The 72089-nt window shown below is 50.6% G+C and overlaps 1 protein-coding gene across 1 annotated transcript; it reads left to right on the top strand.

Annotated features, from left to right (window-relative positions):
* Positions 1-19692: 19692 nt before the first annotated feature.
* On the top strand, positions 19693-71848 carry LOC147108229 (C-C motif chemokine 20-like). The gene is made up of 5 exons (XM_086004762.1): positions 19693-19840; positions 22090-22188; positions 26796-26919; positions 60765-60897; positions 69410-71848. The coding sequence occupies exons 2-5, from the start codon at positions 22125-22127 to the stop codon at positions 69413-69415; spliced, it is 327 nt and encodes a 108-aa protein (XP_085860888.1). The 5' UTR covers positions 19693-19840; positions 22090-22124; the 3' UTR covers positions 69416-71848.
* The last annotated feature ends 241 nt before the right edge of the window (positions 71849-72089 follow it).

Genomic DNA, 72089 nt, shown 5'->3' with positions numbered 1-72089 from the left:
ATTCGCGCCACATAAGTGCCAGACAATGGCCATCTCCAACAAGAGAGAGTCTAATCACCGCCCTTGACACTCAATGGCGTTACCATCGCTAGAGTGTATACGGGATGGTTTCCTGGATCAATATGTCGAGGAACCAACTCGAGTTCAGGCCATCTTAGACTGGGTATTATGTAATGAGAAAGGATTAATTAGCAATCTTGTTGTGCTAGGCCCCTTGGGTCGAAGCGATCATAATATGATAGAATTCTTCATTAAGATGGAGAGTGAAGTAATTGACTCAGAGACTAGGGTCTTGAATTTAAATAAAGGAATCTACGATGGTATGAGGCGCGAGTTGGATAGGATTGATTGGGGAATGTCACTCAAAGGGTTGACGGTGGATAGGCAATGGCAAACATTCAAAGATCACATGGATGAACTACAGAATTTGTTCATCCCAGTTTGGCATTAAAATAAAACAAAAAAGGTGACTAAACCGTGGCTAACAAGGGAAATTAGGGATAGCATAAGATCCAAGGAGAGGACATATAAATTGGCCAGAAAAAGCAGTAAACCTGAGGATTGTGAGCAGTTTAGGATTCAACAAAGGAGGACAAAGGGATTAATTAAGAGGTGGAAAATAGAGTATGAGAGTAAGCTTGTAGGGAACATAAAAACTGACTGTAAAAGCTTTTATAGATATGTGAAGAGAAAAAGATTGGTGAAGTCAAGCGTAGGTCCCAACCAGTCAGAATCAGGGGAATTTATAATGGGGAACAAAGAAATGGCTGACCAATTAAATACATACTTTGGTTCTGTCTTCACAAAGGAGGACACAAATAACCTCCCAGAGATGTCGGGGAACATAGGGTCTAATGAAAGGGAGGAACTGATAGAAATCAGTATTTGTAGGGAAATGGTGTTAGGGAAATTGACAGGATTGAAGACCGATAAATCCCCAGGGCCTGATAATCTACATCCGAGGGTACTTAAGGAAGTGGCCCTAGAAATAGTAGATGCATTGCTGGTCATCTTCCAAAATTCGATAGACTCTGGAACAGTACCCATGGATTGGCGGGTAGCTAATGTTACCCCACTATTCAAAAAAGGTGGTAGAGAGAAAACGGGGAATTACAGATCGGTAAGTCTGACATCGGTAGTGGGGAAAATGCTACAGTCCATTATAAGAGATGTAATAGCAGAGCACTTGGAAAACAGTGACTGGATCGGACAAAGCCAACATGGATTTACAAAAGGTAAATCATGCTTGACTAATCTACTGGAATTTTTTGAGGATGTAACTGGTAAAATAGATAAGGGAGAACCAGTGGATGTGGTGTATTTGGACTTTCAAAAGGCTTTCGATAAGGTCCCGCATAAGAGATTAGCGTGTAAAGTTAAGGCACATGGGATTGGGGGCAAGGTATTGACTTGGATAGAGAACTGGTTGGCAGACAGAAAGCAAAGAGTTGGAATAAACGGCTCTTTTTCTGAGTGGCAGGCAGTGACTAGTGGGGTACCGCAGGGATCGGTCCTTGGACCCCAGCTATTCACAATATATATTAATGATCTGGACGAGGGAACTAGATGTAATATCTCCAAGTTTGCAGACGACACAAAGCTGGGTGGGCATGTGTGCTGTGAGGGGGATGCCGAGAAACTCCAGTATGATTTGGACAGGTTGGGTGATTGGGCAGAAGCATGGCAGATGCAATATAACGTGGATAAATGCGAGGTTATCCACTTTGGTGGCAAAAACAGGAAGGCAGATTATTATCTGAATGGCAATAGATTGGGAGAAGGGGAAGTGCAACGAGACCTGGGTGTCCTTGTGCACCAGTCGCTGAAGGTAAGCATGCAGGTGCAGCAGGCGGTTAAGAAGGCAAATGGTATGTTGGCCTTCGTAGCGAGAGGGTTTGAATACAGGAACAAGGATATCTTGCTGCAGTTGTACAGGGCCTTGGTGAGACCACATCTTGAGTATTGTGTGCAGTTTTGGTCACCTTATCTGAGGAAGGATGTTCTTGCCATGGTAGGAGTGCAGCGAAGATTCACCAGGCTGATACTTGGGCTGGCAGGAATGACGTATGAGAAGAGATTGGGTCAATTGGGCTTGTACTCGCTGGAGTTTAGAAGAATGAGAGGGGATCTCATTGAAACTTATAAAATTCTAACAGGACTAGACAGACTAGATGCAGGAAGGATGTTCCCGATGGTCGGGGAGTCCAGAACCAGGGGTCACAGTCTAAGGATAAGGGGTAAGCCATTTAGGACAGAGATGAGGAGGAATTTCTTCACCCAGAGAGTGGTGAACCTGTGGAATTCTCTACCACAGAAGGCAGTAGATGCCAATTCATTAAATATATTCAAGAAGGAGTTAGATATATTTCTTAAGGCTAAAGGGATCAAGGGATATGGAGAGAAGGCAGGAACAGGGTACTGAATTTGGATGATCAGCTGTGATCTCATTGAATGGCGGAGCATGCTCAAGGGGCCGAATGGCCTACTTGTGCTCCTATCTTCTATATTTCTATGTTTGTATATCTCCCACCATCAATATTCTGGGGGTCACCATTGGCCAGAAACTTAACTGGACTGGCCACATAAATACTGTGGCAACAAGAGCAGTTCAGAGGCTGGGTATTCTGTGGCGAGTGTCTCACCTCCTGACTTCCCTAAGCCTTTCCACCTACTAGGCACAAGTCAGGAGTTTGATGGAATATGATTGAATTTTTCATTAACTTTGAGAGCGATGTACTGTAGTCCAATCTGAAACTAAGGTCTTCAATCTAAACAGGGGAAACTACAAGGGTATGAGGGACAAGTTGGCCATGGTAGATTGGGAGACTATACTAAAAGGTATGAAGGTGGACATACAATGGCTAACATTCAAGGAAATAATGCATATGTTGCAACAAACATATATTCCTCTAGGGCATAAAAACCCAAAAGAAAAAGTGATCCAACCATAGCTAACAAAAGAAATTAAAGCTAGTATTAAGTCAAAGGAGGAAGCTTATAAAATTGCCAGAAAAAGCAGTCAGCCTGAGGATTGGGGTCTTTTTAGAAATCAGTAAAGGGGGACCAAGAAATTGATAAAGAAAGGGAAAATGGAATACGAGCACAAACTAGCAAAAAATATTAAAACGGATTGTAAAAGCTTCTATCGGTATGTGAAAAGGTAAAGACTGGCGAAGGTAAATGTAGGTCCTTTACAGTCAGAGACAGGAGAATTTATAATGGGGAATGAGGAAATGGCTGAGAAATTAAATAAATACTTTGGGGGAAAAATTCAGTTGGTAGCGCCACCCGTTAGCGCCTTAAGAGGGCGCTAAGTGGGGCGCAAAGCAACTAGCGCCCGGGCGCGGCGATATCTGCGCCTCTCGTGAAATTGACCGGACATTTTGCGGTGGCGCTAAACAATACCGCCACGATCTCCTGCGCCGGCAGATCGTGACGTCAGTCGAGTGTGCAACGCCCCGTTAGCGCCCTGGACCGGAAATTGAGTGGCACCCCCTGCCTTACCGCCGGCCGCTAGCAACGACAGGTTGAGGGGAGCGTTATGCTGTCAGAAAGGGACTAGAGGAGCGCTATTTAAAGCTGACCACTTCCTGCCTTTTTTTGTCGGTGACATTTTTGCACCACACATTCTGAGAGAGAGAGAGACTTCTGGAGAGATTCAACGCTGTGTGAAGGAGTTTTGGGTACTGAGCAGCACTTTGCAGGTTCATTTTGATTTGCCCTTCCTTGTATCGATTTAGAAGAGACTGTGGGGGCTGCACTTTGAGCTCTTCCCCTGGTTCTCTCCATTGTTCTTTCCAGCAGATTTGATGTACAGGTCTCTCCAGGCCGAGATTCATGCCGAGATTCAAGGCTGCAATGAGCAGGATGTGGATGGAGAGCAAGATCAACCCCCCCCTTTAAGATAAAAACAGAAAATGCAGGAGAAACTCAGCAGGTCAAGCAGCATCTGTGAAGAGAGAAACAGATTTAACATTTCAGGTCGATGACCATTCGTCAGAACTCCCCTTTAAGAATTGGATGGTGCCAGTGTGTCTGTGTTACATTGCTGACTGAAATCACATGAGCTTCGCCAGCGCTCTGAGGTAGCACCTCGCTCCTCGGCGTTAGCGCCTTAGGAGAGGTGTGTAGCGCCTGATTTAGCGCTCCAATCACCTCCAGGGGCGATAAAAGCCAAGTTTGCTGTCGGAGGTGATAATTAGCGCCAGGCGCTAAACTTTGCGCACTGCCAATAATAGCGCCCCAAACGGGGCGATACTGAATTTCTCCCCCTTTGTTTCGGTCTTCACGGAGGAAGACACAAAAAAACTCCCAGAAATACGAGAAAACCAAGGGTGTGACGAGAATGAGTAACTTAAAGAAATTATTATTAGTAAAAAAACAGTACTAGCAAAATTAATGGGACTAAAAGTCGATAAATCCCAAGGACTGGATGACCTACATCCTAGGGTTTTGAAAGAGGTGGCCATTGGAATAGTGGACACATTGGTTGTCATCTTCCAAAATTCTATAGATTCTGGAATGGTTCCTGCAGATTGGAGGATAGCAAATGTAACCCCGCTATTTAAGAAAGGAGGGAGAGAGAAAACGGGGAACTACAGACCTGTTAGCCTCACATCAGTAGTTGGGAAAATGCTGGAATCGATATAAAGGATGCAATAACTGGGCACTTAGAAACTAATAGTAGGATTGGGCAGAGGTAACATGGATTTATGAAAGGGAAATCCTGTTTGACAAACCTACTGGAGTTCTTTGAGGATGTAACTAGTGGAGTAGACAAAGGGGAACCGGTAGATGTGGTGTATCTGGATTTTCAGAAGGCCTTCGATAAGGTCCCACACGAGAGGTTGGTGAACAAAATTAGGGCACATGGAATTGGGGGTAATATACTAGCATGGATTGAGAATTGGTTAACAGACAGAAAACAAGGAGTCGGGATAAACGGGTCTTTTTCAGGGTGGCAGGCTGTGACTAGTGGGGTACCGCAGGCAATGACTATCTCCAACAAGCAAGAGTCTAACCACCACCCCTTGACATTCAATGGCATTACCATTGCCGAATTCCCCACCATCAACATCCTGGGGATCACCATTGACCAGAAACTTAACTGGACCAGCCATATAAATATTGTGGCAACAAGAGCAGGTCAGAGGCTAGGTATTCTGCGGTGAGTGTCTCACCTCCTGACTCCCCAAAGCCTTTCTACCATTTACAAGGCACAAGTAAGGAGTGTGATGGAATACTCTCCACTTGCCTGGATGAATGCAGCTCCAACAACACTCAAGAAGCTCTACACCATACAGGACAAAGCAGCCCGCTTGATTGGCACTCCATCTACCACCTTAAACATTCACTCCCTCCACCACCGGTGTACCGTGGCTGCAGTGTGTACCATCTACAAGATGCACTGCAGCAACTCACCAAGGCTTCTTCGGCTGCACCTCCCAAACCCGCGACCTCTTCCACCTAGAAGGACAAGGGCAGCAGGCGCATGGGAACAGCACCATCTCCAAATTCCCCTTCAAGTCACACACCATCCTGACTTAGAAATATATCGCTGATCCTTCATCATCACTGGGTCAAAATCCTGGAACTCCCTACCTAACAGCACTGTGGGAGTACCTTCACCACACGGACTGCAGCGGTTCAAGGAGGCGGCTCACCACCACCACCTTCTCAAGGGCAATTAGGGATGGGCAATAAATGCTGGCCTTGCCAGCGATGCTCACATCCCATAAATGAATTTTAAAATGTAACACAACGTTCCTTGTGGAACAGTTCTCCAGGTGCTGCATGAAGTTTAGTTGCCTTTTCAGACAGCAGCTGGTAAAGGCCTGGCTCAGCAACTATTAGTTGGGCTTCAGGTTGTCTCTCATCCTGATATTTACTTTATAAGCTTCACTGCATCTCTGAAGACTCACTCACCTCGGCCTAGGGTCTTGGACAGTGACTCAGAACGGCTTCTAATTTTTATCTGTATTTGGAGCTCAGGTAAAGTGTTTCAACCATGGCAACCATGGCAGTGAGTAATGTATTAGACGCTGTCCTTTCACCTCTGGAGTGAGGGTCTCTGATTGAGATAGGTGTGTGCATTGCGCAGTGTATTAGATGCTGAACATTTGCCTCTGGAATGGGATCTCTCATCAAGAGAGTGGTGCAGTGTGTTAGGATCTGTCTTTTCACTTCTGAGGTGTGGGTCTTTCTCTAACAGTATATTTTCCACCATTCCCCTCTCTGTTGTGTTGTCACTATTGATTTTAGAAATGTTTGGAGTTTCTGTCATGGGGCAATGTGGAAATATTCATTTGCAATTCAAATGTTTTTCAAAAGGACCACAGAACAACAGAAGGAAATCATTCAGCTCATCATGTCTTTGATAGAAGAATCCAAACAAATCATACTGCCCTGCTGTTTGCCCATATCTTCATCTGCTTCAAAAGTTTGTTCAATTTTCGCTTAATCCTTTGTCACTAACTCTCCAACCAGAGGAAGTAGTCTTTCCGTGTTCAATCTGTGAAGAACCCCAAGATCTTCTCTTAGCCTTCTGCACTCCAATGCAAATAGTCCTGCTGTCCCAATTCTCTCCTCCTGAGTCTAGCTTCCTATGCCAGGCACCATCCTGGTGAATCTACTCTAAACTTTCTCAATGGCTTTAATGTCCTTTCGCTAATGGGGTTCTCAAACCTGCACACAGTGCTCCAACTGGGGCCTAACCAATGTTTTATACAAATTTATCATTACTTCTTTACTGTTGTGCTCTTTGCCCTTATTAACAAAACCCAAAATGTCACTGGCCTTTTTATGATTTCATCTACTGGCACTTGCATTTCCTCAGGCATAACGGTTAGAAAAAAACAATTCTCAGGGCTTCCCTCATGCCAGGGACAGTTATACCCAGGGTTACTCTTCAACAATAACAACAAATTTCATTTAAATAACGCCTTTAGTAGTAAAATGTCCCAAGGTGCTGCATAAGAGCGTTATCAAACAAAATTTGACACTGAACCACATAAGGAGATATTTGGACAGGCTTGGTCAAAGAGGTAGGCTTTAAGGAGTGTTCTAAAGGAGGAGAGAGACGTAGAGAGGCGGAGAGGTTTAGGGAGGGAATTCCTAGGCAGCTGAAGGCACAGCTGCCAACGATGGAGTGAAGAAGATCAAGAATGTGCAAGAGGCCAGAATTGGAGGAGCGCAGAGGTCTTGGAGTGTTGTAGGACTGGAGGAGGTTACAGAGATAGGGAGGGGCGAGGCCATGGATTTGAAAACAAAGATGAGAATTTTAAAATCGAGGTGTTGCTGGACCGGGAGCCAATGTAGGCCACAGGAAATATCAGTGTATCTGGGCCTGGACAGTGGTAGCCCACTTCAAGGCATTGGGGACACAGGAAATCACCTCCAATTTGTTGAGAACCAATTCCTTTTTTTCAGTTATCTCAAACAATTTTTTTTACATCCTCCTCTCGTACATCGATATTCTTAATTCCACCATAATTTCTCAGAAATCAATGCACAATATTTATTTTATATCTCCTCCAAACCATCATCCTCCACAACTAGATTCCCACTTATATCCCAGAGTGGTTCTACCCTTTTACTATTCTTTTACTTTCAATATGCTTATAAAAGCCTTTAATATTTCTTTTATATTATCTCCTAGCCCTAGCTCTTTTTCTTATTCCCTTTTAGTCCTTCCGATCTCCTTTTTTACTTCCTCACTACACTTCTATATTCCTCTTTGGTATTGTTAGTGTCCCCTTTTAAGTTTCGGTTTAGTTTTAATCTCTATAAATCCAAGGAACTATGGCCTAGAAATTCAGTATAGCTACTTTTGGGGCGGTAAAGTCGGGCGGGCGCTAAAGTTAGCGCCCGCCGGAAAGTGGAGGCCACTTCGCCGAAATTCAGTAGCTTTGGCCAAGGAGTTTGGGCGAGCGCTGAAACTGGCGTTGCACTCCTATCTTTAGGCGCTAAGCCGGCGGTGCGGACTGATAACACCGAGGCCGGGCGCAGCGCAGGTGCGGTCATGTTTTGATTGACAGCAGACACCCTGACGCCGGCCAGCTCTTAAAGGGGGAAGGGTCGACTTTGTCTGCAGCCACGCCCTGGATAGTGGAGCCCTGCAGCTAGGCCTGAACACTGCTGGTGGACCCAAATAACGCCTGAAGCCATGCAGAAGGCCCGTGAACGAGCGCAGCGCTTCTCATAGCATGCTTTGAGGGTGCTGCTTAGGGGGTTGGAAAAGAACAGAGAGATCTTGTGCCCGGACAGTGGCAAGAAGGCTCCCAGGAGGCAGTACAGGAGAGCCTGGAGGGAAATCGCCCAGAGGGTGTCAGCCAACAGCGATGTCCCCAGGACTGGTGACCAATGCCGCAAGAAGTACAACGACCTCAGTCGGTTGGTCAGGGTGAGTACCCTTTCCAGTGTCCTCCTCATCCTTGCATGTGCACCTCACATTATGGGCAAAGGGACCTCAAAGGCCTAATGGCCAGCCCTCCTCCCGCAGCTATGGCACTGGCATGATCATCAATAGCACTCTCTGCACTTAACACACTGGCCAAGCTATTCGACCATGGGAGGCAGTGCACACAACAACAGGGCACCACACTGGCCAAGCTATTCCACCATGGGAGGCAGTGCACACAACAACAGGGCACCACACTGGCCAAGCTATTCCACCATGGGAGGCAGTGCACACAACAACAGGGCACCACACTGTACTTAGAGGCCGTCCTTTCTCTTGCAGGCCAAGCTGGCGTGGAATTTGAAGAGCCAGACTGTCACCGGGGGAGGCCGTGCCCAGTTCCAGGAGCTCAGTCAGCTGGAGGAGAGCGTGGCTCGACTCATGCGTGGCCGGGTGACTGGCCCCGTTGCTATTGGAGATGCCGACCCTGTGCTGGGACCCAATGGTAAGGACATGACCGTTTGGACCTCTCTGGTTCCCCTTGCGCTTCAGATCTACATCCTTTGCCACTGTCCCACCAATGCGCATAATGGCACCACTCATGCCTCCCTCGCTGACGCCCTGTCCTCACTCTAAAGCTACTCTTGTGCCTTCCTGCTTTCAGCTGGTGAGGAGGAGTTCCCTGAAGCTGAGAGTGCCAGTCCCTCGGAAGAGGAGGACGACGAGGACCAAGAGGAAGGCGACACATCGGGGGAACCCTCATCCGCGCCAGGGGATGGCAATGGAGGGGACACGTCTTGCCTGGAGGAGAGCCAGGGGGAAGTGTTGCAGGGGGGTGTAGCTCCTGGGCCCAGTGGCGTCCAGGCACGCGGGAAGGGTCGGGCAGCACGGCAGCCTTCTCCCCAGAGGGGGGAAGTGTTGCAGGGGAGGGCAGTTCCTGGGCCCAGTGGCGTCCAGGCACGCGGGAAGGGTCGGGCAGCACGGCTGCCTTCTCCCCAGAGGGGGGAAGTGTTGCAGGGGAGGGCAGTTGCTGGGCCCAGTGGCGTCCAGGCATGCGGGAAGGGTCGGGCAGCTCGGTGGCCTTCTCCCCAGAGGGAGAGTCCGCCCTCCAGTCCGGAGACGGTCCTCGCCCAGGAGGTGCGCCTCCTTGATGAAATGTCCGCGGCCTCGGAGCGGCGCCACAACGAGTTCATGGGGGTTGTGGGACAGTTGCCTCAGGCCATTGAGTCCCTGGCTCATAGTGTGGCCAATTTCGGGGACTCACAGGCCAGGGGTGTCGAGCAACTCGCGGCAGCACAGGCCAGGGGTGTCGACCAACTCGCGGCAGCACAGGACGCGAGTCGCGAGTTCATGAGTGGTGCCGTCCAGACACTGGCTGATCTGATGCGGGCACAGACCAGGGCAGTTCGCGCACTCACTTCTGCCGCACTCGCTGTGTCACGGAAGCATCGCCAGGGCACCCGCCGCCCTGCTGCAGCACAGCGGTCTGGCCTTCACCAGATTGCTGCGCTTGCTGCAGTGCCAGGCCGGCCGAGTGCCAGTGTCTCTGGCGACCAGCGAGCGCCTGGCATCAGCCAGCTTGCCCCCATTGCTGCAGCCGCCACTGCCATTCCCCCAGCCAAGGTGCGACGAGCTGCTGGAGAGACTGATGCTGGCCAGCCACAGCTGCAGCAGTCAGCAGCCGGCCCCTCCAGGGCCGGACCTCGTCTAGGCCAACCCCCAAGGGCATCTGCCGTCACGCATTGTGCCCCTCAGGAGCCTTCCCCCAGCCTTGCAACACCCACAGGGCCCAGGTTGAGGCGGAGCAACAGGTCGGGCAGGGGCCGGAGAAGCCTGCACAAGGACTCGCCCTCTCGGCACACCAAGTAGAGTGTGTTGCCAACTGTTTTTTTTATATGGGGGTGTTTGTGTTCTGGAGGGGGGGGGCTTATTTTGGTAAGGCCGAGGATGAAGGCCAATTGGAAGGACAATTTTTGTTATTCCTCCCCAGGTTGTGGGAGTGAGATATGTTTTTGACTGTTTTTTGGGGGTCTTGTCTGTTTTTCTGTTTCATGTGGGAAGGGCCCTGAGTTTGTTAAATAAAGCTTTTTATTTATTCAGCTTGTCCAGGTGTCATGTTTCAAGTGGTTGTTGCGTTAACCGGCTGAGGGCTTGCGGAGCGGCTGCATTCAGGTGCGTTCATTGCCACAAGCCATTCCCTGACAGGGGGCCTAGAAGTGTCGTTCAATAAGCTGCCGGCGGACGGCCCTTGGACCTTGTGGCTCCCTCCTGGGCTGGTACTCCTCCTCCTCCTCCTCCTCCTCATGGTCCTCCTGCTCGTCCTCCTGAGGTGGTGGTCCAACGCGAGGTGGCAGTGCCTGAGTCCTGCGGATAGCCAGGTTGTGCAGCATGCAGCAAACGACGACGAACTGGGAGACTCTATCCGGCGAATACTGTAGAGATCCGCCGGAATGATCCAGGCAGCGGAACCGTTGCTTGAGGACGCCAATCGTTTGCTCTATGATGTTCCTTGTGGCTTGATGGCTTTCGTTGTATGCCTCCTCCGCAGGGGTCCTGGGTGCGCGGAGCGGGGTCATGAGCCATGTACACAAAGGGTAGCCCTTGTCCCCAATAAGCCATCCCCTTGGTGGAGGCTGTGCCTCGAACATGTCAGCCACAGTAGTCTGGCGCAGGATAAATGCATCGTGGCTGCTTCCTGGAAAGCGGGCATTGACAGCTAGGATGCGCTGCCTGTGGTCACACACCAGCTGTACATTGAGGGAATGGTAGCCCTTCCGGTTGCGGTAATCCTCGGCATTGTCGATAGGTGCCCGCATAGCCACATGCGTGCAGTCAATGGCGCCCTGCACCATGGGGAAGTCGGCGATCCTGGCAAATCCGACTGCACGCTGCTCCTGCCTCTCTAGGGTCATGGGGAAGGAGATGAATTGGTGTCTCCTTGCGAAAAGGGCATCGGTGACCTGCCGGATGCAGCGATGCACGGTGAACTGGGAGATGTTCGCTATGTCCCCAGCAGCGGCTTGGAAGGAGCCGCTTGCATAAAAGTTCAGAGCCACTGTGACCTTCACTTCCACCGACAGAGACGTCCTGCACATCAGCTGTGGACACAGATCTCTGTGAAGCAGCTGGCAGATCTCTGCAACCACCTCCCTTCTGAAGCGCAGCCTCTTAACACAATGCGCGGCAGTCATGGTGAGATAGGACACCTGCTGCCGGTATTCCCTGAGTGGGTAAGGCCTACGTTGCCGACGCCTGATGGCCCCTCTGCGTCTAGGCATGGCTGGCCCTCTCACACAGCGTCTGCGAGCCCTTCGCACATAATGCTGGAACTGAGGGTTGGAACCCCATGCAGCCCCCATAATAAACTTGCAAACAGTGAAATCACAATGAGTCTAATTTCAAAGCTCTGGCCAGAAGCCAAAAATACCTCTCCTATGTTGTCCCAAATCAGTAAGGTCTGTTCCTTGGTCTCTGTCCAGAAATCCAAAGCACTAAAGTCATTGCAGCAAAATGGCTGGCCTTTATAGTTCAGTCTAAGTGCCCTTTAATTAGCGCTCCCCGAGGCCCGCAGGGCCTCTGCTGCGTTCCAGTTCACAGTTCTTAACAGCGCCACGCCCACATTGGGCGGGCGCCACTGAATTTCCGGTTTGGGGCGCACAAACAGCGTTGCACGACGAAATGACGTCATAAGCTGCGCACGCAGCTGAGCGGGCGCAAACACTTTGCGCCGGCGCTAAATGTCAACTGAAGTTGGGCGTAGGCGCAGATCGGCCTGCGCCCGGGCGCTAAGTGCCTAGCGCTGGAAATCTACCCCTCTTATGGCGTTAACGGCTGGCGAACACAACTGAATTTCTAGGCCTATATTCTTTGATGCACCTCCTTTTTCCCTTATAAGAATATATATAACATTTGTTTTCTATCCATCTCATATTTGAAGATTCTCCACTCTTGAACTGTTCTCCTGTTAGCTAATTATGCTGTGGTCGCTTTTACCCAATGACGCTCCAATCTCACAGCGACTATTTTTGTCTCACTTCATTTCCCGGAACCAAATGAAGCAATGCTTCTTTCCCCGTAGGACTAGAAACAGTTCTAAAAAACATTCCCTATTTTGACTACGTACATCACAGTCTATCTTTCGGATGAGATGTTAAACCAAGGCTCCGTCTGCCCTCTCAGGTGGGAGTAAAAGATCCCATGGCACTACTGGAAGTAGAGCAGGGGAGTTCTCCTGGCCAATATTTATCCCTCAACCAACATCACTAAAACAGATGGTCTGGTCATTTATTTCATTGCTGTTTGTGGGTGCTTGCTGTGTGCAAATTGACTGTCGTGTTTTCCTACATTACAACAGTGACTACACTTCAAAAGTACTTCATTGGCTGTAAAGCTCTTTGGGATGTCCTGAGGGCAAAAAAGGTGCTATATATCCAAGTCCTTTCCTTTCTTTCTTTTATCTTGGGATAATTAAAATCACTGAATGATGTCGCCCTAGGAATTATACTAATTGTCTGCAGATGTACAGACAGTGCAGGAAATGAGGCAATGATGCTCTAAATGAAACACATTTAATTCCAAACCAGTTTGAACAATTTCCAGTCGCTGCTGAGCGTGTGTGTAATTGCAAGAGGAATGCAGAAAATAAATGGACACAGAGGCACAATAAAATGCACCTAACCTGTTTAGTTAAAGCTCAGATCTAGTGTTTCAACCATGGTGGTGACTAGTGTATCTCATACGGATCTTTCACCTGCAGTGACCGTCTTTGATCAAGATAGATGGTGCAGTGTGCGAGATTATATTCTTTCACCTCTGGAATGGGGGTCTTTGATAGAGAGGGTTTGCTGAATGATGTTCTTTCACATCTGGCAAGAGATTCTTTCTCTGACAGTTTGTTCTCCACCGCTGACCCTGAATGTGGAATAAGCTACGGAATACAATTCTGGGAAGGGTGGTATAGGGTAAACATTAAGGCTGGTTATGATGAAATGCATGGAGAAACTGCGTTGTTGCTTTCCTCCAGCCCTGCCAGCAGACTAAAGAAACCCTACAATTACATATAAGTTACAGAACAGGACTTTCAGCCCAACTGGTCTGTGCCGGTGTTTATCTTCCACATGAGCTTCCTTCCACCCTACTTCATCTCACCCTATCATCATATTCTCCTATTCCTTTCTCCCTCATGTACTTATCTAGCTTCCCCTTAAATGCATCTATACTATTCGCCTAAACCATGCCATGTGGTAGTGAATTCCACATCCTAACCACTCTCTGGGTAAAGAAGACAGAAATGTTTGAAGACGTTTTTCACTTACACGGTGCAATTCTATAAAGTTCCTCTTGTTAAACCACTAAGGTTTTCAGAGCCTTACAACTCTCCCTTAACTTCATCCCAGTCATTGATAAATATGGTGAAACGCTGAGGCCCCAGTACAGATCCCTGGGGAACATCACTTATCACAGCCTGCCAATCAGAGTGAATACCTTTATCCCTACTCTCTGATGTTACATATCATTTCACTCTGTGTTGAAGAGTAAGAAACACCTCTCACCCTTGCCCAGGTCCAACTTCTCTCCCTTTGTTGTATTGAGCTTGGGAGAGCTGAATGCATTCTCAGATTTGGCTCTGAGTACTATTGTGAGTTATGATTACAAAAAAACATTCCATTCCTTGGCAGCCACTCACACTCAGCATTAAAGATAAATCCAGTTTTGTTCACCCTGTCAAAACAGTAACAACAGACAGTGAGATGTCTGTTCTCTTCTCCTGGTTGATTTGGTTCTTCGTGTGTTTGGTCCAAGGTGGTAGTTAATAGATTTTGGGTATAGCTCATGCTATTGCAGAACACAACCAGCCTGAAATAATCTGGCCAGAACACATATGCATACAGTACATGGGTAAGGGGATCCTTGATTGTGAAGAGAATGTTGGTCTGTACATCCTAGCAGAACTAACATTGTTGGACAGACATGTTGAAGAGGGGAATTTGGGGTATGTTGTCTGATTAAGCAGGTTCATCATGAGAGGAAGCCAATCCTGACCCTTTGATGAACAGTGGAGGTTTAGGAGAGAGCTGCTAATTGACACATTTTGTGATAGTTTCATGCTGAACATTGTTGGTGAGGTGGCCCTACCTGGTTTCGAGGCAGAAGTACATGGAGGAGAGGATCACAGCCTTCAGAGAGGAGTCCTCTGCAAGGGGCAGCAGAGCACAACTGATCACTGAAATCTTCTGTACCATTTTAACACAGTCTATCTTTGACACCAGCGCCTTAACTCTTTCTTTCCCACCTTCAAATAAAAGACCATTCCTTTAATCCATTACCTATCCTAGAACATGAAAATACATCAGCCCTCTTTGCTCTCACATGACTATGCTAGCAACCATTATCTAATAGAATAACCAGCAGTAATTAAGTGTACCCTTTCTTGTATGATTCCAACCTCCATGAATAATAAAGATGACATAAGTGCACCTCCTATTTTAATACAACAAAGTCCAAAGTAGACACAAGCCCCCAAACAGTAGTTGTAATTTAGGGCAGAGTATAAATCAGGAAATTAGAGGTGCATGTAACAAGGGTAATACAGTAATCATGGGGGACTTTAATCTACATATAGACTGGGCAAACCACATTTGATGTAATAGTGTGGAGGACGAATTCATGGAATGTATGCAAGATAGTTTTCTAGGTCAGTATGTTGAGGAACCAACTAGGGAACAGGCTATTTTAGATCTAGTGTTGTTCAATGAGAAAGGGTTCATGAATAACCTTGTAGTAAAGGGGCCTTTAGGGAAGAGTGGCCATAATATGATAGAATTTTATATTGAATTTGAACGTGATTTAGTTAAATCCGAAACTAGGGTCTTAAATCTAAACAAAGCAAACTACGTAGGTATGAGGGGCGAGTTGGCTAAGGTAGATTGGGAAACTACATTCAAAGGTATGACAGTAGACAAGCAATGGCTAGCATTTAAAGAATTCATACATAATTTACAACAAATATACATTCCTTTAAGGCACAAAAACCCCACAGGAAATGTGTTCCAACCGTGGCTAACAAGAGAAGTTAAAGATAGTATTAGATCAAAGGAAGAGGCTTATAATGTTGCCAAAAAGAATAATAAGCCTGAGGATTGGGAGAATTTTAGAATTCAGCAAAGGAGGACCAAGAAATTGATAAAGAAAGGGAAAATAGAATATGAGAGTAAACTAGCAAGAGACATAAAAACAGACTATTAAAGCTTCTATAGGTACGTAAAAAGGAAAATATTAGCAAAAGTAAATGTGGGGCCCTTACCAGCTGAGAGAGGAGAAATTATAATGGGGAATAAGGAAATGGGAGAGAAATTAAACAAATACTTTGTGTCTGTCTTCATGGAAGAAGACGCAAAAAACTTCCCGGAAATAGTGGAGAACCAAGGGTCTAGCAAGAATGAGGAACAGAAAGAAAGTAGTTTTAGTGAAAAAATAGTACTGGAGAAACTAATGGGACTGAAAGCCGATAAATCCCCTGGACCTGATGGCTTACATCCTAGGGTTTTGAAAGAGGTGGCTATAGAGATAGTGGATGCATTGGTTGTCATTTTCCAAAATTCCATAGATTCTAGAGCGGTTCCCGCAGATTGGAAGGTAGCAAATGTAACCCCACTATTCAAGAAAGGAGGGAGAGAGAAAACAGGAAACTGCAGACCAGTTAGACTGACATCAGTAGTAGGGAAAATGCTAGAATCTATTATTAAGGACGTGGTAACAGGGCACTTAGAAAATAATAATAGGATTGGGCAGAGTCAACACGGATTTATGAAAGGGAAATCGTGTTTGACAAATCTGTTAGAGTTTTTTGAGGTTGTAACTAACAGAATAGATAAGGGGGAACCAGTGGATGTGGTGTATTTGGATTTTCAGAAGGCCTTCGATAAGGTTATTAAACAAAATTAGGGCTCATGGGATTGGGGATAATATACTAGCATGGATTGAGGATTGGTTAATGGCCAGAAAACAGAGAGTAGGAATAACTGGGTCATTTTCTGGTTGGCAGGCTGTGACTAGTGGGGTACCACAAGGATCAGTGCTTGGACCCCAGCTATTCACAATCTATATCAATGATTTGGATGAGGGGACCAAATGTAATATATCCAAGTTTGCTGATGATACAAAGCTGGGTGGGAATGTAAGTTGTGAGGAGGGTGCAAGTGAGTGGGCAAGAACATGGCAAATGGAATATAATGTGGAGAAATGTGAAGTTATCCAATTTGGTAGGAAAAATAGAAAAGCAGAGTATTTTTTTAATGGTGAGAGATTGGGAAATGTTGGTGTCCAGAGGGATCTAGGAGTCCTTGTACACGAATCACTGAAAGTTAACATGCAGGTACAGCAAGCAATTAGGAAAGCAAATGGTATGTTGGCCTTTATTACAAGAGAATTTGAGTATAAGAGTAATTATATAGGGCCCTGGTGAGACCATACCTGGAGTATTGTGTATAGTTTTGGTCTCCTTACCTAAGGAAGGATATACTTGCCATTGAGGGAGTGCAACGAAGGTTCACCAGACTGGTTCCTGGGATGGGGGGATTGTCCTATGAGGAGAGATTGAGTAAGCTAGGCCTATATTCTCTAGAGTTTAGAAGAATGAGAGCTGATCTCATTGAAACATACAAAATTCTTACAGGGCTTGACTTGACAGGGTAGATGCAGGGAGGATGTTTCCCCTGGCTGGGTAGTCTAGAACCAAGGGTCACAGTCTCAGAATAAGGGGTCGGCCATTTAGGACTGAGATGAGGAGAAATTTCTTCATTCAGAGGGTGGTGAATCTTTGGAATTCTCTACCCCAGAGGGCTGTGGAGGCTCAGTCATTGAGTATATTCAAGACAGAGATAGATAGATTTTTGAATATTAAGGGAATCAAGGGATATGGGGATAGTGCAGGAAAGTGGAAATGAGGTAGAAGATCAACCATGATCTTATTGAATGGTGGAGCAGGCTCGAGGGGCCAAATGGCCTACTCCCGCTCCTAATGCTTATGTTCTTATGTTATTGTTTCCTAACACCATACCTCCCCTGAATGTTTAAAAGAGTGTTCAACTCTTCGAAAGCTTCTCTTAGCTGCAACCCGAGGTGTTTGGCTGCCCATGTTCTACAAAAGGTTCTCGGGATTGACGTGTCCCTCCTCTTATGGCAGCTGGCACCTGACAGAAAGCTGTTGTTAGCTGCATTTCTGGAGCTTGTTCCTGGGCAGCCTGGTGTTGCCTCATACTGTGCTGTGAGGGAGAAGGCCAGAGGCCTGGCACATGTTGCTGTCCTGAGAGAGGCCATTCCACCAGGTCCTGGATCTGTGTTCCCACTAATTCGCGGAAAGCCTAGTCTAATGGCAGCTATCAGATCTCGAGAGTCCTGAGACAGCAGCGTGAATCACGACTGCTGTGGTCTGGAAGCTGGTACACAGGATGCTGTCTATTCTTTCCCCTACGGAATCTGTGCTTCCACGGAGGTGGAGGCACCGACTGCTCTCTGGCCGCTTCTTATGTGGCACAAGCTCTATTAAAGTCTGCAATGAAGAAAATAACTAATAATGTTGGTGCAAATGAGGGCTGCAGACTTCAGAGTCACAGCTGTCAGTTGCTGCACACCCTCCGAGACAGACCTTAGGTACGACCTTTCTTTTCCGGCAAGTACCCATGAGTTCTGGGTCAAACAATTCTGAAGCGATGGGCAGCCTCTCCTCAGTCTCCACTGGGAATGTGGCACATCCTTACCCATTTCCTATTCCTCCAGATGCTTCGTGCTCTGTAAATCCCCGAGTGCCACTTCCTCACGAACACCATCTAATTTCCCCGGGTGAAAGTATATGAGCTGGTGCACGTGAATGAAGAAGCAAGTGATGCAAGGGGTAAGTTCAAAGGGATTGGGGCAAAAGAGCACTGGGCAGGAGATCTCTGCAGGAACTCATCGGAGAGCTTGAGTCTGCATCTTCATCATCATCCTTCTTGTCTTCACCATCATCATCATTGTTCACAAGGAAGTATGTGTCTCTCTTTTTCTGTTCCTCCTCCTTATCATCATTATCATCTCCCTCTTGTGTCTCTGCTGCTGTGGTGAATTTGAAGGAAAAGAGGGTAGAAGATAAGAATCGAAGATTATTAACCCCTTGGGATTAAGGAGACAGAGAAGGAGTGGAAACTTGTGGCTGTGTGGTTCTTCACAGTGTAAGTGTTCAGTCACTAACCTGGCGCCAGAATTATGCCCCGACCTCACCATCTCTTACGGAAAAAGCAGTGAGCCTCTCCATGAGCTCCATAGCCTGCTCCTCATGGGGTATGATATATTTCAGATCGGGGATGCCCCTCTGGTCTCTTGTGTCTAACGGACAGTGTGCACCATTTTCTCTTGTAACAAGATTGAGGATATTAGGTGATGGCTAGCAATTGTGGAATGTATGTCAAGTGACGTGGGACAGGTGAAGTAAGAGATGTTGTGATATCACCCTATAAAGTGGAGGAAGGGGTCTTAGGGTTGTGCATGCAAGTAATTGCTGTTAGGGGAGCTAGATACCCACACTGTAAGATGAGCAAGTTAGTGCCCTCCTTAACCAGAGATCATTGTGCAGGGTTAGTATCCAGCTGTTACTTTTAGAGCGCGGAGAGTGCGCTGGTGCCCAAGGATAAAAAGGGAGAGTGACCAGTGAGCTGACCCACAAAATCTTGGTGCAAACAGCTCTTCATGCCATTGGAAGGAGCAACTCATTTCTCATTGGCGTAAGTGCGGTGCAACTCACTGCAATTTGGGGTTTTAAATCTTTACCACTTCCACAGCAAAGCCTGAGCAAAGTTCAGCCTGGACTCCAGGCAGTAAACCCTGACGCACACCTGTGCAGAGACAGGAACACTTATAGTAATGCACTCTCACATGTACACACTCGCTAAAGGGGCAGTGTCACTGTGAAAAATGAGTAGCTCTGGTCTAGATGACCAGGGCCTGGAGCAGGTTCTGAGTAGATTATGTGGGCGATGGGGGAAGGGGTTTAGTCCAAGGTTAGATTCCAGATTCCAGTTATTGGATTAAATTGCAAGTGACTACTTAAAACAGGTGTCTGTTTATTGAGTGGGACAGGATCTGTTTCCAGCTGTATCTGATTACCTGTCAGACATCTCTGCTGCGCACACCTCAGCATGTGCAGTTAATGGACCAGGCCTCGCTTGGCTGCCTTGAAATGCTGCTTTGTTTGGGAATCTCATGCTTGGGAAAAGTCTTCAATCTGCAGCAAGCCATGCAATAAAAGCCAGAGTATGGAAAGGAGTGTCGGCTGACAAATACCTGTCAGCAGGTTCTCAGAGTGCTGTAGGGGAGGGGCAACCGAGATTTATAAAAGGAAAGTTTATGTGTCTGAATGAGCCTTAAGTGTACTCGGCGAGTGGGAGAAAGGAGGAACCACATTGTAATGTAAGTGAAACATTTTATGTTACTTCACTTGTGGAGGGGAATAGTAAAGTTCACACAATTGTGAGCAATGTGCCAGTGATTTAATAGGCAACTGTTCAACTGGTCTATGCTTCACTCACTTTAGTGGGACATGTTCCACAGCCTGCGAGTGTGACTTGTTCCACAGCCTGCGAGTGTGACTTACACTCCTCTCTGTGAGTGCGGATTATTCCACTTTGTGAGTGTGACACGTTCCGCTCTGTGAGTTTGACATATTCCGCTCTGTGAGTGTGACATATTCCACTCTGAGTGTGACATATTCCGCTCTGTGAGTGTGACATATTCCGCTCTGTGAGTGTGATGTTCTTCGCTCTGTGAGTGTGACGTTCTCCACTTTGTGAGTGTGACGTTCTCCGCTCTGAGTGTGACGTTCTCCGCTCTGTGAGTGTGACATATTCCGCTCTGTGAGTGTGATGTTCTCCGCTCTGTGAGTGTGATGTTCTCTGCTCTGTGAGTGTGACATTCTCTGCTCTGTGAGTGTGACATATTCCACTCTGTGAGTGTGACATATTCCGCTCTGTGAGTGTGACGTTCTCCACTCTGTGAGTGTGACATATTCCGCTCTGTGAGTGTGACGTTCTCCACTCTGTTAGTGTGACATTCTCCACTCTGTGAGTGTGACGTTCTCCACTCTGTGAGTGTGACGTTCTCCACTCTGTGAGTGTGACGTTCTCTGCTCTGTGAGTGTGACATATTCTGCTCTGTGAGTGTGACACATTCCGCTCTGTGAGTGTGACGTTCTCCACTCTGTGAGTGTGACGTTCTCTGTTCTGTGAGTGTGACATATTCTGCTCTGTGAGTGTGACACATTCCGCTCTGTGAGTGTGACGTTCTCCGCTCTGTGAGTGTGACGTTCTTCACTCTGAGTGTGACATTCTCCGCTCTGTGAGTGTGACATATTCCGCTCTGTGAGTGTGACATATTCCGCTCTGTGAGTGTGACGTTCTCTGCTCTGTGAGTGTGACATATTCCGCTCTGTGAGTGTGACATATTCCGCTCTGTGAGTGTGACATATTCCGCTCTGTGAGTGTGACATAGTCCACTCTGAGTGTGACGTTCTCCGCTCTGTGAGTGTGACGTTCTTCACTGTGAGTGTAACGTTCTTCACTCTGTGAGTGTGACGTTCTCCGCTCTGTGAGTGTGACGTTCTTCACTCTGTGAGTGTAACGTTCTTCACTCTGTGAGTGTGACGTTCTCCGCTCTGTGAGTGTGACATTCTTCACTCTGTGAGTGTAACGTTCTTCACTCTGTGAGTGTGACGTTCTCCGCTCTGTGAGTGTGACATATTCTGCTCTGTGAGTGTGGCGTTCTCCGCTCTGTGAGTGTGACGTTCTCTGCTCTGTGAGTGTGACATATTCCGCTCTGTGAGTGTGACATGTTCCGTTCCCTGTGAGTGTGACGTTCTCCACTCTGTGAGTGTGACGTTCTCCACTCTGTGAGTGTGGCATATTCCGCTCTGTGAGTGTGACGTTCTCCACTCTGTGAGTGCAACGTGTTCCGCTCCATGTGAGTGTGACATATTGTGCTCCCTGTGAGTGTGGCGTTCTGCTCCCTGTCAATGTGACATATTCCGCTCTACTCCCTCTGAGACGCTCTTAAGCCTTTTTACTCAAATCTGCAAAGAACTGTCTGTTGATTCTGCACATACAATTTCATAGCACTATGCTGTTTAAACTGAGCTCTGCCGATAGTGAACACAGCATCACTCTTAGCACAGTCTGGGCGCAAGACTATGCTTAAAGCAGTGCTGCACCCAGTCACCTTTGAACAGTCAGCTCTATGATTATCTCAGCTAAGGAGAGGGAGATCAGAGTTTTCAACTCTTTACTTCCGTCCCCTGCAGGCTGTGCCTGAACTTGGGTTGCAAAACAATGGTGTTGACATGGATCAATAGATTGTGATAGTGTCACTGGGCACCACAAACTGAGTGACAGAACAATAAGGCCATCACCCTCCCACAACAGTGTCCATAGGGTCTTAGCAATGCTGCTGGGAGATGCAGACCTCTTGCAGGAGAGGAAAAAAATGAGCGGAAAGTGTTCACTGAGCAGTTGCAAAGGGGCAACAGGTCTCCTCCCCACCCTGCCTGCAGGGCTATGAGATACCACAACAAAAGCAGAAATACAGAAGAGTGAATAGTGTATCGATGCGGAGAGTCCGGGAGTGATCCTGTCTGCTGCAGAATGTGAGAGTTGTCTTTCTCCATCTAGTGGCTGGTCGCTGTGGATTCACACTTGGTGGCAGAATGAGGTTCCAGCTACTCATCTTAGTCCTGATGACAGCCTGCTTCTACCTGAGCACTTCTCAAGGTGAGTGCATACGTGCTAACTGCTACTCAGAGAGGAAACATGAGAAGTGCCCAGTTTTTACACTGGTGGTGTGGGGAAGACAACTGTTGTGGGTCCAGAGCATTTACTGCAAATGAGAGACTGAGGTTTTCTGCTTGGACTGTTGAAATGTCTGTCAGTGGAGTGAAGGGATTCATGGAATACTGTGGTTAAGGGCAGTGGTCAGGGGTCTGATATTTCATCCTCCAGTAATAGTGGGGACGTTGAGTTCAATTCAATTTTATTTGCCATATGTAACCAGTACTAGTACAATTACAATGGAATGCTTACTCCCCGTGGGGACACGTCAGCTATTCTTACAGCGCCGTGTTCAGAAAGTCAGTTCAATGGCTTCCAGTGGCAGTGGGAGCACGATGTCCCTCAGCCGCTCCGTCCTCCTCGTCACCGCGGCCTCCTCCTCACTGTTGCCGGCTCCACGTGTGGTGGCCTGCTTCTCCCGCTCACGATCCGACCTCTGGCCGCCATGCCCGGCTCCCCTCCTCCCAGTCGGACTGCAAGCTTCCTGCCATGGAGCTGCTGGCCAACCTGCTGCAGCGGGTCGTCGTGGCTGCTGCTGCTGCTCGTTTCGCTGCGCTGCCTCCGCCCGACTCGCCAAACACATCGTCGGGATGTGAATGCTCTGGTCGCCGCGGCCTCCTCCTCACCGTCGCCGGCTCCACGGTCCGACGGCCCGGGGCCTGCTTCTCCCGCTCACGGTCCGGCCTCTGGACGCCATGCTCGGCTCCCCTCCTCCCAGTCGGAATGCCTTCCCGCCGAGGAGCTGCCGGCCGACGTGGCTGCTGCAGTCAGGAAGAAATAGGGCTTTATGTCAGGTATCTGCACCATTGCGTTGCCCCAGGATTTCTGGGGGCACGCTTCAAGGGCAGGATTGGGCCTGCGCATGCCCAGCATTGGCAGGCAAATGAGGCAGGAGCAGGCATTCCCAGCACTTCCGCTTCATTGTGGGGACTCCAAATAGAGGCATACCCTAAAAAGCTGGCCTGCAGAGGCCTTGGGATCCCAAAGATCCAAGGTTGCTGCAGGTCAGTAAATTCCTCTCCCTTCCATCCCAGCATGATATTCAGGCTGTTGTTCTTCAGCTGTTGCTGGCCAGGCTCTGTTGCTAGCCGGGCATGAGTGCACATGTTGGGCTCTCAAACCTACTGTTCTCGACCCTATTCCCACTACAAGGCCCTGCCCGTGGTGGGGGGTGTAGGTTACACCTGCCTAGATTGGCCCTGATGTGTCCCCCGCCATCTTTTCACATTATAATGATAGCGGCTAAGAAGATCTGGAATTTACACTTGGATCCAAAGGGCTCGGTGATGATTCTCCTTTTAAAAAAAGAACACACTTTATTTCCAATTTGCTTCCCTTGTCTCCGAGGGTTGCTAACTCTGGTTGGATGTATTCCTGGAGGCTTCATCACGTGACCTCTCACCTCCGACTGCCCCGCCCATGAAAGCCTTGTCCCCCATCGCCAACATTATTATAACTAGTAAACAAAAGTGTTCATAGGAAATGAAAAAAATACTTTTTTTTTTAAACGCCCCGATGAATTTTTGCCTGAGTTGCTCACATCAGAGATTAATCTTTCATTCCTGGAGGGTTGTCGACAGTATTCTCTCCCAAAAGCACTGACTTACTTGTGCTGCGACACAGTTCCATGTGCTAGCACCCCCTCAATTCTTCACAATTCTTCTTGTGTGAGCCTAGACAGTTAGTGTGGGCTGGCTATTTAACTGGGTAAAGCATCATAGCCCAAGCCAGATCTGACAGCCACACACACAAGCACCTTCCAGCAAGGCTTGCTGGACAGTGATCAGGACTAAAATTCCTGGCTGATTCTCCTCCTCCTTAGCCCAGCAGCACTGCGGCCCGGTCTAGCTCCTCAACTGTTGCTCTGGCTACCACCAGCTAACTCAGCTCCGACACAAACGTTTGTTTAACATCAGTCGTTCAAGTGCTGCCCCTCCAGACCGAGGCACAACAGCAGAGGATCTGCTCCCGTTTCACCACTTTGTTTACCAAGCCAGTCCGAAGCAGCCTTGAGACAGAATCAGGTGTGACAGAAATCGAGGACGATGGTCTTGCAGGTTCATATCTCTGACTGTTCAAAAACAATAGTAACCGTTTCAAAGTGGAAGTCTGGCTGTGAAAAAGGGCAGATTAAGGAATTAATTAAGATAAAGGCAGTTTGATTTGGGCGTAACCTGAATTGTATTGTGTTGTGTTTGAGCAGGTGTTGGGCTCTTAAATCCCAGACAATGTGGGTTTTTAAAAAATTATTTAAATATCCCACTTTGCTTGGTGTAATTAACCACTGCAATCAATTGCACTAGACAAGGTGACCTGTTAAAGTTAAAATTTCCCCCACTTCGCTACCTTAGCAACTCTGAGCTTTTATTTATGCACTTTGCTTTAAGAACACAATGTTGCAAGTAACTCATGCTGCTTGTTCTTCTGAATTGATTGAAAGCTTGTCACCAATGTTGCACCTTCAGGCGTATTTCAGGTCCTGATGAAAGCCCTCCATCACACTGAATACAACATCTGTTCCCATGAACACAGTGCTGAGCAAACTCGCGAGCCCCAATATCAACCCAGGGACAAGCGTGGGACTGGTGAGGTGAGTGTCAGGCTCGCCCCCAGCTCTCAGGTGGGAAGATCCGGGGCATTTCAACACCCAGGCCTCACTTAAATAAGTTAGGCCAGACTCTCGCCCAAACCAGCCGTCAACGACGAGGTATCGGAGGGCGGGAGCAGGCGAGCAGGGCAGAATCCTGCTGCCGCAGAGCTGCAGGAATGCTCCCCGGCAAAGGTAAGTCTGGGGGGGTGGGGGGGAGGGGGTGCTTTGGGGGGGCTGGAGCCTCACACATGAAGGATGGTCACTTGGATCGGATACCACAGAGCTGCCAGCAACCATATAACCTATCCTAGTACGGCTCACTATCATCAGGGGAGAGGGAGGGAGGGTCAAATTAAGAGGAAAAATACAGAGAAGTACATAGGATTACATAGGATCTATGGCACAGAAACAGGCCATTCGGCCCAACCAGTCCATGCCGGTGCTTTTGCTCCACAGGAGCCTCCTCCCGTCTTTCCTCATCTAAATCTATCAGCATAACCCACTATTCCCTTCTCCCTCATATGCTTGTCTAGCCTCCCCTTAAATGCATCTATACTATTCGCTTCAACCACTCCCTGTGGTAGTGAGTTCCACATTCTCACCACTCTCTGGGTAAAGAAGTTTCTTCTGAATTCCCCATTGAATTTCTTGGTGACTATCTTATATTGATGGCCTCTAGTTATGCTCTTCCCCACAAGTGAAAACATTCTCTCTGTATCTACTCTATCAAAACCTTTCATAATTTTAAAGACCTCTATTAGGTCACCCCTCAGCCTTCTTATTTCAAGAGAAAAGAGACCCAGCCTGTTCATCCTTTCCTGATATGTATACCCTCGCATTTCTGGTATCATCCTTGTAAATCTTCTCTGCACCCTCTCCAGTGCCTCTATATCCTTTTTATAATATGGCAACCAGAACTGTATGCAGTACTCTCTAAGTGTGGTCTAACCAAGGTTCGATACAGCTTTAGCATAACTTCCCTACTTTTTAATTCTATCCCTCTAGAAATAAACCCGAGTGCTTGGTTTGCTTTTTTTTATGACCTTGCTAATCTGTGTCGCAACGTTTTGTGTATTTGTACTCCTGATCCCTTTGTTCCTCTATCCCACCTAGGCTCGCACCCTCCAAGTAATAAGTGACCTCCCCATTCTTCCTACCAAAATGTAATACCTCACATTTATCTGTGTTGAACTTCATTTGCCAATTATATGCCCATTCTGCAAGTTTATTAATGTCCTCCTGTAATTTGTTGCAGTTCTCCTCAGTATTGACTATCCCCCCCCAATTTGGTGTCATCCACAAATTTAGAAATTGTGTTTTTGATTCCAAAGTCTAAATCATTAATATAAATTGTGAACAACAGTGGTCCCAGTACTGATCCTTGTGGAACACCACTGCCCACCTTCTGCCAGTTTTACCCCTACTCTCTGCTTTCTGTCTTGAAGGCAGCTAACAATCCATTCTGCTACTTGTCTCCTGACTCCGCATTCTCTGACCTTGTTCATCAGTCTATTATGGGGTACCATATCAAAGGCCTTTTGAAAATCTAGATAAATTACATCTACTGCATTATCATTGTCCACTCTCTCTGTTACCTCTGCAAAAAATTCAATGAGGTTGGTCAAGCAAGACTTTCCCTTTTGAAATCCTAACTGACTATTCATTACTATGTTTTTGGTTTCTAGATGTTCTTCTATTTTCTCCTTTAGTAGGGATTCCATTATTTTTCCTACCACCGATGTTAAGCTGATTGATCTATAGTTCCCTGGACATGTTCTATCCCCATTCTTAGATATAGATAAGCCAAAATGATCAGAAGCAGTACAATCACGTTAAAAAGAACTACGGAAAAAGCACCTTGCCATTGGGAATGGAGAGTGTTGGGACGCTCAAACTGAACTTTGAGTCAGAAGGTGTTGCTCTTATTTGACCAGATTACGTCTTTTATCTCCCAAAACAGCAAACTCGTTTGAAGACTGTTGCTTGACTTATTATTCAGTCAAACACCCCAAAAAACTCCAGAAACACATTGTGAGTTACCGAGTGCAAACCACAGGTGGAGGCTGCAACTTGGATGCAATTGTGTGAGTACAAGAATACTTCTATATAGGATAGTGACCCACTCTCTGCACACTTACACCAGGATAGTGCCAACACTACCCGCACACTTACACCAGGATAGTGCCCCACTCCCTGCACACTTACACCAGGATAGTGCCAACACTACCCGCACACTTATACCAGGATAGTGCCCCACTCCCTGCACATTTACACCAGATAGTGCCAACACTCCCCACACACTTACACCAGGAGAGTGCCAACACTACCCGCACACTTACACCAGGATAGTGCCCCACTCCCTGCACACTTACACCAGGATAGTGCCAACACTACCCGCACACTTACACCAGGATAGTGCCCCACTCCCTGCACATTTACACCAGGATAGTGCCAACACTCCCCGCACACTTACACCAGGATAGTGCCCCATTCCCCGCAAACTTAGACCAGGATAGTGAACACTCCCTGCACACTTACATCAGGATATTGCCCCACTCCCCGCAAACTTACACCAGGATAGCGAACACTCCACGCACACTTACACCAGGATAGTGCCCCACTCCCCGCAAACGTACACCAGGATAGTGAACACACCCCATACACTCACACCAGGATAGTGAACACTCCCCGCACACATACACCAGGATAGTGCCACACTCCCCGCACACTTACACCAGGATAGTGAACACTCCCTGCACACTTACACCAGGATAGTGAATACTCCCCGCACACTTACACCAGGATTGTGCCCCACTTCCTGCACACTCACACCAGGATACTGAACACTCCCCGCACCTCACACCAGGATAGTGAACACTCCCCGCACACTCACACCAGGATATTGAACACTACCCGCATCACTTACACCAGGATAGTGCCACACACCCCACACACTTACACCAGGACAATAAACACTCCCTGCATCCTTACACTAGGATAGTGAGCACTCCCTGCACACTCACACCAGGATAGTGAACACACCCCATACACTCACACCAGGATAGTGAACACTCCATGCACACTCACACCAGGATAGTGCCCCACTCCCCACACACTCACACCAGGACAGTGAACAATCCCTGCAAACTTACACCAGGATAGTGAACATTCCCCGCACACTCACACCAGGATAGTGAACACTCCCCGCACACTTACACCAGGATAGTCAACACTCCCCGCACACTTACACCAGGATAGTGAACACTCCCCGCACACTTACACCGGATAGTCAACACTCCCCGCACACTTACACCAGGATAGTGAACACTCCCCGCACACTTACACCAGGATAGTCAACACTCCCCACATACTTACACGAGGAGAGTGCCCCACTCCCCGCAGACTCACACCAGGATAGTGCCGTAATCCACACACACTTACACCAGGATAGTGAACACTCCCTGCACACTCACACCATGATAGTGCCCCACTACTCGCACACTTACACCAAGATCGTGAACACTCTCTACACACTTACACCAGGATAGTGAACACTCTGCACACTTACACCAGGATAGTGAACACTCCCCACACACTTACACCAGGATAGTGAACACTCCCCACACACTTACACCAGGATAGTGAACACTCCCCGCACACTCACACCAGGATAGTGCCCCACTCCCCGCACACTTACACCAGGATAGTGAACACGCCCTGCACACTTACATCAGGATACTGAACACTCCCTGCACACTCCCACCAGGATAGTGAACACTCCCCGCACACTCACACCAGGAGAGTGCCCCACTCCCCCCAGGAGAGTGCCCCACTCCCCGCACACTCACACCAGGATAGTGCCCCATTCGCCACACACCTACACCAGGATGGTGAACACTCCCTGCACACTCACACCATGATAGTACCCCACTACTTGCACACTTACACTAAGATAGTGAGCACCATCCGCACACTTACACCAGGCCAGTGAACACTCCCCGCACACTTCCACCAGGATAGTGAACACGCCCTGCACACTTACATCAGGATACTGAACACTCCCTGCACACTCGCACCAGGATAGTGAACACTCCCCACACACTAACACCAAGATACTTCCCCAATCCCTGCAAACTTACACCAGGATAGTGAACACTCTCCGCACACTCACACCAGGATAGTGAATACTCACCGAACACTTACACCAGGATAGTGAACACTCCCCGCGCACTCACACCGGGATACTGTCCCACGCCCCACATACTTACACCAGGATAGTGAACAATCCATGCACACTCACGCCAAGACAGTGAACACAACTCGCACACTCACACCAGGATAGTGAACACTCCCCGCACATATACACCAGGATAGTGAACAATCCCTGCACACTCACACCAGGATAGTGAACACTCCCTGCACACTTACACCAGGATAGTGAACACTCCTTGCACACTCACACCAAGATAATGAACACACCCTGCAAACTCACACCAGGATAGTGACCATGCCCTGCACACTCACAACAAGATAGTGACCATGCCCTGCACACTCACACCAGGTTAGTGAACACTACCCTGCACACTTACACCAGGATAATGAACACACCCTGCACACTCACACCAGGATAGTGAACACTCCCCTCACACTCACACCAGGTTAGTGAACGCTCCCTGCACACTCACACCAGCATAGCGAACACTCGCCGAAAAACTTACAGCAGGATAGTGAACAGTCCCCGCACACTCACACCAGGATAGTGAACCCTCCCTGAACACTTACATCAGGATACTGTCCCACACCTTGCACACTTACACCAGGATTGTAAACACTCCCCGCACACTCACACAAGGATAGTGAAGATGCCCTGCACACTCACACCAGGATAGTGACCACTCCCCGCACACTCACACCAGGAGAGTGAACACGCTCCACACCCTTAAACCAGGATAGTGTCCCACTCACTACACACTCACACCAGGATAGTGAACACTCCTTGCACACTCACACCAAGGTAATGAACACACCCTGCAAACTCACACCAGGATAGTGACCATGCCCTGCACACTCACACGAAGATAGTGACCATGCCCTGCACACTTACACCAGGATAGTGAACACTCCCTGCACACTCACACCAGGTTAGTGAACACTACCCTGCACACTTACACCAGGATAATGAACACACCCTGCACACTCACACCAGGATAGTGAACACTCCCCGCACACTTACACCAGGATAGTGAACACTCCCCGCACACTCGCACCAGGATACTGAACACTCCCGACATACTAACGCCAGGATAGTAAACACTCCCTGCACACTCACACCGGGATACTTCCCCAATCCCTGCACACTTACACCAGGATAGTGAACACTCTCTGCACACTCACATCAGGATAGTGAATACTCATGGAACACTTACACCAGGATAGTGAACACTCCCCATACACTCACAGCAGGATAGTGCCCCACTCCCCGCACACTTACACCAGGATAGTGAACACTCCCCGCGCACTCACACCAGGATACTGTCCCAAGCCCCACATACTTACACCAGGATAGTGAACAATCCATGCACGCTCACACCAAGGCAGTGAACACAACTCGTACACTCACACCAGGATAGTGAACACTCCCCGCACATATACACCAGGATAGTGAACAATCCCTGCACACTCACACCAGGATAGTGACCATGCCCTGCACACTCACACCAAGATAGTGACCACGCCCTGCACACTTACACCAGGATAGTGAACACTCCCTGCACACTCACACCAGGATACTGAACACTCCCCGCACACTTACACGAGGATAGTGCCCCACTTCACGCACACTTACATCAGGATAGTGAACACTCCCTGCACACTTACACCAGGATAGTGCCCCACTTCCCGCACACTTACATCAGGATAGTGAACAATCCCCGCACATATACACCAGGATAGTGCCCCACTCCACGCACACTTACACCAGGATAGTGCCCCACTCCCTGCACACTTACACCAGGATAGTGCCCCACTCCCCGCAAACGTACACCAGGATAGTGAACACACCCCATACACTCACACCAGGATAGTGAACACTCCCCGCACACATACACCAGGATAGTGCCACACTCCCCGCACACTTACACCAGGATAGTGAACACATCCCACACACTTACACCAGGATAGTGAATACTCCCCGCACACTTACACCAGGATTGTGCCCCACTTCCTCCAAACTCACACCAGAATACTGAACACTCCCCGCACACTCACACCAGGACAGTGAACACTCCCCGCACACTCACACCAGGATATTGAACACTACCCGCATCACTTACACCAGGATAGTGCCACACTCCTCGCACACTTACACCAGGATAGTGCCCACTCCCTGCACACTCACACCAGGATAGTGAACACACCCCACAAACTCACACCAGTATAGTGCTTCAATACCCGCACATATACACCAAGATAGTGAACACTCCCTGCACACTTACACCAGGATAGTGCCCCACTACCCGCACACTCACACCAGGATAGTGAAAACTCCCCACACACTTACACCAGGATAGTGAACACTGCCCGCACACTCACACCAGGAGAGTGACCCTCTCCCCGCACACTCACACCAGGATAGTGAACACTCTCCGCACACTTACACCAGGATAGTGCCCCACTCCCCGCACATTCACACCAGGATAGTGAAAACTCCCTGCACACTTACACCAGGATAGTGAACACTCCCCGCACACTTACACCCGGATAGTGCCCCACTCCCTGCACATTTACACCAGGATAGTGACCCACTCCCCGCACACTTACACCAGGATAGTGCCCCACTCCCTGCTAACTTACACCAGGATAGTGAACACTCCCCGCACACTTACACCAGGATAGTGAACACTCCCCGCACACTTACACCAGGATAGTAAAAACGCCCCACACACTCACACCAGGATAGTGAACACTCCCCGCACACTAACACCAGGATAGTGAACACACCCGACACACCCACACCAGGATAGTGAACACTCCCCGCACACTCACACCAGGATAGTGGATACTCCCCAAACACTTACACCAGGATAGCGAACACTCCCTGCACACTCACACCATGATAGTGCCCCACTACTCACACACTTACACCAAGATAGTGAACACTCTCTACACACTTACACCAGGATAGTGAACACTCCCCACACACATACACCAGGATAGTGAAGGCTCCCTGCACACTTACATCAGGATAGTGCCCCACTTCCCGCACACTCACACCAGGATAGTGAACACTCCCTGCACACTCACACCAGGTTAGTGAACACTACCCTGCACACTTACACCAGGATAGTGAACACTCCCCGCACACTTACACCAGGATAGTGAAAGCTCCCCACACGCTCACACCAGGATAGTGAACACTCCCCGCACAGTAACACCAGGATAGTGAACACACCCCGCACACCCACACCAGGATAGTGAACACTCCCCGCACATTCACACCAGGATACTTCCCCACTCCCTGTACACTTACACCAGGATAGTGAACACTCCCTGCACACTCACACCATGATAGTGCCCCACTACTCACACACTTACACCAAGATAGTGAACACTCTCTACACACTTACACCAGGATAGTGAACACTCCCCACACACATACACCAGGAGAGTGAAGACTCCCTGCACACTTACATCAGGATAGTCCCCCACTTCCCATACACTCACACCAGGATAGTAAACACTCCCCACACACTTACACCAGGATAGTGAACACTCCCCACACACTTACACCAGGATACTGAACACTCCCTGCACACTCACACCAAGATAGTGAACACTTCCCGCACACTCACACCAGGATACTGAACATTCCACGCACACTCACACCAGGATAGTGCACATTCCCCGCACACTCACACCAGGATAGTGAACATGCCCCACACACTTACACCAGGAGAGTGAACACTCCCTGCACACTTACACCAGGAGAGTACCCCATTCCCCGCATACTTACACCAGGATAGTGCCCCACACCCCGCACACCAGGATAGTGAACATTCCCCGCGCACTCACACCAGGATAGTGAATACGCCCCGCACACTCACACCAGTATACTTCCCCACTCCCTGTGCACTTACACCAGGATAGTGAACACTCCCCGCACACTCACACCAGGATAGTGAATACTCCCCGAACACTTACACCAGGATAGTGAACACTCCCTGCACACTCACACCATGATAGTGCTCCACTCCCCACACACTTACACCAGGATGCTGAACACTCCCCGCACACTCACACCAAGATAGTGAACATACCCCGCACACTCACACCAGGATAGTGAACACGCCCCGCACACTCACACCAGGATAGTGAACACTCCCCACACACTTACACCAGGATAGTGAACACTCCACACACTTACACCAGGATACTGAACACTCCCCGCACACTCACACCAAGATAGTGAACACTTCCTGCACACTCACACCAGGATACTGAACATTCCCCGCACACTCACACCAGGATAGTGAACATTCCCCGCACACTCACACCAGGATAGTGAACACGCCCCACACACTTACACCAGGATAGTGAATACTCCCCGCACACTAACGCTAGGATAGTACCCCATTCCCCGCATACTTACACCAGGATAGTGTCCCACTCCCCGCACACTTACACCAGGATAGTGAACATGCCCCGCACACTTACACCAGGATAGTGCCCCACTCCCAGCACATTCACACCAGGATAGTGAAAACTCCCCACACACTTACACCAGGATAGTGAACACTCCCCGCACACTTACACCAGGATAGTGCCCCACTCCCCGCACACTTACACCAGGATAGTGCCACAATCCCCGCACACTTACACCAGAATAGTAAACACTCCCCACACACTTACACTAGGATAGTGTCCCACTCACCGCACACTTACACCAGGATAGTGCCCCACTTCCCGCACACTTACACCAGGATAGTAAACACTCCCCACACACTTACACTAGGATAGTGAACACTCCCTGCACACTTACACCAGGATAGTGCCCCACCCCCGCACACTTACACCAGGATAGTGAACACTCCCCGCACACTTACACTGGGATAGTGAACACTCCCCACACACTCGCACCAGGATAGTGAACACTCCCCACACACTAACACCAGGATAGTGAACACTCCCTGCACACTCACACCAAGATACTTCCCCAATCCCTGCAAACTTACACCAGGATAGTGAACACTCTCCGCACACTCACACCAGGATAGTGAATACTCACCGAACACTTACACCAGGATAGTGAACACTCCCCGCGCACTCACACCGGGATACTGTCCCACGCCCCACATACTTACACCAGGATAGTGAACAATCCATGCACACTCACGCCAAGACAGTGAACACAACTCGCACACTCACACCAGGATAGTGAACACTCCCCGCACATATACACCAGGATAGTGAACAATCCCTGCACACTCACACCAGGATAGTGAACACTCCCTGCACACTTACACCAGGATAGTGAACACTCCTTGCACACTCACACCAAGATAATGAACACACCCTGCAAACTCACACCAGGATAGTGACCATGCCCTGCACACTCACAACAAGATAGTGACCATGCCCTGCACACTCACACCAGGTTAGTGAACACTACCCTGCACACTTACACCAGGATAATGAACACACCCTGCACACTCACACCAGGATAGTGAACACTCCCCTCACACTCACACCAGGTTAGTGAACGCTCCCTGCACACTCACACCAGCATAGCGAACACTCGCCGAAAAACTTACAGCAGGATAGTGAACAGTCCCCGCACACTCACACCAGGATAGTGAACCCTCCCTGAACACTTACATCAGGATACTGTCCCACACCTTGCACACTTACACCAGGATTGTAAACACTCCCCGCACACTCACACAAGGATAGTGAAGATGCCCTGCACACTCACACCAGGATAGTGACCACTCCCCGCACACTCACACCAGGAGAGTGAACACGCTCCACACCCTTAAACCAGGATAGTGTCCCACTCACCACACACTCACACCAGGATAGTGAACACTCCTTGCACACTCACACCAAGATAATGAACACACCCTGCAAACTCACACCAGGATAGTGACCATGCCCTGCACACTCACACGAAGATAGTGACCATGCCCTGCACACTTACACCAGGATAGTGAACACTCCCTGCACACTCACACCAGGTTAGTGAACACTACCCTGCACACTTACACCAGGATAATGAACACACCCTGCACACTCACACCAGGATAGTGAACACTCCCCGCACACTCGCACCAGGATACTGAACACTCCTGACATACTAACGCCAGGATAGTAAACACTCCCTGCACACTCACACCGGGATACTTCCCCAATCCCTGCACACTTACACCAGGATAGTGAACACTCTCCGCACACTCACATCAGGATAGTGAATACTCATGGAACACTTACACCAGGATAGTGAACACTCCCCATACACTCACAGCAGGATAGTGCCCCACTCCCCGCACACTTACACCAGGATAGTGAACACTCCCCGCGCACTCACACCAGGATACTGTCCCAAGCCCCACATACTTACACCAGGATAGTGAACAATCCATGCACGCTCACACCAAGACAGTGAACACAACTCGTACACTCACACCAGGATAGTGAACACTCCCCACACATATACACCAGGATAGTGAACAATCCCTGCACATTCACACCAGGATAGTGACCATGCCCTGCACACTCACACCAAGATAGTGACCACGCCCTGCACACTTACACCAGGATAGTGAACACTCCCTGCACACTCACACCAGGTTAGTGAACACTCCCTTCACACTCACACCAGGTTAGTGAACACTCCCCGCACACTCACAGCAGCATAGAGAACACTCGCCGAAAAACTTACAGCAGGATAGTGAACAGTCCCCGCACACTCACACCAGGATAGTGAACCCTCCCTGAACACTTACATCAGGATACTGTCCCACACCTTGCACACTTACACCAGGATTGTAAACACTCCCCGCACACTCACACAAGGATAGTGAAGATGCCCTGCACACTCACACCAGGATAGTGACCACTCCCCGCACACTCACACCAGGAGAGTGAACACGCTCCACACCCTTAAACCAGGATAGTGTCCCACTCACTACACACTCACACCAGGATAGTGAACACGCCTTGCACACTCACACCAAGGTAATGAACACACCCTGCAAACTCACACCAGGATAGTGACCATGCCCTGCACACTCACACGAAGATAGTGACCATGCCCTGCACACTTACACCAGGATAGTGAACACTCCCTGCACACTCACACCAGGTTAGTGAACACTACCCTGCACACTTACACCAGGATAATGAACACACCCTGCACACTCACACCAGGATAGTGAACACTCCCCGCACACTTACACCAGGATAGTGAACACTCCCCGCACACTCGCACCAGGATACTGAACACTCCCGACATACTAACGCCAGGATAGTAAACACTCCCTGCACACTCACACCGGGATACTTCCCCAATCCCTGCACACTTACACCAGGATAGTGAACACTCTCCGCACACTCACATCAGGATAGTGAATACTCATGGAACACTTACACCAGGATAGTGAACACTCCCCATACACTCACAGCAGGATAGTGCCCCACTCCCCGCACACTTACACCAGGATAGTGAACACTCCCCGCGCACCCACACCAGGATACTGTCCCAAGCCCCACATACTTACACCAGGATAGTGAACAATCCATGCACGCTCACACCAAGGCAGTGAACACAACTCGTACACTCACACCAGGATAGTGAACACTCCCCGCACATATACACCAGGATAGTGAACAATCCCTGCACACTCACACCAGGATAGTGACCATGCCCTGCACACTCACACCAAGATAGTGACCACGCCCTGCACACTTACACCAGGATAGTGAACACTCCCTGCACACTCACACCAGGTTAGTGAACACTCCCTTCACACTCACACCAGGTTAGTGAACACTCCCCGCACACTCACAGCAGCATAGAGAACACTCGCCGAAAAACCTACAGCAGGATAGTGAACAGTCCCCGCACACTCACACCAGGATAGTGAACCCTCCCTGAACACTTACATCAGGATACTGTCCCACGCCTTGCACACTTACACCAGGATTGTAAACACTCCCCGCACACTCACACAAGGATAGTGAAGATGCCCTGCACGCACACACCAGGATAGTGACCACTCCCCACACACTCACACCAGGAGAGTGAACGCTCTCCACACCCTTAAACCAGGATAGTTTCCCACTCACCACACACTCACACCAGGATAGTGAACACGCCCCGCACACTTACACCAGGATAGTGAATACTCCCCGCACACTTACACCAGGCGAGTACCCCATTCCCCGCATACTTACACCAGGATAGTGAACACGCTCTGCACACTTACACCAGGATACTGAACACTCCCCGCACACTCACACCAGGATAGTGAACACACCCCGCATACTAACGCTAGGATAGTACCCCATTCCCCGCATACTTACACCAGGATAGTGTCCCACTCCCCGCACACTTACACCAGGATAGTGAACATGCCCTGCACACTTACACCAGGATAGTGCCCCACTCCCAGCACATTCACACCAGGATAGTGAAAACTCCCCGCACACTTACACCAGGATAGTGAACGCTCCCCGCACACTTACACCAGGATAGTGCCCCACACCCTGCTCACTTACACCAGGATAGTGAACACTCCCTGCATGCGTACACCAGGATAGTGCCCCACTCCCCGCACACTTACACCAGGATAGTGCCACAATCCCTGCACACTTACACCAGAATAGTAAACACTCCCCACACACTTACACTAGGATAGTGTCCCACTCACCGCACACTTACACCAGGATAGTGCCCCACTTCCCGCACACTTACACCAGGATAGTGAACACTCACCGAACACTTACACCAGGATAGTGAACACTCCCCGCGCACTCACACCGGGATACTGTCCCACGCCCCACATACTTACACCAGGATAGTGAACAATCCCCGCACATATACACCAGGATAGTGAACAATCCCTGCACACTCACACCAGGATAGTGAACACTCCATGCACAATTACACCAGGATAGTGAACACTCCTTGCACACTCACACCAAGATAATGAACACACCCTGCAAACTCACACCAGGATAGTGATCATGCCCTGCACACTCACACCAAGATAGTGACCACGCCCTGCACACTCACACCAGGATAGTGAACACTCCCTGCACACTCACACCAGGTTAGTGAACACTACCCTGCACACTTACACCAGGATAATGAACGCACCCTGCACACTCACACCAGGATAGTGAACACTCCCCTCACACTCACACCAGGTTAGTGAACACTCCCTGCACACTCACACCAGCATAGTGAACACTCGCCGAAAAACTTACAGCAGGATAGTGAACAGTTCCTGCACACTCACACCAGGATAGTGAACCCTCCCTGAACACTTACATCAGGATACTGTCCCACACCTTGCACACTTACACCAGGATTGTAAACACTCCCCACACACTCACACAAGGATAGTGAAGATGCCCTGTACACTCACACCAGGATAGTGACCACTCCCCACACACTCACACCAGGAGAGTGAACACGCTCCACACCCTTAAACCAGGATAGTGTCCCACTCACCACACACTCACACCAGGATAGCGAACACTCCCCACACACTCACACCAGGATAGTGAACACTCCTTGCACACTCACGCCAAGATAATGAACACACCCTGCAAACTCACACCAGGATAGTGACCATGCCCTGCACACTCACACCAAGATAGTGACCATGCCCTGCACACTTACACCAGGATAGCGAACACTCCCTGCACACTCACACCAGGTTAGTGAACACTACCCTGCACACTTACACCAGGATAATGAACACACCCTGCACACTCACACCAGGATAGTGAACACTCCCCGCACACTTACACCAGGATAGTGAACACTCCCCGCACACTCGCACCAGGATACTGAACACTCCCGACATACTAACGCCAGGATAGTGAACACTCCCTGCACACTCACACCAGGATACTTCCCAAATCCCTGCACACTTACACCAGGATAGTGAACACTCTCCGCACACTCACACCAGGACAGTGAATACTCACGGAACACTTACACCAGGATAGTGAACACACCCCATACACTCACAGCAGGATAGTGCCCCACTCCCCGCACACTTACACCAGGATAGTGAACACTCCCCGCACACTCACACCAGGATACTGTCCCACGCCCCACATACTTACACCAGGATAGTGAACAATCCATGCACGCTCACACCAAGACAGTGAACACAACTCGCACACTCACACCGAATAGTGAACACACCCTGCACATATACACCAGGATAGTGAACAATCCCTGCACACTCACACCAGGATAGTGAACATGCCCTGCACACTCCCACCAAGATAGTGACCACACCCTGCACACTTACACCAGGATAGTGAACACTCCCTGCACACTCACACCAGGTTAGTGAACACTACCCCGCACACTTACACCAGGATAGCGAACACTCCCTGCACACTCACACCATGATAGTGCCCCACTACTCACACACTTACACCAAGATAGTGAACACTCTCTACACACTTACACCAGGATAGTGAACACTCCCCACACACATACACCAGGATAGTGAAGGCTCCCTGCACACTTACATCAGGATAGTGCCCCACTTCCCGCACACTCACACCAGGATAGTGAACACTCCCTGCACACTCACACCAGGTTAGTGAACACTACCCTGCACACTTACACCAGGATAGTGAACACTCCCCGCACACTTACACCAGGATAGTGAAAGCTCCCCACACGCTCACACCAGGATAGTGAACACTCCCCGCACAGTAACACCAGGATAGTGAACACACCCCGCACACCCACACCAGGATAGTGAACACTCCCCGCACACTCACACCAGGATACTTCCCCACTCCCTGTACACTTACACCAGGATAGTGAACACTCCCTGCACACTCACACCATGATAGTGCCCCACTACTCACACACTTACACCAAGATAGTGAACACTCTCTACACACTTACACCAGGATAGTGAGCACTCCCCACACACATACACCAGGAGAGTGAAGACTCCCTGCACACTTACATCAGGATAGTCCCCCACTTCCCATACACTCACACCAGGATAGTAAACACTCCCCACACACTTACACCAGGATAGTGAACACTCCCCACACACTTACACCAGGATACTGAACACTCCCTGCACACTCACACCAAGATAGTGAACACTTCCCGCACACTCACACCAGGATACTGAACATTCCACGCACACTCACACCAGGATAGTGCACATCCCCCGCACACTCACACCAGGATAGTGAACATGCCCCACACACTTACACCAGGAGAGTGAACACTCCCCGCACACTTACACCAGGAGAGTACCCTATTCCCCGCATACTTACACCAGGATAGTGCCCCACACCCCGCACACCAGGATAGTGAACATTCCCTGCGCACTCACACCAGGATAGTGAATACGCCCCGCACACTCACACCAGTATACCTCCCCACTCCCTGTGCACTTACACCAGGATAGTGAACACTCCCCGCACACTCACACCAGGATAGTGAATACTCCCCGAACACTTACACCAGGATAGTGAACACTCCCTGCACACTCACACCATGATAGTGCTCCACTCCCCACACACTTACACCAGGATGCTGAACACTCCCCGCACACTCACACCAAGATAGTGAACATACCCCGCACACTCACACCAGGATAGTGAACACGCCCCGCACACTCACACCAGGATAGTGAACACTCCCCACACACTTACACCAGGATAGTGAACACTTCCCACACACTTACACCAGGATACTGAACATTCCCCGCACACTCACACCAGGATAGTGAACATTCCCCGCACACTCACACCAGGATAGTGAACACGCCCCACACACTTACACCAGGATAGTGAATACTCCCCGCACACTAACGCTAGGATAGTACCCCATTCCCCGCATACTTACACCAGGATAGTGTCCCACTCCCCGCACACTTACACCAGGATAGTGAACATGCCCCGCACACTTACACCAGGATAGTGCCCCACTCCCAGCACATTCACACCAGGATAGTGAAAACTCCCCACACACTTACACCAGGATAGTGAACACTCCCCGCACACTTACACCAGGATAGTGCCCCACACCCTGCTCACTTATACCAGGATAGTGAACACTCCCTGCATGCGTACACCAGGATAGTGCCCCACTCCCCGCACACTTACACCAGGATAGTGCCACAATCCCCGCACACTTACACCAGAATAGTAAACACTCCCCACACACTTACACTAGGATAGTGTCCCACTCACCGCACACTTACACCAGGATAGTGCCCCACTCCCCGCACACTTACACCAGGATAGTAAACACTCCCCACACACTTACACCAGGATAGTGAACACTCCCTGCACACTTACACCAGGATAGTGCCCCACCCCCGCACACTTACACCAGGATAGTGAACACTCCCCGCACACTTACACTGGGATAGTGAACACTCCCCACACACTCGCACCAGGATAGTGAACACTCCCCACACACTAACACCAGGATAGTGAACACTCCCTGCACACTCACACCAAGATACTTCCCCAATCCCTGCAAACTTACACCAGGATAGTGAACACTCTCCGCACACTCACACCAGGATAGTGAATACTCACCGAACACTTACACCAGGATAGTGAACACTCCCCGCGCACTCACACCGGGATACTGTCCCACGCCCCACATACTTACACCAGGATAGTGAACAATCCATGCACACTCACGCCAAGACAGTGAACACAACTCGCACACTCACACCAGGATAGTGAACACTCCCCGCACATATACACCAGGATAGTGAACAATCCCTGCACACTCACACCAGGATAGTGAACACTCCCTGCACACTTACACCAGGATAGTGAACACTCCTTGCACACTCACACCAAGATAATGAACACACCCTGCAAACTCACACCAGGATAGTGACCATGCCCTGCACACTCACAACAAGATAGTGACCACGCCCTGCACACTCACACCAGGTTAGTGAACACTACCCTGCACACTTACACCAGGATAATGAACACACCCTGCACACTCACACCAGGATAGTGAACACTCCCCTCACACTCACACCAGGTTAGTGAACGCTCCCTGCACACTCACACCAGCATAGCGAACACTCGCCGAAAAACTTACAGCAGGATAGTGAACAGTCCCCGCACACTCACACCAGGATAGTGAACCCTCCCTGAACACTTACATCAGGATACTGTCCCACACCTTGCACACTTACACCAGGATTGTAAACACTCCCCGCACACTCACACAAGGATAGTGAAGATGCCCTGCACACTCACACCAGGATAGTGACCACTCCCCGCACACTCACACCAGGAGAGTGAACACGCTCCACACCCTTAAACCAGGATAGTGTCCCACTCACCACACACTCACACCAGGATAGTGAACACTCCTTGCACACTCACACCAAGATAATGAACACACCCTGCAAACTCACACCAGGATAGTGACCATGCCCTGCACACTCACACGAAGATAGTGACCATGCCCTGCACACTTACACCAGGATAGTGAACACTCCCTGCACACTCACACCAGGTTAGTGAACACTACCCTGCACACTTACACCAGGATAATGAACACACCCTGCACACTCACACCAGGATAGTGAACACTCTCCGCACACTTACACCAGGATAGTGCCCCACTCCCCGCACATTCACACCAGGATAGTGAAAACTCCCTGCACACTTACACCAGGATAGTGAACACTCCCTGCACACTTACACCCGGATAGTGCCCCACTCCCTGCACATTTACACCAGGATAGTGACCCACTCCCCGCACACTTACACCAGGATAGTGTCCCACTCCCTGCTAACTTACACCAGGATAGTGAACACTCCCCGCACACTTACACCAGGATAGTGAACACTCCCCGCACACTTACACCAGGATAGTAAAAACGCCCCACACACTCACACCAGGATAGTGAACACTCCCCGCACACTAACACCAGGATAGTGAACACACCCGACACACCCACACCAGGATAGTGAACACTCCCCGCACACTCACACCAGGATAGTGGATACTCCCCAAACACTTACACCAGGATAGCGAACACTCCCTGCACACTCACACCATGATAGTGCCCCACTACTCACACACTTACACCAAGATAGTGAACACTCTCTACACACTTACACCAGGATAGTGAACACTCCCCACACACATACACCAGGATAGTGAAGGCTCCCTGCACACTTACATCAGGATAGTGCCCCACTTCCCGCACACTCACACCAGGATAGTGAACACTCCCTGCACACTCACACCAGGTTAGTGAACACTACCCTGCACACTTACACCAGGATAGTGAACACTCCCCGCACACTTACACCAGGATAGTGAAAGCTCCCCACACGCTCACACCAGGATAGTGAACACTCCCCGCACAGTAACACCAGGATAGTGAACACACCCCGCACACCCACACCAGGATAGTGAACACTCCCCGCACACTCACACCAGGATACTTCCCCACTCCCTGTACACTTACACCAGGATAGTGAACACTCCCTGCACACTCACACCATGATAGTGCCCCACTACTCACACACTTACACCAAGATAGTGAACACTCTCTACACACTTACACCAGGATAGTGAACACTCCCCACACACATACACCAGGAGAGTGAAGACTCCCTGCACACTTACATCAGGATAGTCCCCCACTTCCCATACACTCACACCAGGATAGTAAACACTCCCCACACACTTACACCAGGATAGTGAACACTCCCCACACACTTACACCAGGATACTGAACACTCCCTGCACACTCACACCAAGATAGTGAACACTTCCCGCACACTCACACCAGGATACTGAACATTCCACGCACACTCACACCAGGATAGTGCACATTCCCCGCACACTCACACCAGGATAGTGAACATGCCCCACACACTTACACCAGGAGAGTGAACACTCCCTGCACACTTACACCAGGAGAGTACCCCATTCCCCGCATACTTACACCAGGATAGTGCCCCACACCCCGCACACCAGGATAGTGAACATTCCCCGCGCACTCACACCAGGATAGTGAATACGCCCCGCACACTCACACCAGTATACTTCCCCACTCCCTGTGCACTTACACCAGGATAGTGAACACTCCCCGCACACTCACACCAGGATAGTGAATACTCCCCGAACACTTACACCAGGATAGTGAACACTCCCTGCACACTCACACCATGATAGTGCTCCACTCCCCACACACTTACACCAGGATGCTGAACACTCCCCGCACACTCACACCAAGATAGTGAACATACCCCGCACACTCACACCAGGATAGTGAACACGCCCCGCACACTCACACCAGGATAGTGAACACTCCCCACACACTTACACCAGGATAGTGAACACTCCACACACTTACACCAGGATACTGAACACTCCCCGCACACTCACACCAAGATAGTGAACACTTCCTGCACACTCACACCAGGATACTGAACATTCCCCGCACACTCACACCAGGATAGTGAACATTCCCCGCACACTCACACCAGGATAGTGAACACGCCCCACACACTTACACCAGGATAGTGAATACTCCCCGCACACTAACGCTAGGATAGTACCCCATTCCCCGCATACTTACACCAGGATAGTGTCCCACTCCCCGCACACTTACACCAGGATAGTGAACATGCCCCGCACACTTACACCAGGATAGTGCCCCACTCCCAGCACATTCACACCAGGATAGTGAAAACTCCCCACACACTTACACCAGGATAGTGAACACTCCCCGCACACTTACACCAGGATAGTGCCCCACTCCCCGCACACTTACACCAGGATAGTGCCACAATCCCCGCACACTTACACCAGAATAGTGAACACTCCCCACACACTTACACTAGGATAGTGTCCCACTCACCGCACACTTACACCAGGATAGTGCCCCACTTCCCGCACACTTACACCAGGATAGTAAACACTCCCCACACACTTACACTAGGATAGTGAACACTCCCTGCACACTTACACCAGGATAGTGCCCCACCCCTGCACACTTACACCAGGATAGTGAACACTCCCCGCACACTTACACTGGGATAGTGAACACTCCCCACACACTCGCACCAGGATAGTGAACACTCCCCACACACTAACACCAGGATAGTGAACACTCCCTGCACACTCACACCAAGATACTTCCCCAATCCCTGCAAACTTACACCAGGATAGTGAACACTCTCCGCACACTCACACCAGGATAGTGAATACTCACCGAACACTTACACCAGGATAGTGAACACTCCCCGCGCACTCACACCGGGATACTGTCCCACGCCCCACATACTTACACCAGGATAGTGAACAATCCATGCACACTCACGCCAAGACAGTGAACACAACTCGCACACTCACACCAGGATAGTGAACACTCCCCGCACATATACACCAGGATAGTGAACAATCCCTGCACACTCACACCAGGATAGTGAACACTCCCTGCACACTTACACCAGGATAGTGAACACTCCTTGCACACTCACACCAAGATAATGAACACACCCTGCAAACTCACACCAGGATAGTGACCATGCCCTGCACACTCACAACAAGATAGTGACCATGCCCTGCACACTCACACCAGGTTAGTGAACACTACCCTGCACACTTACACCAGGATAATGAACACACCCTGCACACTCACACCAGGATAGTGAACACTCCCCTCACACTCACACCAGGTTAGTGAACGCTCCCTGCACACTCACACCAGCATAGCGAACACTCGCCGAAAAACTTACAGCAGGATAGTGAACAGTCCCCGCACACTCACACCAGGATAGTGAACCCTCCCTGAACACTTACATCAGGATACTGTCCCACACCTTGCACACTTACACCAGGATTGTAAACACTCCCCGCACACTCACACAAGGATAGTGAAGATGCCCTGCACACTCACACCAGGATAGTGACCACTCCCCGCACACTCACACCAGGAGAGTGAACACGCTCCACACCCTTAAACCAGGATAGTGTCCCACTCACCACACACTCACACCAGGATAGTGAACACTCCTTGCACACTCACACCAAGATAATGAACACACCCTGCAAACTCACACCAGGATAGTGACCATGCCCTGCACACTCACACGAAGATAGTGACCATGCCCTGCACACTTACACCAGGATAGTGAACACTCCCTGCACACTCACACCAGGTTAGTGAACACTACCCTGCACACTTACACCAGGATAATGAACACACCCTGCACACTCACACCAGGATAGTGAACACTCCCCGCACACTCGCACCAGGATACTGAACACTCCCGACATACTAACGCCAGGATAGTAAACACTCCCTGCACACTCACACCGGGATACTTCCCCAATCCCTGCACACTTACACCAGGATAGTGAACACTCTCCGCACACTCACATCAGGATAGTGAATACTCATGGAACACTTACACCAGGATAGTGAACACTCCCCATACACTCACAGCAGGATAGTGCCCCACTCCCCGCACACTTACACCAGGATAGTGAACACTCCCCGCGCACTCACACCAGGATACTGTCCCAAGCCCCACATACTTACACCAGGATAGTGAACAATCCATGCACGCTCACACCAAGACAGTGAACACAACTCGTACACTCACACCAGGATAGTGAACACTCCCCACACATATACACCAGGATAGTGAACAATCCCTGCACATTCACACCAGGATAGTGACCATGCCCTGCACACTCACACCAAGATAGTGACCACGCCCTGCACACTTACACCAGGATAGTGAACACTCCCTGCACACTCACACCAGGTTAGTGAACACTCCCTTCACACTCACACCAGGTTAGTGAACACTCCCCGCACACTCACAGCAGCATAGAGAACACTCGCCGAAAAACTTACAGCAGGATAGTGAACAGTCCCCGCACACTCACACCAGGATAGTGAACCCTCCCTGAACACTTACATCAGGATACTGTCCCACACCTTGCACACTTACACCAGGATTGTAAACACTCCCCGCACACTCACACAAGGATAGTGAAGATGCCCTGCACACTCACACCAGGATAGTGACCACTCCCCGCACACTCACACCAGGAGAGTGAACACGCTCCACACCCTTAAACCAGGATAGTGTCCCACTCACTACACACTCACACCAGGATAGTGAACACGCCTTGCACACTCACACCAAGGTAATGAACACACCCTGCAAACTCACACCAGGATAGTGACCATGCCCTGCACACTCACACGAAGATAGTGACCATGCCCTGCACACTTACACCAGGATAGTGAACACTCCCTGCACACTCACACCAGGTTAGTGAACACTACCCTGCACACTTACACCAGGATAATGAACACACCTTGCACACTCACACCAGGATTGTGAACACTCCCCGCACACTCGCACCAGGATACTGAACACTCCCGACATACTAACGCCAGGATAGTAAACACTCCCTGCACACTCACACCGGGATACTTCCCCAATCCCTGCACACTTACACCAGGATAGTGAACACTCTCCGCACACTCACATCAGGATAGTGAATACTCATGGAACACTTACACCAGGATAGTGAACACTCCCCATACACTCACAGCAGGATAGTGCCCCACTCCCCGCACACTTACACCAGGATAGTGAACACTCCCCGCGCACTCACACCAGGATACTGTCCCAAGCCCCACATACTTACACCAGGATAGTGAACAATCCATGCACGCTCACACCAAGGCAGTGAACACAACTCGTACACTCACACCAGGATAGTGAACACTCCCCGCACATATACACCAGGATAGTGAACAATCCCTGCACACTCACACCAGGATAGTGACCATGCCCTGCACACTCACACCAAGATAGTGACCACGGCCTGCACACTTACACCAGGATAGTGAACACTCCCTGCACACTCACACCAGGTTAGTGAACACTCCCTTCACACTCACACCAGGTTAGTGAACACTCCCCGCACACTCACAGCAGCATAGAGAACACTCGCCGAAAAACCTACAGCAGGATAGTGAACAGTCCCCGCACACTCACACCAGGATAGTGAACCCTCCCTGAACACTTACATCAGGATACTGTCCCACGCCTTGCACACTTACACCAGGATTGTAAACACTCCCCGCACACTCACACAAGGATAGTGAAGATGCCCTGCACACACACACCAGGATAGTGACCACTCCCCGCACACTCACACCAGGAGAGTGAACGCTCTCCACACCCTTAAACCAGGATAGTTTCCCACTCACCACACACTCACACCAGGATAGTGAACACGCCCCGCACACTTACACCAGGATAGTGAATACTCCCCGCACACTTACACCAGGCGAGTACCCCATTCCCCGCATACTTACACCAGGATAGTGAACACGCTCTGCACACTTACACCAGGATACTGAACACTCCCCGCACACTCACACCAGGATAGTGAACACACCCCGCATACTAACGCTAGGATAGTACCCCATTCCCCGCATACTTACACCAGGATAGTGTCCCACTCCCCGCACACTTACACCAGGATAGTGAACATGCCCTGCACACTTACACCAGGATAGTGCCCCACTCCCAGCACATTCACACCAGGATAGTGAAAACTCCCCGCACACTTACACCAGGATAGTGAACGCTCCCCGCACACTTACACCAGGATAGTGCCCCACACCCTGCTCACTTACACCAGGATAGTGAACACTCCCTGCATGCGTACACCAGGATAGTGCCCCACTCCCCGCACACTTACACCAGGATAGTGCCACAATCCCTGCACACTTACACCAGAATAGTAAACACTCCCCACACACTTACACTAGGATAGTGTCCCACTCACCGCACACTTACACCAGGATAGTGCCCCACTTCCCGCACACTTACACCAGGATAGTAAACACTCCCCACACACTTACACCAGGATAGTAAACACTCCCTGCACACTTACACCAGGATAGTGCCCCACCCCCGCACACTTACACCAGGATAGTGAACACTCCCCGCACACTTACACCAGGATAGTGAACACTCACCGAACACTTACACCAGGATAGTGAACACTCCCCGCGCACTCACACCGGGATACTGTCCCACGCCCCACATACTTACACCAGGATAGTGAACAATCCCCGCACATATACACCAGGATAGTGAACAATCCCTGCACACTCACACCAGGATAGTGAACACTCCCTGCACAATTACACCAGGATAGTGAACACTCCTTGCACACTCACACCAAGATAATGAACACACCCTGCAAACTCACACCAGGATAGTGATCATGCCCTGCACACTCACACCAAGATAGTGACCACGCCCTGCACACTCACACCAGGATAGTGAACACTCCCTGCACACTCACACCAGGTTAGTGAACACTACCCTGCACACTTACACCAGGATAATGAACGCACCCTGCACACTCACACCAGGATAGTGAACACTCCCCTCACACTCACACCAGGTTAGTGAACACTCCCTGCACACTCACACCAGCATAGTGAACACTCGCCGAAAAACTTACAGCAGGATAGTGAACAGTTCCTGCACACTCACACCAGGATAGTGAACCCTCCCTGAACACTTACATCAGGATACAGTCCCACACCTTGCACACTTACACCAGGATTGTAAACACTCCCCACACACTCACACAAGGATAGTGAAGATGCCCTGTACACTCACACCAGGATAGTGACCACTCCCCACACACACACACCAGGAGAGTGAACACGCTCCACACCCTTAAACCAGGATAGTGTCCCACTCACCACACACTCACACCAGGATAGCGAACACTCCCCACACACTCACACCAGGATAGTGAACACTCCTTGCACACTCACGCCAAGATAATGAACACACCCTGCAAACTCACACCAGGATAGTGACCATGCCCTGCACACTCACACCAAGATAGTGACCATGCCCTGCACACTTACACCAGGATAGCGAACACTCCCTGCACACTCACACCAGGTTAGTGAACACTACCCTGCACACTTACACCAGGATAATGAACACACCCTGCACACTCACACCAGGATAGTGAACACTCCCCGCACACTTACACCAGGATAGTGAACACTCCCCGCACACTCGCACCAGGATACTGAACACTCCCGACATACTAACGCCAGGATAGTGAACACTCCCTGCACACTCACACCAGGATACTTCCCAAATCCCTGCACACTTACACCAGGATAGTGAACACTCTCCGCACACTCACACCAGGACAGTGAATACTCACGGAACACTTACACCAGGATAGTGAACACACCCCATACACTCACAGCAGGATAGTGCCCCACTCCCCGCACACTTACACCAGGATAGTGAACACTCCCCGCACACTCACACCAGGATACTGTCCCACGCCCCACATACTTACACCAGGATAGTGAACAATCCATGCACGCTCACACCAAGACAGTGAACACAACTCGCACACTCACACCGAATAGTGAACACACCCCGCACATATACACCAGGATAGTGAACAATCCCTGCACACTCACACCAGGATAGTGACCATGCCCTGCACACTCCCACCAAGATAGTGACCACACCCTGCACACTTACACCAGGATAGTGAACACTACCCCGCACACTTACACCAGGATAGCGAACACTCCCTGCACACTCACACCATGATAGTGCCCCACTACTCACACACTTACACCAAGATAGTGAACACTCTCTACACACTTACACCAGGATAGTGAACACTCCCCACACACATACACCAGGATAGTGAAGGCTCCCTGCACACTTACATTAGGATAGTGCCCCACTTCCCGCACACTCACACCAGGATAGTGAACACTCCCTGCACACTCACACCAGGTTAGTGAACACTACCCTGCACACTTACACCAGGATAGTGAACACTCCCCGCACACTTACACCAGGATAGTGAAAGCTCCCCACACGCTCACACCAGGATAGTGAACACTCCCCGCACAGTAACACCAGGATAGTGAACACACCCCGCACACCCACACCAGGATAGTGAACACTCCCTGCACACTCACACCAGGATACTTCCCCACTCCCTGTACACTTACACCAGGATAGTGAACACTCCCTGCACACTCACACCATGATAGTGCCCCACTACTCACACACTTACACCAAGATAGTGAACACTCTCTACACACTTACACCAGGATAGTGAGCACTCCCCACACACATACACCAGGAGAGTGAAGACTCCCTGCACACTTACATCAGGATAGTCCCCCACTTCCCATACACTCACACCAGGATAGTAAACACTCCCCACACACTTACACCAGGATAGTGAACACTCCCCACACACTTACACCAGGATACTGAACACTCCCTGCACACTCACACCAAGATAGTGAACACTTCCCGCACACTCACACCAGGATACTGAACATTCCACGCACACTCACACCAGGATAGTGCACATTCCCCGCACACTCACACCAGGATAGTGAACATGCCCCACACACTTACACCAGGAGAGTGAACACTCCCCGCACACTTACACCAGGAGAGTACCCCATTCCCCGCATACTTACACCAGGATAGTGCCCCACACCCCGCACACCAGGATAGTGAACATTCCCCGCGCACTCACACCAGGATAGTGAATACGCCCCGCACACTCACACCAGTATACTTCCCCACTCCCTGTGCACTTACACCAGGATAGTGAACACTCCCCGCACACTCACACCAGGATAGTGAATACTCCCCGAACACTTACACCAGGATAGTGAACACTCCCTGCACACTCACACCATGATAGTGCTCCACTCCCCACACACTTACACCAGGATGCTGAACACTCCCCGCACACTCACACCAAGATAGTGAACATACCCCGCACACTCACACCAGGATAGTGAACACGCCCCGCACACTCACACCAGGATAGTGAACACTCCCCACACACTTACACCAGGATACTGAACATTCCCCGCACACTCACACCAGGATAGTGAACATTCCCCGCACACTCACACCAGGATAGTGAACACGCCCCACACACTTACACCAGGATAGTGAATACTCCCCGCACACTAACGCTAGGATAGTACCCCATTCCCCGCATACTTACACCAGGATAGTGTCCCACTCCCCGCACACTTACACCAGGATAGTGAACATGCCCCGCACACTTACACCAGGATAGTGCCCCACTCCCAGCACATTCACACCAGGATAGTGAAAACTCCCCACACACTTACACCAGGATAGTGAACACTCCCCGCACACTTACACCAGGATAGTGCCCCACACCCTGCTCACTTATACCAGGATAGTGAACACTCCCTGCATGCGTACACCAGGATAGTGCCCCACTCCCCGCACACTTACACCAGGATAGTGCCACAATCCCCGCACACTTACACCAGAATAGTAAACACTCCCCACACACTTACACTAGGATAGTGTCCCACTCACCGCACACTTACACCAGGATAGTGCCCCACTCCCCGCACACTTACACCAGGATAGTAAACACTCCCCACACACTTACACCAGGATAGTGAACACTCCCTGCACACTTACACCAGGATAGTGCCCCACCCCCGCACACTTACACCAGGATAGTGAACACTCCCCGCACACTTACACTGGGATAGTGAATACTCCCCACACACTCGCACCAGGATAGTGAACACTCCCCACACACTAACACCAGGATAGTGAACACTCCCTGCACACTCACACCAAGATACTTCCCCAATCCCTGCAAACTTACACCAGGATAGTGAACACTCTCCGCACACTCACACCAGGATAGTGAATACTCACCGAACACTTACACCAGGATAGTGAACACTCCCCGCGCACTCACACCGGGATACTGTCCCACGCCCCACATACTTACACCAGGATAGTGAACAATCCATGCACACTCACGCCAAGACAGTGAACACAACTCGCACACTCACACCAGGATAGTGAACACTCCCCGCACATATACACCAGGATAGTGAACAATCCCTGCACACTCACACCAGGATAGTGAACACTCCCTGCACACTTACACCAGGATAGTGAACACTCCTTGCACACTCACACCAAGATAATGAACACACCCTGCAAACTCACACCAGGATAGTGACCATGCCCTGCACACTCACAACAAGATAGTGACCACGCCCTGCACACTCACACCAGGTTAGTGAACACTACCCTGCACACTTACACCAGGATAATGAACACACCCTGCACACTCACACCAGGATAGTGAACACTCCCCTCACACTCACACCAGGTTAGTGAACGCTCCCTGCACACTCACACCAGCATAGCGAACACTCGCCAAAAAACTTACAGCAGGATAGTGAACAGTCCCCGCACACTCACACCAGGATAGTGAACCCTCCCTGAACACTTACATCAGGATACTGTCCCACACCTTGCACACTTACACCAGGATTGTAAACACTCCCCGCACACTCACACAAGGATAGTGAAGATGCCCTGCACACTCACACCAGGATAGTGACCACTCCCCGCACACTCACACCAGGAGAGTGAACACGCTCCACACCCTTAAACCAGGATAGTGTCCCACTCACCACACACTCACACCAGGATAGTGAACACTCCTTGCACACTCACACCAAGATAATGAACACACCCTGCAAACTCACACCAGGATAGTGACCATGCCCTGCACACTCACACGAAGATAGTGACCATGCCCTGCACACTTACACCAGGATAGTGAACACTCCCTGCACACTCACACCAGGTTAGTGAACACTACCCTGCACACTTACACCAGGATAATGAACACACCCTGCACACTCACACCAGGATAGTGAACACTCCCCGCACACTTACACCAGGATAGTGAACACTCCCCGCACACTCGCACCAGGATACTGAACACTCCCGACATACTAACGCCAGGATAGTAAACACTCCCTGCACACTCACACCGGGATACTTCCCCAATCCCTGCACACTTACACCAGGATAGTGAACACTCTCCGCACACTCACATCAGGATAGTGAATACTCATGGAACACTTACACCAGGATAGTGAACACTCCCCATACACTCACAGCAGGATAGTGCCCCACTCCCCGCACACTCACACCAGGATAGTGACCATGCCCTGCACACTCACACCAGGATAGTGACCACGCCATGCACACTTACACCAGGATAGTGAACACTCCCTGCACACTCACACCAGGTTAGTGAACACTCCCTTCACACTCACACCAGGTTAGTGAACACTCCCCGCACACTCACAGCAGCATAGAGAACACTCGCCGAAAAACTTACAGCAGGATAGTGAACAGTCCCCGCACACTCACACAAGGATAGTGAACCCTCCCTGAACACTTACATCAGGATACTGTCCCACACCTTGCACACTTACACCAGGATTGTAAACACTCCCCGCACACTCACACAAGGATAGTGAAGATGCCCTGCACACTCACACCAGGATAGTGACCACTCCCCGCACACTCACACCAGGAGAGTGAACACGCTCCACACCCTTTAACCAGGATAGTGTCCCACTCACCACACACTCACACCAGGATAGTGAACACTCCTTGCACACTCACACCAAGGTAATGAACACACCCTGCAAACTCACACCAGGATAGTGACCATGCCCTGCACACTCACACGAAGATAGTGACCATGCCCTGCACACTTACACCAGGATAGTGAACACTCCCTGCACACTCACACCAGGTTAGTGAACACTACCCTGCACACTTACACCAGGATAATGAACACACCCTGCACACTCACACCAGGATAGTGAACACTCCCCGCACACTTACACCAGGATAGTGAACGCTCCCCGCACACTCGCACCAGGATACTGAACACTCCCGACATACTAACGCCAGGATAGTAAACACTCCCTGCACACTCACACCGGGATACTTCCCCAATCCCTGCACACTTACACCAGGATAGTGAACACTCTCCGCACACTCACATCAGGACAGTGAATACTCATGGAACACTTACACCAGGATAGTGAACACTCCCCATACACTCACAGCAGGATAGTGCCCCACTCCCCGCACACTTACACCAGGATAGTGAACACTCCCCACACACTCACACCAGGATACTGTCCCAAGCCCCACATACTTACACCAGGATAGTGAACAATCCATGCACGCTCACACCAAGACAGTGAACACAACTCGTACACTCACACCAGGATAGTGAACACTCCCCGCACATATACACCAGGATAGTGAACAATCCCTGCACACTCACACCAGGATAGTGACCATGCCCTGCACACTCACACCAAGATAGTGACCACGCCCTGCACACTTACACCAGGATAGTGAACACTCCCTGCACACTCACACCAGGTTAGTGAACACTCCCTTCACACTCACACCAGGTTAGTGAACACTCCCCGCACACTCACAGCAGCATAGAGAACACTCGCCGAAAAACCTACAGCAGGATAGTGAACAGTCCCCGCACACTCACACCAGGATAGTGAACCCTCCCTGAACACTTACATCAGGATACTGTCCCACGCCTTGCACACTTACACCAGGATTGTAAACACTCCCCGCACACTCACACAAGGATAGTGAAGATGCCCTGCACACACACACCAGGATAGTGACCACTCCCCGCACACTCACACCAGGAGAGTGAACGCTCTCCACACCCTTAAACCAGGATAGTTTCCCACTCACCACACACTCACACCAGGATAGTGAACACGCCCCGCACACTTACACCAGGATAGTGAATACTCCCCGCACACTTACACCAGGCGAGTACCCCATTCCCCGCATACGTACACCAGGATAGTGAACACGCTCTGCACACTTACACCAGGATACTGAACACTCCCCGCACACTCACACCAGGATAGTGAACACACCCCGCATACTAACGCTAGGATAGTACCCCATTCCCCGCATACTTACACCAGGATAGTGTCCCACTCCCCGCACACTTACACCAGGATAGTGAACATGCCCTGCACACTTACACCAGGATAGTGCCCCACTCCCAGCACATTCACACCAGGATAGTGAAAACTCCCCGCACACTTACACCAGGATAGTGAACGCTCCCCGCACACTTACACCAGGATAGTGCCCCACACCCTGCTCACTTACACCAGGATAGTGAACACTCCCTGCATGCGTACACCAGGATAGTGCCCCACTCCGCGCACACTTACACCAGGATAGTGCCACAATCCCTGCACACTTACACCAGAATAGTAAACACTCCCCACACACTTACACTAGGATAGTGTCCCACTCACCGCACACTTACACCAGGATAGTGCCCCACTTCCCGCACACTTACACCAGGATAGTAAACACTCCCCACACACTTACACCAGGATAGTGAACACTCCCTGCACACTTACACCAGGATAGTGCCCCACCCCCGCACACTTACACCAGGATAGTGAACACTCCCCGCACACTTACACCAGGATAGTGAACACTCACCGAACACTTACACCAGGATAGTGAACACTCCCCGCGCACTCACACCGGGATACTGTCCCACGCCCCACATACTTACACCAGGATAGTGAACAATCCCCGCATATATACACCAGGATAGTGAACAATCCCTGCACACTCACACCAGGATAGTGAACACTCCCTGCACAATTACACCAGGATAGTGAACACTCCTTGCACACTCACACCAAGATAATGAACACACCCTGCAAACTCACACCAGGATAGTGATCATGCCCTGCACACTCACACCAAGATAGTGACCACGCCCTGCACACTCACACCAGGATAGTGAACACTCCCTGCACACTCACACCAGGTTAGTGAACACTACCCTGCACACTTACACCAGGATAATGAACGCACCCTGCACACTCACACCAGGATAGTGAACACTCCCCTCACACTCACACCAGGTTAGTGAACACTCCCTGCACACTCACACCAGCATAGTGAACACTCGCCGAAAAACTTACAGCAGGATAGTGAACAGTTCCTGCACACTCACACCAGGATAGTGAACCCTCCCTGAACACTTACATCAGGATACTGTCCCACACCTTGCACACTTACACCAGGATTGTAAACACTCCCCGCACACTCACACAAGGATAGTGAAGATGCCCTGTACACTCACACCAGGATAGTGACCACTCCCCACACACTCACACCAGGAGAGTGAACACGCTCCACACCCTTAAACCAGGATAGTGTCCCACTCACCACACACTCACACCAGGAAAGCGAACACTCCCCACACACTCACACCAGGATAGTGAACATTCCTTGCACACTCACGCCAAGATAATGAACACACCCTGCAAACTCACACCAGGATAGTGACCATGCCCTGCACACTCACACCAAGATAGTGACCATGCCCTGCACACTTACACCAGGATAGCGAACACTCCCTGCACACTCACACCAGGTTAGTGAACACTACCCTGCACACTTACACCAGGATAATGAACCCACCCTGCACACTCACACCAGGATAGTGAACACTCCCCGCACACTTACACCAGGATAGTGAACACTCCCCGCACACTCGCACCAGGATACTGAACACTCCCGACATACTAACGCCAGGATAGTGAACACTCCCTGCACACTCACACCAGGATACTTCCCAAATCCCTGCACACTTACACCAGGATAGTGAACACTCTCCGCACACTCACACCAGGACAGTGAATACTCACGGAACACTTACACCAGGATAGTGAACACTCCCCATACACTCACAGCAGGATAGTGCCCCACTCCCCGCACACTTACACCAGGATAGTGAACACTCCCCGCACACTCACACCAGGATACTGTCCCACGCCCCACATACTTACACCAGGATAGTGAACAATCCATGCACGCTCACACCAAGACAGTGAACACAACTCGCACACTCACACCGAATAGTGAACACACCCCGCACATATACACCAGGATAGTGAACAATCCCTGCACACTCACACCAGGATAGTGACCATGCCCTGCACACTCACACCAAGATAGTGACCACACCCTGCACACTTACACCAGGATAGTGAACACTCCCTGCACACTCACACCAGGTTAGTGAACACTACCCCGCACACTTACACCAGGATAATGAACACGCCCTGCACACTCACACCAGGTTAGTGAACACTCCCCGCACACTCACACCAGCATAGTGAACACTCGCCAAAAAACTTACAGCAGGATAGTGAACAGTCCCCGCACACTCACACCAGGATAGTGAACCCTCCCTGAACACTTACATCAGGATACTGTCCCACACCTTGCACACTTACACCAGGATTGTAAACACTCCCCGCACACTCACACAAGGATAGTGAAGATGCCCTGCACACACACACCAGGATAGTGACCACTCCCCGCACACTCACACCAGGAGAGTGAACACTCTCCACACCCTTAAACCAGGATAGTGTCCCACTCACCACACACTCACACCAGGATAGCGAACACTCTCTGCACCGTTACACCAAGGGAGTGAAGAATCCCTGCACACTCACAACAGGATAGTGGACACTCCCCGAACATTTACACCAGGATAGTGAACACTCTCCGCACACTTACACCAGGAAAGTGAACACTCCCCGCACACTCACACCAGGATAGTGAACACTCCCTGCACACTAACACCAGGATAGTGGAGAAACCCCACACACTCACACTAGGATAGTGAACACACCCCACACACTCACACCAGGATAGTGAACACTCCCCGCATACTAACACCAGGATAGTGAACACACCCCACACCAGGATAGTGAACACTCCCCGCACACTCACACCAGGATAGTGAATATTCACTAAACACTTACACCAGTATAGTGAACACTCCCTGCACACTCACAGCAGGATAGTGCCCCACTCCCCGCACACTTGCACCAGGATAGTGAACACTCCCTGTACACTCACACCAGGATACTGTCCCATGCCCCACATACTTACACCAGGATAGTGAACAATCCATGTACACTCACACCAGGATAGTGAACACAACTTGCACACTCACACCAGGATAGTGAACACTCCCCGCACACATACACCAGGATAGTGAACAATCCCTGCACACTCACACCAAGATAGAGAACACTCCCTGCACACATACACCAGGATAGTGAACAATCCCAGCACACTCACACCAGGATAGAGTACACTCCCCGCACACTCACACCAGGATAGTGAACACTCCCCGCACACATACACCAGGATAGTGAACAATCCCTGCACACTCACACCAGGATAGAGAACACTCCCGCACACTTACACCAGGATAGTAAACACTCCTCGCACACTCACACCAAGATAATGAACACGCCCTGCAAACTCACACCAGGATAGTGACCATGCCCTGCACACTCACACCAGGATGGTGAACACTCTCTGCACCCTTAAACCAGGATTGTGCCCCACCCCCGCACACTCGCAACAGGATAGTGAACACTCTCCGCACCCTTAAACCAGGTTAGTTTCCCAATCCCCGCACACTCACACCAGGATAATGAACACTCCCTGCACACTCACACCAGGATACTGTCCCATGCCCCACACACTTACACCAGGATAGTGAACACTCCCCGCACACTCACAACCAGGATACTGTCCCACGCCCCACATACTTACACCAGGATAGTGAACAATCCATGCACACTCACACCAGGATAGTGAACACAACTCGCACACTCACACCAGGATAGTGAATACTCCCCGCACACATACACCAGGATAGTGAACAATCCCTGCACACTCACACCAGGATAGCGAACACACCCTGCAAACTCACACCAGGATAGTGACCACGCCCTGCACACTCACACCAGGATAGTGAACACTCTCCGCACCCTTAAACCAGGATTGTGCCCCACCCCCGTACACTCGCAACAGGATAGTGAACAATCCCTGCACCCTTGAACCAGGTTAGTTTCCCAATCCCGGAACACTCACACCAGGATAATGAACACTCTCTGCACACTCACACCAGGATAGTGAATACTCACCACACACTCACCCCAGGATAATGAACATGCCCTGCACACTCACACCCGGATAGTGACCATGCCCTGCACACACACACCAGGTTTGTGACCACTCCCGCACACTCATACCAGGATAGTGAACACTCGCCGCACACTTACACCAGGATAGTGAACAGTCCCGGCACACGCACACCAGGATAGTGAACACTCCCTGCAACCTTACACCAGGATAGTGAACACTCCCTGCACACTTACACCAGGATAGTGAACCCTCCCTGAACACTTACACCAGGATACTGTCCCACACCTTGCACACTTACACCAGGATTGCGACCACTCCCCGCACACTCACACCAGGATAGTGAACACTCCCTGCACACTCACACCAGGATAGTGAACACTCCCTGCACACTCACACCAGGATAGTGAACACTCCCCGCACACTTACACCCAGGATAGTGAGCACACCCACACACTCACACCAGGATAGTGAACACTCTCCGCACACTCACACCAGGCTAGTGAACACACCCGCATACTTAGACCAGGATACTGACCTGGCCTAGTGTCAGACTGTGACCCCTCCCCCGTGTGTCAGACTGTGACCCCTCCCCCCGTGTCAGACTGTAATGCTATGTTGCCATCTGTTATGTGTTCATCGTGTCAATCTTTCCCCATTTCTGCAGCCTGGAATTGAAGCGTGTGTCCATTTGTGTGGACCCAAAAGTGAAATGGGTCAAAAACTACATCAAATCATTTAATATGAAAAAAATTAAAAGATGCCAGGGTCATCCTGAATCCTGCAGAAATCGGAAGAAAGTAAGTGGCAATGAGCATGGGAGATTGGCTGGATCTTTTTTTTTATTCGTTCCGGGTTATGGGCATCACTGTCAAGGCCAGCATTTATTGCCCACCCTAATTGCCCTTGAGAAGGTGGTGGTGAGCCTCCTTCTTGAACCGCTGCAGTCCTTGTGGTGAACGTACTCCCACAGTGCTGTTAGGGAGGGAGTTCCAGGATTTTGACCCAGCGACGATGAAGGATCGGCGATTTACTTCCAAGTCAGGATGATGTGTGACTTGGTGGGGAACTTGCGGGTGGTGATGTTCCCATGCGCCTGCTGCCCTTGTCCTTCTAGGTGATAGAGGTCACGGGTTTGGAAGGTGCTGCCAAAGAAGCCTTGGCGAGTTGCTGCAGTGCATCTTGTAGATGGTACACACTGCAGCCACGGTGCGCTGGTGGTGGAGGGAGTGAATGTTTAAGGTGGTGGATGGGGTGCCAATTAAGCGGGCTGCTTTGTCCTGGATGGTGTCGAGCTTCTTGAGTGCTGTTGGAGCTGCACTCATCCAGGCAAGTGGAGAGTATTCCATCACACTCCTGACTTGTGCTTTGTAGATGGTGGAAAGTCTTTGGGGAGTCAGGAGGTGAGACACGCCGCAGAATACCCAGCCTCTGACCTGCTCTTGTTGCCACAGTATTTATGTGGCTGGTCCAGTTAAGTTTAAGTCAATGGTGACCCCCAGGATGTTGATGGTGGGGGATTCGGCGATGGTAATGCCATTGAATGTCAAGGGGACGTGGTTAGACTCTCACTTGTTGGAGATAGTCATTGCCTGGCACTTCTGTGGTGCGAATGTTACTTGCCACTTATCAGCCCAAGCCTGAATGTCGTCCAGCTCTTGCTGCACGTGGACATGGGCTGCTTCATTATCTGTGGAGTTGCAAATGGAGCTGAACACTGTGCAGTCATCAGCGAACATCTCCATTTCTGGCCTTATGATGGAGGGAAGGTCATTGATGAAGCAGCTGAAGATGGTTGGGCTTAGGACATTGCTTGAGGTACTCCTGCAGCGATGCCTTGGGGCTGAGATGATTGACCTCCAATAGCACAGCCATCTTCCTTTGTGCTAGATATGACTTCAGCCAGTGGAGAGTTTTCCCCCTGATTCCCATTGACTTCAATTTTGCTAGGGCTCCTTGATGCCACACTCAGTCAAATGCTGCCCTGATGTTAAGGGCAGTCATTCTCACCTCGCCTCTAGAATTCAGCTCTTTTGTCCATGTTTGGACCAAGAGGTCAGGAGCTGAGTGGTCCTGGCAGAACCCAAACTGAGCATTGGTGAGCATGTTATTGGTAAGTGCCGCTTGATAGCACTGTCGATGACACTTCCATCACTTTGCTGATGATTGAAAGTAGACTGATGGGGCGGTAATTGGCTGGATTGGATTTGTCCTGCTTTTTGTGGACAGGACATACCTGGGCACTTTTACACATTGTCGGATAGATGCCAGTGTCGTAGCTGTACTGGAATAGCTTGGCTAGAGGCGCGGCTAGTTCTGGAGCACAAGTCTTCAGCACGACAGGCGGGATGTTCTCAGGGCCCATAGCCTTTGCTGTATCCAGTGCGCTCAGTCATTTCTTGATATCATGGGGAGTGAATCGAATTGGCTGAAGACTGGTTTCTGTGATGGTGGGGACGATATGGATCATCCACTCGGCACTTCTGGCTGAAGATGGTTGCAAACGCTTCAGCCTTGTCTTTTGCACTCACGTGCTGGGCTCCACCATCATTGAAGATGGGGATGATCATGGAGCCTCCTCCTCCCGTTAGTTGTTTAATGGTCCATCACCATTCACGACTGGATGTGGCAGGACTGCAGAACTTTGACCTGATCCATTGATTGTAGGATCGCTTAGCTCTGTCTATAGCATGCTGCTTCCGCTGTTTAGCATGCATGTAGTCCTGTGTTGCAGCTTCCCCAGGTTGGCACCTCATTTTTAGGTACGCCTGGTGCTGCTCCTGGCATGCTCTTCTACACTCCTCATTGAACCAGGGTTGGTCCCCTAGCTTGATGGGAATGGGAGAGTGTGCGATATATCCCGGACCATTAGGTTACAGATTGTGATGGGATACAATTCTACTGCTGCTGATGGCCCACAGCACCTCATGGATGCCCGTTTTTGAGCTGTTAGATCTGTTCTGAATCTATCTCATTTAGCAAGGTGGTGGTGCCACACAACATGATGGATGGTGTCTGCAGTGTGAAGACGGGACTTCGTCCCCACAAGGACTGTGCGGTGATCACTGCTGTCATGGACAGATGCATCTGCGACAGGTAGATTGGTGAGGACGAGGTCAAGTAGGTTTTTCCCTCATGTTGGTTCTCTCACCAACTGTCGCAGGCCCAGTCTGGCAGCTATGTCCTTCAGGACTCGGCCAGCTCGGTCAATGGTGGTGCCACCGAGCCACTCTTAGTGATGGACATTGAAGTCCTCCACCCAGAGTACATTGTGTGCCCTTGTTACCCTCAGTGCTTCTTCCAAGTGGTGTTCAACATGGAGGAGTACTGATTCATCAGCTGAGGAAGGGCGGTAGGTGATAATCAGCAGGAGATTTCCTTGCCCAATGCATGACCTGAAGCCATGAGATTTCATGGGTTCCGGAGTCAATGTTGAGGGCTCCCAGGGCCACTCCCACCCGACTGTATAAAACTGTTCCACCACCTCTGGTGGAACAGGACATATTCAGGGCTGCTGATGGAGGATTCTAGGACAATCGCTGAAAGGTATGATTCTGTGAGTATGACTATGTCAGGCTGTTGCTTGACTACTCTGTGGGACAGCTCTCCTAATTTTGGCACAAGTCCCCACATGTTGCTGAGGAGGACTTTGCTGTTGTCGTGTCCGTAGCTGCTGCTGAGGTCGATGCCGGGTGGCCCGTCCAGTTTTATTTTCTTATTATTGTTTCTCGTAGCAGTTTGTTACAACTGAGTGGTTTGCTAGGCCATTTCAGAGTCATATAGGCCAGACCAGGTAAGGACAGCAGCTTTTCTTCCCTAAAGGACATTAGTGAACCAGATGGATTTTTACAACAATCTGATAATTTCTTGGTCACTATTGCCAATACTAGCTTTTTTATACCAGATTTATTTAATTAACTGAATTTAAATTCCCCAACTGTCGTAGTGGGATTTGAACTCGCGTCTCATTGATTATTGAGGCCAGGCCTCTGGATTACTAGTCCACTAACATATCCATGATGTTATAATTCTCATTGTTAATCTAGCTCACTCACTGTTGGGACTTCTGCCTAGGACCCTGTGTTACTGTCTGTACCTCGAGTGCTGTTAATCCAGCTCACTCACTGTCAGACTCACTGACTCCTCCTGCCCAGCACCCTGTGTTAGGGTCTGTATCTCAAGTGGTGTTAATCCAGCTCACTCACTGACTCCTCCTGCCCAGCACCCTGTGTTAGAGTCTGTATCTCAAGTGCTGTTAATCCAGCTCACTCACTGTCAGACTCAGTAACTGACTTTATATTTGTCTTCTTTTAAATTGGATTCTGGGAGATGCCAGGTAGACTGGCAGTGGACCTTTAGTCCCAGGACCTGCTGCCAATCTATGGAAACCGGCTGAAATTCCAGGGGACGTGGTATCCTGGAATCCAATGTAAAATATGACCAATATAAAATATAAAAGGCCTCCAGGCAATCATTTGGATTGTTAGAGTATGGGGCTGAAATCCAGGTGGAGTTGGGAGGTTTTGGAGGTGTGGGGTGGGGGGGGGGGGTGGGTGGAGTTGGGAGGTTTTGGAGGTGTGGGGTGGGGGGGTGGAGTTGGGAGGTTTTGGAGGCGGGGAGTGGGGGGGGGAGTTGGGAGGTTTTGGAGGCGGGGAGTGGGGGGGGGGAGTTGGGAGGTTTTGGAGGTGTGGGGTGGGGGGGGGTGGAGTTGGGAGGTTTTGGAGGTGTGGGGGTGGGGGGGTGGAGTTGGGAGGTTTTGGAGGTGGGGAGTGGGGGGGAGTTGGGAGGTTTTGGAGGCGGGGAGTGGGGGGGAGTTGGGAGGTTTTGGAGGTGGGGAGTGGGGGGGAGTTGGGAGGTTTTGGAGGTGGGGAGTGGGGGGGAGTTGGGAGGTTTTGGAAGGTGGGGAGTGGGGGGGAGTTGGGAGGTTTTGGAGGCGGGGAGTGGGGGGGAGTTGGGAGGTTTTGGAGGCGGGGAGTGGGGGGGAGTTGGGAGGTTTTGGAGGTGGGGAGTGTGGGGGGAGTTGGAGGTTTTGGAGGTGTGGGGTGGGGGGGGAGTTGGGAGGTTTGGAGGTGTGGGGTGGGGGGGGAGTTGGGAGGTTTGGAGGTGGGGAGTGGGGGGGGGAGTTGGGAGGTTTGGAGGTGGGGGAGTGGGGGGGGGGAGTTGGGAGGTTTTGGAGGTGGGGAGTGGGGGGGAGTTGGGAGGTTTTGGAGGTGTGGAGTGGGGGGGGATTTGGGAGGTTTGGAGGCAGGGAGTGGGGGGGGAGTTGGGAGGTTTTGGAGGTGGGGAGTGGGGGGGGGAGTTGGGAGGTTTTGGAGGTGTGGGGTGGGGGGGAGTTGGGAGGTTTTGGAGGTGTGGGGTGGGGGGGGAGTTGGGAGGTTTGGAGGTGGGGAGTGGGGGGGGGAGTTGGGAGGTTTTGGAGGTGGGGAGTGGGGGGGGAGTTGGGAGGTTTTGGAGGTGTGGGGTGGGGGGGGAGTTGGGAGGTTTGGACGGTGGGGAGTGGGGGGGGGAGTTGGGAGGTTTTGGAGGTGGGGAGTGGGGGGGGAGTTGGGAGGTTTGGAGGTGGGGAGTGGGGGGGGGAGTTGGGAGGTTTTGGAGGTGGGGAGTGGGGGGGAGTTGGGAGGTTTGGAGGCGGGGAGTGGGGGGGTGAGTTGGGATGTTTTGGAGGTGGGGAGTGGGGGGGGGGAGTTGGGAGGTTTTTGGAGGTGTGGAGTGGGGGGGATTTGGGAGGTTTGGAGGCAGGGAGTGGGGGGGGAGTTGGGAGGTTTTGGAGGTGTGGAGTGGGGGGGGATTTGGGAGGTTTGGAGGCAGGGAGTGGGGGGGGAGTTGGGAGGTTTTGGGAGGCGGGGAGTGGGGGGTTGGAGTTGGGAGGTTTGGAGGCGGGGAGTGGGGGGGGAGTTGGGAGGTTTTGGAGGTGTGGAGTGGGGGGGGGAGTTGGGAGGTTTGAAGGCGGGGAGTGGGGGGGGGAGTTGGGAGGTTTTGGAGGTGTGGGGTGGGGGAGAGTTGGGAGGTTTGGAGGGCGGGGAGTGTGGGGGGGTGGAGTTGGGAGGTTTTGGAGGTGTGGGGTGGGGGGGGAGTTGGGAGGTTTGGAGGTGGGAAGTGTGGGGGGGTGGAGTTGGGAGGTTTTGAAGGTGGGGAGTGGGGGTGGAGTTGGGAGGTTTTGGAGGCGGGGAGTGGGGGGGAGTTGGGAGGTTTTGGAGGTGTGGGGTGGGGGGGGGTGGAGTTGGGAGGTTTTGGAGGTGTGGGGTGGGGGGGTGGAGTTGAGAGGTTTTGGAGGTGTGGGGTGGGGGGGTGGAGTTGGGAGGTTTTGGAGGTGGGGAGTTGGGGGGCAGTTGGGAGGTTTTGGAGGTGTGGGGTGGGGGGGGAGTTGGGAGGTTTTGGAGGTGTGGGGGTGGGGGGGGGAGTTGGGAGGTTTTGGAGGTGTGGGGTGGTGGGGGAGTTGGGAGGTTTTGGAGGTGTGGGGTGGGGGGGTGGAGTTGAGAGGTTTTGGAGGTGTGGGGTGGGGGGGGGGAGTTGGGAGGTTTTGGAGGTGGGGGGTGGGGGGGGTGGAGTTGAGAGGTTTTGGAGGTGTGGGGTGGTGGGGGGAGTTGGGAGGTTTTGGAGGTGTGGGGTGGGGGGGTGGAGTTGAGAGGTTTTGGAGGTGTGGGGTGGGGGGGGTGGAGTTGGGAGGTTTTGGAGGCGGGGAGTGGGGGGGAGTTGGGAGGTTTTGGAGGTGTGGGGTGGGGGGGGGAGTTGGGAGGTTTTGGAGGCGGGGAGTGGGGGGGAGTTGGGAGGTTTTGGAGGTGTGGGGTGGGGGGGTGGAGTTGAGAGGTTTTGGAGGTGTGGGGTGGGGGGGTGGAGTTGGGAGGTTTTGGAGGTGTGGGGTGGTGGGGGGAGTTGGGAGGTTTTGGAGGTGTGGGGTGGGGGGGTGGAGTTGGGAGGTGTTGGAGGTGGGGGGTGGGGGGGGAGTTGGAGGTTTTGGAGGTGTGGGGTGGGAGGGGGAGTTGGGAGGTTTTGGAGGTGTGGGGTGGGGGGGTGGAGTTGAGAGGTTTTGGAGGTGTGGGGTGGGGGGGTGGAGTTGGGAGGTTTTGGAGGTGTGGGGTGGGGGGGTGGAGTTGGGAGGTTTTGGAGGTGTGGGGTCGGTGGGGGGAGTTGGGAGGTTTTGGAGGTGGGGGGTGGGGGGGGGGAGTTGGGAGGTTTTGGAGGTGTGGGTGGGGTGGGGGGTGGAGTTGAGAGGTTTTGGAGGTGTGGGGTGGGGGGGTGGAGTTGGGAGGTTTTGGAGGTGTGGGGTGGTGGGGGGAGTTGGGAGGTTTTGGAGGTGTGGGGTGGGGGGGAGTTGGGAGGTTTTGGAGGTGGGGGGGTGGGGGGGGGAGCTGGGAGGTTTTGGAGGTGTGGGGTGGGGGGGGGTGGAGTTGAGAGGTTTTGGAGGTGTGGGGTGGGGGGGGTCTGGATGGAGTTGGGAGGTTTTGGAGGTGTGGGGTGGGGGGGTGGAGTTGGGAGGTTTTGGAGGTGTGGGGTGGGGGGGGAGTTGGGAGGTTTTGGAGGTGTGGGGTGGTGGGGGGGGCAGTTGGGAGGTTTTGGAGGTGTGGGGTGGGGGGGGAGTTGGGAGGTTTTGGATGAGTGTGGGGTGGGGGGGGAGTTGGGAGGTTTTGGAAGTGTGGGGTGGGGGGGTGGAGTTGGGAGGTTTTGGAGGTGCGGAGTGTGGGCGGGTGGAGTTGGGAGGTTTTGGAGGTGTGGGGTGGGAGGGCTGTATCCTGACAAATGCCGGGAAGTTCTTACTGCTCATCTATGGCATTGATCCGGTGGAGTATCTGGGGTCAGCCTGAGGTCGCCTCATTTAGATCTCTTGGGCGTGTGTCCATGCCAATAAGGGAACGTCTCGAGAACCCACCAGCCCTAATGTGCCGGAAAATCCAGCGACTGCTGCGGAATCCATGAGGGAGTAGGGTTCTGGGAAATCCCCCTCCCGGGAGAGTGGAAGCAAGTATTTCCCATTCAATTCCCTTTGTAAGGGGTCGATAACGTGACAAAAGATTTAAATTCTCTTCAGGAGGTCCAGGCCGTGACCCCAGGTGGTCCCAAAATGCATCGTTTGGTGACCTGCTATGCTGATGATGTCAGGGACATTGGATCTCCTGGAAATTTGGCTCCCCAATCCTGCCCCCACCCCCCCCCTTTCACCGGTAGCTTTGTAAGGGATGGGCAGAGCCTTTGTATCAAACAAGGCCCTGCAAAATCCATGATGTAAGGCTGGGACCCTGTGTATCTGAGGGCCAAAGAGGGGACTTTGTTCCACTCCCTGGGGAGGTCCCGGGCTCCCCACGGTCACAGCAGGACAGGTGTCACTGGATTTCCTGCCACTTGGGGTCCTGCCACTTCGGGTGCACTGCAGCAACTCGCCAAGGCTTCTTCGGCAGCACCTCCCAAACCCGCGATACATGGATTATTGATTACACGCTCGGGGAACTGAGTGGAACAAATTAGTGAGGTTGACAGAATGAGAGGGTTGCATTAACATAAATTAATGAGATACTGAAGCTGAAAATCCCCAGCCCGAGAAGGACAAGGGCAGCAGGCGCATGGGAACACCACCACCTCCAAGTTCCCCTCCAAGTCACACACCATCCTGACTTAGAAGTATATCGCCGATCCTTCATTGTCGCTGGGTCAAAATCCTGGAACTCCCTCCCTACAGCACTGTGGGAGTACCATCACCACACGGACTGCAGCGGTTCAAGAAGACGGCTCACCACCACCTTCTCAAGGGAAACTAGGGATGGGCAATAAATGCTGGTCTGGCCAGCAACACCCACATCCCATAAACGAATTAAAAAAAACTCCCAGCAGTGTTACAGCGGGAGAGCACTGGAAGGGCTGGGGATTTTCGGCTTCAGTATCTCATTAATTTATGTTAATGCAACCCTCTCATTCTGTCAACCTCACTAATTCGTTCCACTCAGTTCCCCGAGCGTGTAATCAATAATCCATGCATACAAATTAACAACAAAAACTTGTATTTATGTATTAAATGCAAAACTGTAACAGAATGAGAAGTAAGGCCTAAATCCTGAGTGAAAATCTCATACAGCACCATGTGAGAATTAACCCTTGGTGCTGAGGGATACAGACTGTCATATCCTTGACCTCCATATGGCCTTGTCTGGCACTCCATTGTAGTTTGATAGCAAAATGAAAACTGCGAAGGTTTGAGTTCCATTTCTGACTGTTATATCCATATGGAGCAAATCCCAGCAAGAGTTTCTGCTCCTTCCCCCATTGTGTGCAGATGATGTTACAGTAAGCGTCTGAAAAATCAACTCCCCTTACATTTTTCAGCATTAACTGAGCCGTGAGCAGCAGGGAGGTGGGAAGCTGACCTATGACCCTCCCCGACCTGAGGCCGCTTCTTTCCAGCAACTCGTCTTTCAATAGAAGCTGAACCGTAATTTTATATGGCTGCACTGAGAGCAGTCAGCGCTTACACCTGCTGAAACATAACTAGGAGCCCCTTGACCGGAGAGGACAATACAAGAGAGCCGCGCGGTCAGGGCTAGGACACCACATCGCCAGCCATAATATTGCCATCGAACCATTATTAAATCGTCAATGCTATCACTGTGCTTAACTGCAAACAGCTCCACTGTGATCTCTTGGCTGCATGTTGTTATTCTCCACAATGTTATTTTTACTTTTGTTAGCTGATTTACCTGTACAGTTCACTCCTCCTAAATGAACTAATCAATATTTTTGTCAAGTTAGGAAAGCAGCAGACACAAATCCAGATGTTACTGGCATCCAAAAAGAAAAAGAAAGACTTACATTTTATCCATAGGAACAGGAGCATAGCCATTCAACCCCTCGCGCCATTCAATTAAAATCATGGCTGATCTGGTCCAGCAAACAAACTTCATGGAGACACGGGGTTATTTTGGCCAAAGGGTGAAAACAGGCGCTAAATGGGTGCTGTGCTAATAAGACACGCCTGTTTGAAAGTCTGGCCCTAATTGCTGATTACCATAATTTGAACTTGCCTGGAGGTGCTAAAGCAGACATCTGCAGGTTTAGCACTCGAGTTCTGATTAGACAATTTTTGTGGAGCAATATATGTGGACTCCTCACACCCAACTTCCACTGAAGGTGTGGAGTGCTCTGTCTTGCACACAGCAGCACGTTGCAGGATGGCTCAGGGACTGAGGGAGAGGGTGCACAGGTTCTCAGATGCGGCGCAGGAGGTCCTGGTGGAGGAGGTCCAGAGGAGGAGGGATGTCCTGTACCACGGGGATGGGGGGTGGGGGAACGGATGCCACCTCGCCCTCCTGTCCCTCTCTGGTGCTACTCTGCCTGGCTTCATTTCCTCCTCCCATTCCTTGTCCAGACCAAGGGGGACACCTAGGAAGATAGAATCATAGAATGGTTACAGCTCAGAAGGAGACCATTCAGCCTGTCGAACCCGTGCTGGCTCTCTGCAAGAGCACTTCAGCTAGTTCCTCTCCCCCGCCCTTTCCCTGTAGCCCTGCAATTTTTTTCCTTCAGGTACTTATCCAATTCCTTTTTGAATGCCTCGATTGAGTCTGCCTCCTCCACCCTTTCAGGCAGTGCATTCCCAATCCTAACCACTCGCTGCGTAAAAACGTTTTTCCTCATGTCGCCTTTGGTTCTTCTGCCAAGCACCTTAAATCTGTGTCCTCTGGTTCTCGACTCTTCCGCCAATGGGAACAGTTTCGCTTTATCTACTCTGTCTAGACCCCTCATGATTATGAACACCTCTATCAAGTCTCCTCTCAACCTTCTGTGCTCTAAGGAGAACAACCTCAGCTTCTCCAGTCTATCCATGTAACTGAAGTCCCTCAGCCCTGGAACTATTCTTGTAAATTTTTTCTGCATCCTCTCTAAGGCCCATATCCAAGCACTCCCTTTCTCCTGGTGACTCCTATAAGGTGGATTAGTACAGCACTTACTCTTTTCAGATGAAGTCCTCAGAGAATTTCTGGAATGAATGTTGCGCGAGTGTTGGTGAAGTCTTGACAAAGTGTCCCAGAAAATCTCCCGATGCGTTTCCGAGGTCCTCGTCACAGCTCCAGTGGCAAATGAACATGAAATGGTGAGTAGCCCTTAAAATGGTGCTTGAAATCCACATCAACGCATTTACTCCCAGCTAGTTGCTGTTGGTAGAGGGCATTAGGACAAGTGCTAGCCACCAAAATGCCACGCAGCCTCTTTAATGAGCACTAGCAGGCATTTTAAGTGCCCCTTAACAAGCTTCGAGGCGGCCGTTCCTAGCGCAGGCTTCAACTCCTTTACCAAGATGGCATCTTGCGCTAAACGCGGGCTAAACCAGCGTTTCAGCTCAAGACCTCATCTTGACCACCTCGGAGGATCGTTACTGCCTGAACGCGCTGACAAAAAAACCCCCCACAATGTTTCACATTTTTAATCAGTTGTATTTTGAGTCATGGAGAAGTCCTTAATGTCCAACTTTGATTATAACAGAGATGACAATTACAGACTCAGCCTTTCCATTCAAGTTCCTTGAGTCAATCCAGAGTTTGATGCTGCAGCTTTCAATGGGCTGGAATATGAGCCAGGGCCCCAGCCTGTAGGTAGCAAGTGAAATATAATCTTGGTTGTCTTGTGAAGTTTCTGTATCACAATCATTAATTGATTCTGATTGTTTAACATAGCTTTATGCAAAATGCAGCTGCTGAAACAGGCCTGATTATGTACACGGTTGAGATTGTTTCTATACTTCAATAAATTTCTGTTGTTTTATCCAAACTGTATCCAGTGCTCCCTCTTGTCTTCATCTGTGCCAACCTAGAAAACTAGCAAATGCTGACAGCCCAGAAAACCTGACAAATCAAAAATGGAATAAAAACAGAAAATGCTGGAAATACTCAGCAGGTCAGGCAGCATCTGTGAAGAGAGAAACAGAGTTAACGTTTCAGGTCGATGACCCTTCGTCAGGACTGGAATAAGTTAGAGATGTTACAGATTTTTAAGCAAGTGCAGGGGCAGG

The sequence above is a fragment of the Somniosus microcephalus genome, chromosome 13 (genome assembly GCF_052327205.1).
Source record: "Somniosus microcephalus isolate GS21.2 chromosome 13, FLI_Smic_1.0, whole genome shotgun sequence".
Lineage (NCBI taxonomy): Eukaryota > Metazoa > Chordata > Chondrichthyes > Squaliformes > Somniosidae > Somniosus > Somniosus microcephalus.
This window is presented reverse-complemented; position numbering and strand designations above follow the sequence as displayed.

Coding starts and splice junctions, on each gene's coding strand:
- LOC147108229 (XM_086004762.1), top strand. CDS start 22,125: ATGAGGTTCCAGCTACTCATCTTAGTCCTGATGACAGCCTGCTTCTAC. Junction 22,189..26,795: donor CTACCTGAGCACTTCTCAAG/GTGAGTGCATAC, acceptor CTCCCAAAACAG/CAAACTCGTTTGAAGACTGT. Junction 26,920..60,764: donor TGCAACTTGGATGCAATTGT/GTGAGTACAAGA, acceptor CCATTTCTGCAG/CCTGGAATTGAAGCGTGTGT.